The sequence below is a fragment of the Suncus etruscus genome, chromosome 1, assembly GCF_024139225.1.
Source record: "Suncus etruscus isolate mSunEtr1 chromosome 1, mSunEtr1.pri.cur, whole genome shotgun sequence".
NCBI lineage: Eukaryota > Metazoa > Chordata > Mammalia > Eulipotyphla > Soricidae > Suncus > Suncus etruscus.
The window spans coordinates 13603436-13672723 of record NC_064848.1 but is presented as its reverse complement, the minus strand read 5'-3'; the positions used below and the strand labels follow the sequence as shown (position 1 = coordinate 13672723).

The 69288-nt window shown below is 48.1% G+C and overlaps 4 protein-coding genes and 1 non-coding gene across 7 annotated transcripts; 3 read left to right on the top strand and 2 right to left on the bottom strand.

Moving 5' to 3' along the window:
• Window positions 1–1543: 1543 nt before the first annotated feature.
• Window positions 1544–1651, bottom strand: LOC126028310 (U6 spliceosomal RNA). Its single transcript, XR_007502418.1, has one exon. It is a non-coding gene; the product is annotated as a U6 spliceosomal RNA (small nuclear RNA).
• Window positions 1652–13027: 11376 nt separating this feature from the next.
• RPP25 (ribonuclease P and MRP subunit p25) lies at window positions 13028–14593 on the top strand. Its single transcript, XM_049778449.1, has one exon. The coding sequence runs from the start codon at window positions 13306–13308 to the stop codon at window positions 13930–13932; it is 627 nt and encodes a 208-aa protein (XP_049634406.1). The 5' UTR covers window positions 13028–13305; the 3' UTR covers window positions 13933–14593.
• A 17277-nt stretch (window positions 14594–31870) lies between these two features.
• LOC126015993 (cytochrome c oxidase subunit 5A, mitochondrial) lies at window positions 31871–50411 on the top strand. Its single transcript, XM_049778513.1, has 5 exons — window positions 31871–32074; window positions 42347–42463; window positions 44196–44317; window positions 47285–47406; window positions 50244–50411. The coding sequence occupies exons 1-4, from the start codon at window positions 31975–31977 to the stop codon at window positions 47396–47398; spliced, it is 453 nt and encodes a 150-aa protein (XP_049634470.1). The 5' UTR covers window positions 31871–31974; the 3' UTR covers window positions 47399–47406; window positions 50244–50411.
• Window positions 50412–52345: 1934 nt separating this feature from the next.
• On the top strand, window positions 52346–55556 carry FAM219B (family with sequence similarity 219 member B). Of its 2 annotated transcripts, none has more exons than XM_049778494.1 (5): window positions 52346–52508; window positions 52598–52685; window positions 53661–53738; window positions 54199–54247; window positions 54998–55556. In XM_049778494.1, the coding sequence occupies exons 1-5, from the start codon at window positions 52346–52348 to the stop codon at window positions 55160–55162; spliced, it is 543 nt and encodes a 180-aa protein (XP_049634451.1). In that variant the 3' UTR covers window positions 55163–55556. The 2 variants fall into 2 exon arrangements, with proteins under 2 accessions (XP_049634451.1, XP_049634444.1); XM_049778487.1 differs by having other exon boundaries at window positions 54995–55556.
• A 4305-nt stretch (window positions 55557–59861) lies between these two features.
• MPI (mannose phosphate isomerase) lies at window positions 59862–67553 on the bottom strand. Of its 2 annotated transcripts, none has more exons than XM_049778067.1 (8): window positions 67516–67553; window positions 67079–67206; window positions 65419–65619; window positions 64598–64750; window positions 63816–63978; window positions 61730–61903; window positions 60361–60569; window positions 59862–60152 (listed from the first exon to the last, which is right to left on the bottom strand). In XM_049778067.1, the coding sequence occupies exons 1-8, from the start codon at window positions 67529–67531 to the stop codon at window positions 59934–59936; spliced, it is 1263 nt and encodes a 420-aa protein (XP_049634024.1). In that variant the 5' UTR covers window positions 67532–67553; the 3' UTR covers window positions 59862–59933. The 2 variants fall into 2 exon arrangements, with proteins under 2 accessions (XP_049634024.1, XP_049634033.1); XM_049778076.1 differs by having other exon boundaries at window positions 63816–63980; window positions 64609–64750; window positions 67516–67548.
• Window positions 67554–69288: the final 1735 nt, after the last annotated feature.

The window sequence follows — 69288 nt, the reverse complement described above, 5'->3', positions numbered from 1 at the left end:
CTCAGCAAACACTGTCCTAACAAGCTAAGCCCCATGTTTATGTCTCTTTATGTCTCTGGAGCTGAGAGTTGCTGTGTCCCGCTTCAAACCCCACTTCGAAAGCTATGCATTGCAAAACGTACTCATTGTAGCCAATAATCCAGACATCTCCTCTGATAAAAAAAAAAATCAGCTCGGGGGCCTGGCGGTGGCGCTAAAGGTAAGGTGCCTGCCTTGCCTGCGCTAGCCTTGGACGGACCGCGTTCGATCCCCTGGTGTCCCATATGGTCCCCCAAGCCAGGAGCAACTTCTGAGCACATAGCCAGGAGTAACCCCTGAGCATTACCGGGTGTGGCCCAAAAACCAAAAAAAAAAAAAAAATCAGCTCAAATTATTTTATATATTTTTGTTTTGCAGGTTAACGTTTTTTTAATAAAGATACTATTTACAGTCGTGCAGGGGGTTCAAAAAATGTTTCCTTCTTCCTAGGGGGGCATGACAGAAAATAATTGAGAAGCACTGGATTAGGGTAACCAAGGTTTTGTTTTTGGTTTTGAGGCCACACCTGGAGGTGTTCAGAGCTTGCTCTTGGCTCTCTTTCAATGGACCCAACAGTGTTCAGAGATCCCTGTTCAGTGCTTGGGATCAAACATGGGTCAGTCATGTATGAGGTCGCAAGAGCTACCTACCCACTGTACTATCTCTCCTCCCCAATTCATTTAACCTTCCCTACATGACCTTTAAGGAAGTGAGCATAGGGTGACTACGGATCCAGACAAAAAGAAATTATTTCTAGATTCCTTCCCAAGGTTTCAAACTCTACGGCCTCTGCGGCTAAAATTCCATTGTTGATCACAAGGCTGACGCCAGCAGGAAGTGATGGGAGAGGGGCTCTATAAATATAACAATTCAGAAGAGCTGACACAGCCACTCCCCACGGAAATGAAGCGGAAAATGGTAAATCACACACAAGCAAAGTAAAACCGCTATAAAACTGCTTGGCCGGCCTGCCTGTCAGCAGACAGCTGGGCCCTGGTGGAGGCTCAATGCTCCAATGAAGGCTGATGCTGGACCCCAGACTAGCTCTGCCTTGCAAGCTTCCTGCTCTGAGGAGATGTTGGGACCATGAATTGGGTCTATCTTTGCAAAACTAGGAGTGTTTCCATGGAGGGACAAGGTGAGAAACTGAGGTATCCTCACAAGTAAATACCATCCTCATCATTTCTGTAGTATAGGGAAGAAAACTAAGGCCCAGAGTAAGAGCACAGCAAGCAATGGCAGAGCTGATACCAGGACCTCTGAGTTCCAGAGTTCATGCTTCCTTTCTTTTTAAGTTATTGGGGGTGAGAGGTAGCTACACCTGGCTATGCTCAGGTATTACTCCTAACTCTACACTCATGAATTAATTCTGGCAATGCTCAGCGAACCATATGGGATTTGGGGGATCAAAATTCGGTTAGCCCCATGCAAGGCAAATACTTTCCCATTTGTACCATTGCTCCTGCCACACTTCTCTTCCTCCTCCTCCTTCTCCTCCTCCTTCTTCTTCTTCTATTATTTTTTTTTAAATATGGAACACTTCACGAATTTGCGCTATCATCCTTGCACGGGCCATGCTAATCTTCTCTGTATCATTCCAATTTTAGTATATGTGCGGCCGAAAGCAAAGCACTTCTTCTATTATTTTTTCTTTTTGGTTGTTTGTGTCATACATCATTTCTGATTCTGTGCTCAGAGGTCACTATTGGCAGGGATCAGGGGTGGCAGAGGTTGAAACTGAGTCAGCCAGGGGCCAGAGAGATAGCACAGTGGTAGAGTATTTGCCTTGCAAGTGGCCAACCCAGGATGAACCCTGGTTCAATCCTCAGCATCCATATGGTCTCCTGAGCCTGCCAGGAGCAATTTCTGAATACAAAGACAGGAGTAACCCCTGAGTGCCACCAGGTGTGACCCCCCCCCAAAAAAAATAAATAAACATCATGGGGGCATGGAGGTAAGGCGTTTGCCTTTCATGCAGAAGGATGGTGGTTCGTATCCCGACATCCCATATGGTCCCCCGAGCCTGCCAGGGGCGATTTCTGAGCATAGAGCCAGTAGTAACCCCTGAGAGCTGCCGGGTGTGACCCAAAAACCAAAAAAAAAAAAAAAAAATCATGAATAAAATTTAACAATAAAATAAAATCTTTCCAGCCCTGGGTTCATATTTTTCCCTCCCTCCCTCCCTCCCTCCCTCCCTCCCTCCCTCCCCTCCCTTCCTCCCTCCTTTCCTCCCTCTCTTTCCTTCTCTTCCTTTCCATTCCTTCCTTCCTTCCTTTCCTATCTTCCTTCCTTCCTTCCTTCCTTCCTTCCTTCCCCTGTTGCTCAGGGGGTTATTCCTGGCTCTTAACTCAGAAAACTCCGGACCAGTTCTCAGGGGGACTATATGGGATTCCAGGGATCCCCACGACTCCTAGTAATGCTTACGAATTTTTACTCTTGCTTCTGTGTGCTCAGGAATCACTCAAAGTGGGTACTTGGGGAGGGAAACCATATAGAGTTCAGGGGATCAAACTCAGATAATATGCTTGCAATGCTAGCTCCTTCCCCTACTGACTAAATCTCTAGCTCCAAGAGTTTGTTGTTGGTTGTTGTTGTTGTTGTTGTTGTTTTTTGGATGGGGACTACTCCTGGTTCTGCATTCTGAAATTACTCTTGATGGGCTCAGGAGGTCATATGGGGTGCTGAATATCGAGCCTAGTTCTGTTGGCTGTCTGTAAAGCAAGTGCTCTTTACACTGTATAATGGCTCTGGCATAAGAGTTATGTGTGTGTGTGTGTGTGTGTGTGTGTGTGTGTGTGTGTGTGTGTGTGCATGCGTGCGTGTATGCGCTCAGGGGTAACTGATGGCTCTGTGCTCAGAAATTGCTCCTGGAAGGCACTGGGGATCATATGGATCATATGGGATCGGCTGTGTGCAAGGGCCTACAGCTGTGCTATCTCTCCGGCCCCAGACTTCATATTCTTTTTTTTTTTTTTCTTTTTTTGGTTTTTGGGTCACACCTGGCAGCACTCAGGGGTTACTCCTGGCTCTATGCTCAGAAATTGCCCTGGCAGGCACAGGGGACCATATGGGATGCCCAGATTCGAACCACCATTCTTCTGCATAAAAGGCAAACGCGTTACCTGCATGCTATCTCTCTGGCCCCAGAGTTCATATTCTTTTTTTGGGGGGGGAGCACACCCGATGGTGCTCAGGGGTTACTCCTGGCTGTCTGCTCAGAAACAGCTCCTGGCAGGCACAGGGGACCATATGGGACACCGGGATTTGAACCAACCACCTTTGGTCCTGGATTGGCTGCTTGCAAGGCAAATGCCACTGTGCTATCTCTCCGGGCCCCAGAGTTCATATTCTTTTATTTTGTTTTTGTTTTTTGTTTTTGTTTTTGTTTTGGGGCCACACCTGGCGGTGCTCAGGGGTTACTCCTGGCTGTCTGCTCAGAAATCGCTCCTGGCAGGCACGGGGGACCATATGGGACACCGGGATTCGAACCAACCACCTTTGGTCCTGGATTGGCTGCTTGCAAGGCAAACACCGCTGTGCTATCTCTCTGGGCCCCCCAGAGTTCATATTCTTAACACCCATTGGGAGCTGCTTTAGAATGTCAGATGGACAAGCATTGTTTCTGTTCAAAGAAAAAGTCAGTGTACTCTTGAAGGACAGTCATAATTATGGAAAGGCATAGGCCAAATGCCCTCATTCTGCCCTTGTCAGAGCTGGAGGAGAAAGAGCAGTATTGGGGCCAGAAAGAGCATGGAGATAGGGTGTTTACCTTGCATGCAAAAGGACGATGGTCCCCCAAGCCTGCCAGGAGCAATTTCTGGAGAGCCAGGAGTAAACCCTGAGTGCTGCTGAGTGTGACCCAAAAACGAAGGAAGGAAGGAAGGAAGGAAGCAAGGAAGAGAAAGAAAGAAAGAAAGAAAGAAAGAAGGAAGGAAGGAAGGAAGGAAGGAAGGAAGGAAGGAAGGAAGGAAGGAAGGAAGGAAGGAAGGAAGAAAATGGAAAAATTAGAAATCATAGGAGAGGAAGGAAGGAAGGAAGGAAGGAAGGAAGGAAGGAAGAAAGAAAGAAAGAAAGAAAGAAAGAAAGAAAGAAAGAAAGAAAGAAAGAAAGAAAGAAAGAAAGAAAGAAAGAAAGAAAGAAAGAAAGAAAGAAAGAAAGAAAGAAAGAAAGAAGAAAGAGGGGCCGGCGTGGCGCTAAGGTAAGGTGGCCTGCCTTGCCTGCGCTAGCCTTGGACGGACCGAGGTTCGATCCCCCGGTGTCCCATATGGTCCCCCAAGCCAGGAGCAACTTTGAGCACATAGCCAGGAGTAACCCCTGAGTGTTACTGGGTGCCAGGAGCAACTTCTGAGCACATAGCCAGGAGTAACCCTGAGTGTTACTGGGTGTGGCCCAAAACGAAAGAAAGAAAGAAAGAAAGAAAGAAAGAAAGAAAGAAAGAAAGAAAGAAAAGAAAGAAAAGAAAGGAAGTAAAAAGGGAAGAAAGAAAGAAATGAAGGAAGGAAGGACAGAAATAAAGAAAGACAGAACGAAAGAAAGAAAGAAAGAAGAAGAGAAAGAAAAGAAAGAAAAGAAAGAAGAAAGAAAAGAAAGAAAGAAAGAAAAGAAAGAAAGAAAGAAAGAAAGAAGGAAAGAAGAGAAAGAGGAAAGAAGGAAAGAAGGAAAGAAGGAAAGAAGAAAGAAAGGAAAGAAAGAAGAAAGAAGAAAGAAAGAAAGAAAAGAAAGAAAGAAAAAGAAAGAAAGAAAGAAAGAAAGAAAGAAAGAGAGAGAGAGAGAGAGAGAGAGAGAGAGAGAGAGGGAGGGAGGGAGGGAGGGAGGGAGGGAGGGAGGAGGAGGAAGGAAGAGAAAGAAGGAAAGAGAAGAAAGAAAGAAAGAAAGAAAGAAAAGAAGAAAGAAGAAGAAAGAGAAGAAAGAAGAAAGAAAGAAAGAAGAAAGAGAAAGAAGAAGAAGGAAGGAAGGAAGGAAGGAAAGGAAGGAAGGAAGGAAGGAAGGAAGGAAGGAAGGAAGGAAGGAAGGAAGAGGAAGGAAGGAAGGAAGAAGGGAGGAGGGAGGAAGGAAGGAAGAATGAGGGAGGAAGGAAGGAAGGAAGAGAAAGAAAGAAAAGAAAAGAAAGAAAGAAAGAAAGAAAGAAAGAAGAAAGAAGAAAAAAGAAAGAAAAGAAGAAAGAAAGAAAGAAAGAAAGAAAGAAGAAAGAAAGAAAGAAAGAAGAAAGAAGAAAGAAAGAAAAGAAAGAAAAGAAAGACTAGAAAGAAGTAAAGAAAGAAAGTAAGAAAGAAAGAGAAAGAAAGAAAAAAGAAAGGAAAGAAGAAGAAAGAAAGTAGTATTGTCATAGTGCCCATCCAGGAGTGGTTCTGGGCTTTCTTAGCATCTGCATGGATAGGTGGGAGAACCAAGGCCTTAATACACTCTTTCTTTTCCGCTCCCCCAGGGTGCTCCAAGGGCACGAGAAAAGAAAGACTCTGGAGCCAGATTCATTTGATTTGAAGTGTGGCTCCACGTTGTATGGAAATGGATGGTAGCTACCATTACACTGCAGTTCTAAATGAATCTGGCAAAGAACTGGGATGTAGCTTAGTGAGAGTCTGCCTTGTAGGCATGAGTCCTGAATTCAAACCCTAGGACCCAGGACAGATCCTGATAGGATCACAATGTGTGGTATCTCTGGCACACACCATATAACTAAGAATTCACTATTCTTTTTTTTTTTTTTTTTTTTTTTTTTTTGGTTTTTGGGTCACACCCGGCTGGTGGTCTGGCTGTCTGCTCAGAAATAGCTCCTGGCAAGGCACGGGGGACCCATATGGGACACCGGGATTTGAACCAACCACCTTTGGTCACTGGATCGGCTGCTTGCAAGGCAAACGCCGCTTGTGCTATCTCTCCCGGGCCCCCAAGAATTCAATATTCTTACCTTGCTTCTACCTGATACAGTAAACAACAAAGAGAGGGTATGCAGGTTGCAGTTTATGTGAATGCTGAGTCCAGTGTCCTGGCACATAGGGAAGGACTAATTAATTCAGCTGTCTTCCCTATCAGCCCTATACATTGCTTCCCATCCCCCAAATTCCTCAAACATTCTGATTTAAAAAAAATAAAAGAGGCTGAGTGATACCACAGTGGGAAGGGCATTTGCTTTGCATGCTGATAACCCAGGTTCAATCCTAGGCATCCCACTATGGTCCCCCCAAGAACTGCAGGACTGACCACTGAGCACAGATCCTGGAGTAACCCCTGAGCACCCACGGTGTGACCCTCCCCAAAAAAACAATAAAAAATATAATAAAACAAAATAAAAATCATTTCCAGCAACTAAAGTGATAGTACAGGGGCTTGCTTTGCACATGGTCAACCTGGGTTAGATTCCCAGCATTCTATATCGTCCCCTAAGATCAACAGGCATTAATCCAGGAGTGAGAGCCTTGAATAAGCCCTAAACACTACCAGGTGTGCACACCCCCACACAAAAAGAGAGAGATCAGAGAGCAGAGTGATAGTACAATGGGGAGGAACACTTGCCTTGAATACGACCCCAACCAAGGTTCAATTCCTGGCATCCCATATGGTCTTCCGAGGCCCACCAAGACTGATTCCTGAGTGCAGAGCCAGAAACAATCCTTGAGCACTGCTGAGTGTGGCACAAAAACAAACAAAACAAACAAAACAGAGATCAAAGTTGATGCAAAGATTTTAAAAGTGAAGGGGGCCAGAGAGATAGCATGGAGGTAAATCATTTACTTGCATGACAGAAGGACGGTGGTTCAAATCCCGGCATCCCATATGGTCCCCTGAGCCCTGCTGGGGGCAATTTCTGAGTGTAGAGCCAGGAGTAGCCCCTGAACACCACTTGGTGTGACCCAAAAACAAACAAGCAAAACAAAATATTTTAAAAAATGAGGAGCTCTGTGCGCAGAGAATTGGCGCAGCGGTAGGGATTTGCCTTGCATGGGCTGACCCATGACAGACCATGGTTCAATCCCTCCACATCCCATAGGGCCCACCAAGCCAGGTAGCAATTTCTGAGCACATAGCCCAGGAGTAACACTCTGAACATCACCAGGTGTGGCCCCCCCCAAAAAAAATTAAGGAGGAATCTCAGAGTTTACAATTGGGCTCTCCTGAGATCTCTCACTCTGCCCATGTAGTGATTTTTCTCTGCACTTCCCACTGGAGTATGGAAAGTGGGTGTGGGACAAGTGGCAGCACACAATTCTTGTGGCTAGGGTGAGTGAAGAAACTCCAGTGATTGGTTTTGTCTTATCTTCCCAGTCCAACAGACCCCTCTCTGCATCCAGTCTAGGTCCCACACAACCCCTCTGTGGGTCTGCTGGCATAAAATTGAATTTCATGCAAAGATTAATGCTCTCCCCATGGCACTGCTCAAGGGCGATTATGCCCCCCCTCCCTTCCCCCATCTGTGGAGCCTGAGCCAGTATAGAAGGAGGACTGAGACAGGCTTGGCTGCTCTGAGACTTTAGAATCTTGTCTGGCCCCAGTACAAAGGCAATCATCATGGCAATGAGCTGGACTGAGGTGGAGACCAAGGCTGATCAGGAATCAGAGCTCCGACCCAGGACCTGGAGTTGTCTTAGAAACAATTAACCTGCTCTACCCAACCTCTTTCTCTCTCTTTGCCAATGGGGAAAAAGGACCTAATCTTTCTCAGCCTGAGAAATAATAATGAAACTCTGAAGTACATCTGAGAAATAATGATGGGAAAAAAGATTGTAAAGACTAAACTAGCCAATAAACAAGTGAGAATACCAGATCCAGTACTTGTGATTCTTTTTCGTTTGTTTGTTTTTGGGTCACGTCCGACAGCACTCAGAGGTTACTCTTGGCTCTACACTCAGAAATAACTCCTGGCAGGCCCGGGGGACCATATGGGATGCTGGGATTCGAACTACTGTCCTTCTTCATGCAAGGCAAACACCCTACCTCCATGCTACTCTCCGGCCCACTTGTGGTTCTTGATAGTTCCTGACTCCTATTTTTTTGTGTGTATGGGGGATATTTTCTACCTCAGTTCATGGTGCTCAGGTGCTGTTGATTACTCTGGGATCTGTGCTAGTAGGTTGCTTCAAGTGTTGTTTCACTGAACAACATAAAGTGCTTGTGATTGAACTATACCTAGAATAGCAAAGGCTACTCCTATCTCTGTGCTCAAAGATTACTCCTGGCCCAGAGAGATAGCACAGTGGCGTTTGCCTTGCAAGCAGCCAATCCAGGACCAAAGGTGGTTGGTTCGAATCCCGGTGTCTCGTATGGTCCCCCGTGCCTGCCAGGAGCTATTTCTGAGCAGACAGCCAGGAGTAACCCCTGAGCACTGCCGGGTGTGACCCAAAAACCAAAAAAAAAAAAAAAAAAGATTACTCCTGGCTGTGCTCAAGGGATCTTAAGCCACATGGGGAGGGTATGGACCTTGTGTAAAGCAAATATCTTTAATCCATTGCTGACCACCTTTTATTTGATTGTTTTATGGGATGTAGCCGAATTCTCATGTACACATGTACTTTGCTGCTGAGCTATGTCCTCAGCCTGGAATTCCTAATATTTTTCCAAGTCTGTACCGAGAACAAAGGGACTAAGATGGGGGTTTGGGGAGCACTTAATTCTCTAGGGTGAGTGAACATTGAAGATGACACCTGGGCCAGAGAGTTAGTACAGTGGTAGGGCATTTGCCTACCACTCAGGACAGGCAGTGGTTCAAATCCTGACACCCCATATTGTCCCCCAAGCCTGCCGGGAGTGATTTCTGAGCAGAGCCAGAAGAAGAAGAAGAAGAAGAAGAAGAAGAAGAAGAAGAAGAAGAAGAAGAAGAAGAAGAAGAAGAAGAAGAAGAAGAAGAAGAAGAAGAAGAAGGAGGAGGAGGAGGAGGAGGAGGAGGAGGAGGGGGGAGGAGGAGGAGGAGGAGGAGGAGGAGGAGGAAGAGGAGGAGGAAGAGGAGGAGGAGGAGGAAGAAGAAGAAGAAGAAGAAGAAGAAGAAGAAGAAGAAGAAGAAGAAGAAGAAGAAGAAGAAGAGGAGGAGGAGGAGGAGGAGGAGGAGTTGGGGACAGATGCTAGACTCCAGCCCACATAGCCCAGACCCTGTTTTTCTGAGGATACAGGAATCTGAATTAGTCACTCTCTAGTCTACAATATTAGGCAAAGTGTTATTTTCGAGGCTTTCTTCACTTCCTTTCCTTCTTCTCACTTCTTTCCCCTTACCTCTCCCAGATTTTGAAAACTGACTTTGGTCAGACAAAAATGAATAATAACACACTTGTCAACATTTCCTAAGAACTTGACAGCCAAAGTTCTAAGATTGTTGGGCATCTCACAACCATTTTAGGGAGCTGGTTGCTTTGTTAACCTCTTTTTAAAACTAAAGAAAGGGCATTAAGTCAATTGCCCTTAAAAGGGCTTTAGAGTGATGTCACCCAAGCTGTTCCAAGACTCAAATTTCTATTCAAACTTAGTAGGTTTGTTTGTTTCTGTTTTTGTTTTCTTTTCTGTTTGTTTGTTTGTTTGTTTTGGAGCCACACCCAGCAGGGCTCAGGGCTTATTCATTGTTCTGTACTCATCCCTTGTGGAGTTCAGGGAACCATATATAGTGTCAGAAATGAAATTGAAGTCAATCCATGCAAAGCAAGCGCCTCCCAAACTACTGCTGTACTGTCGTTTTCACCACCAGCAGTCTTTTTTGGGGGGACACACCCCCAAATTGAGCGATGCTCAGCAGTTACTCCTGGCTCTGAGATCAGGGATCACTCCTGGCAGGCTGGGAGAGGGGGAACAAATTGGTAAGTGGGTCTTCCTCATTTTTATCCTATTCTGCGTTACAGTGACCCAATTACTAAAAAGTTCTCATCCGTGGCACCCAGTACCCTTGGGTGTTTTTCTGTAAAATCCAGATGACTGGTTGGGTCAGTCCTTGGCTGCCATCATTAGTCATTTTTATTCATTCATTCACTCACACACACACACACACACACACACACACACACACACACACACGTTCACTCCTAGGTGCTTCCTTTTTACCCAGGGATCTTCCCTAATAAGCATATCTCTTCTTCACGCTAGCCTTGCCTGGGGAGGGCTCACACTGCTGTGAGCCAAATATTTTCATCTAGCTTGGCAAGAAAGCATGACTTTTGAGAAACATCACGCCATTGTCACATCATTGTCATTGTCGCAAACACTGTAAACAGTCAACTGTTATAAACATGTTTACTCAGATTCTAGAGAAGCCGTCATGGTCCACGGGTGCCTGAGCTGAAACCTTTGGGGTCCCTTAGCTATTTTCAGGCATTAATTACAGCTATTTTCAGGTATTCATTACAGCTCCCTATTCACCATTCTGGTTTCTCTTCCAGCAACACCCTCTTCGGTGTACCTGCTAGCACTACCTCCGCCCTGTCCACCGCCTCATCCACGCCCCTCTCCTGCACCCCAAATTCCCATCCGCCTTCCTTGTTTCCTACTTATCCCGTTCTGGCCCTGGTTATTTCTCCCAACGCGTCCCCCTTCCTTTCCTGCCCCATTTCCAACCTTTTTACTCTCACTCCCAGCTGCCCCCAGCCGCCGATCTCCCAACCCCACCCCGCGGCCCCCAGCCACTCTGCAGCGCCGCTGGAGCGCACAGCCCGCCGGCTAGGACGCGCGCTGACAGCGTAATGAATGGCTTCCGCGGTAATTAGCGACCCCGCGGCTAATCACGCAGTACATTTGCATTTTAAGTGCTGCGGAGGGAGCACAAAGGGATGCGAGGAAAGGCGCGAGGGAGGGGTCGCTTTCCCTCGCTCATTGCCAAGGGGAGCCGACACGAGTATTCCACAGCTGGCGCCGGGGCGCAGTGAGTTGGGGGAGAGATTTTCCCGGGTCCATTCATGCAAAACTGCTCCACCTTTAGCCTGCTCAAATCCTGTGCTCTGAGGGCTCTTCCTCCAAATGCACACCCTTGCCTTTCTCTGCCAAGGAACGTGGTGGGCCCAGCCCAGACTTGAATGCCCCAGCAGATGGAGAGCTCGCTTCTTCCCTACCCAGGCGCTTCCCACCCTCGTGTGCGTTCTCAGACCTAGGAGATACTTCCAACCCTTATCCCATCCTTAGCACCACTGGGGTCCCAGGAGTCCCCTCCCGCATCGCCCCAGGCTATGGACAGTTATTTTTTTTTAAGTTTATTTAATGATTGATTGGTTTCTGGACTACACCCAGTGGTACACAGGGTTTACTCCTGGCTCTGTGCTCAGAAATCGCCCCTGGCAGGCTGGGGGAACCATATGGGATGCCAGGAATCTAACCGGGTACCTCCTCGTCTGGCCGCATGCAAGGCAAACGCCCTACCGCTGTGCTATCTCTCCGACCCCATGTGGTCAGTTTTAAGTGTCTTCTTCGGACTTCTGGGTCCTCACAAGATCCTGTAGGGGCCGAAGCCCAGAGTTTGGATGCAGTCAAATTCCTATGGTCCCTGATTTCTTTATTTGGGAGGGCGTAGCTTTGGGGACAAAACAGGTGCACTCAGGGTTCACTCCTGGCTCTGAGCTCAAAAATCGCTCTTGGCAGGCTGGGGGGTCTAACATATAGGATTTCTAGGTATCCTTCCAGGGTAAGATATCGAACCCGGGTGGTCCCAAGCTGGCTGCGTGCAAAGCAACGCCCTACCGGCTGTGCTATGGCTTCGGCTCCTAAGGTCCCTGATTCCTGCGAGAGGATCTGGTAGAGTTGATTATTGTACGTTGAGGTGCAAAGGCCCATCTGCTCCAGATTAACCCAAGGGACAACAAAGGGGTCAGCGCTGAGTTTTGAACAGCAAAGTCAGAGAGTTGGATGTTACAGGCTATGGGGGGGAGCTGGAACAGGGACTCAGTTCCCCCAAGCACTTTTGTACCCCAGCGAATTCAGAGTCGGGTTTATTTGGTCTTACTCAGTTCCAAAGATGCAAGAGCTAAGAGGAGCTGGAAGGTTGAAGGCTGGGCCCTATGCTGCTCTTGAGAGAGGGTTCAGCTCCTTCTCAAACCCTTCCCCTTCCTGTCAACGTCCCCCAACTGCACCATTCAACGAGGCCTGAGTACAGCGGGTAGGGCTTGCAAGTGACCCACCTTCATCGGATCTCTGACATCCCATACGGACCCACCCATCCACCCCCAGCATCGCCAGGAATGATCAGAAACAGGAGCAACTCTGAGCATTGCAGGGTATGGCAGGAAAAAAAAAATCTCGCCAATAATGATTCCTGAAAAGCAGCACCTCAGTATCTTCATAGGGATCCCCGCCCCTGCCTTTCAACTTCCATCTCCTCTCTTTCCACACCTGCCTTGACTTCAGTCTCCTTTTGCCAAAAGACCATATTAGCTCTGGGTAGGCTGAGGCTGGAGTGACGATCGGTAATTCCATCGGGGGAAAAAAAGGGGTGTCCAGGTTGGCAGGGCATAGTGCCTGTCTTACCCTAAAGTACGCAGCTCTAATGGTGAGGATTTGAGACCAGGAGAGAGGGCGCTTAAGTTCCCTTCGAGAAGGGTGCCTCCTTGCTCTCTTCCCAGCTATTTGGGGGAGCAGCGAGGGTTGGAACCTCCCCGGTGGCCCGCGTTCCTGGGCCTCCTCGGACCTCGGGCTCATAGGAGGACAGGCTAAGGAGAGGCGAACCGAGCCCGCGCGCCTTCTGCTCCCCGCTGTCCGCGCGCCCGCTGTCCTTGAGGCTAGAACGCCGGTTTGGAAGCGGGAGGGCCCGGTCAGGGGGATGGAGATGGTGGCCGCTTGGAAATCTTTGGGGGGAACCTGGGGGAGGCTTTCAGTTGCAAGGCGCAAGAAGCGTTAAGGGCTTGGAGAGGCCTCGTCAAGGCTAAAAAGCAGCTTGATGAACGGGGAGCTGCCTGCCCGGGAGCGAGGATGGGAAACTTCGCCTTCCCGGGACACGCTCCCACGCCCCCGGAGCTGAGCGCGCCCAGGCAGGGGGTGTCGGGGGAGGCTGGGGAGGCTGGACCGGGGGGCGGGCCCGGCCTCGGGGGCGGGGCCTGCGGGGGGCGGGGGCTCCCCGATTCCCCGGCTCCCCAGCTGAGTGTCTCCGCGGAGGGCGCGCAGCTCCAGGTACCGCCGCGCGCGCAGGGCGCAGCATCCTCACTCGCTGTCCAGAAGTGGGGAGACGCATCTCGCGCCGTCCCAGCTTCGTCGCCCTGACCTCCGGCCGGCCCTGGGTTTGGGCCCGAGCAACGAGCGGCCATGCAGCAGAAGCAGCAGCCCCAGGGTTGAGGCGGGCCCCATGGCCAAGCCCGCGTCCCCGCGGTCCGGGCCACGACGACTAGGGCGCATCGCATGGAGAACTTCCGAAAGGTGCGCTCCGAGGAGGCGCCGGCGGGGGACACGGCCGAGGGGGGCAGTCCGGGCTCGGGCCCGTTCGCCGACCTGGCTCCCGGCGCCGTGCACATGCGGGTCAAAGAGGGCAGCAAGATCCGCAACCTGCTCGCCTTCGCCACCAGCAGCATGGCGCAGCCGGCCACGCGCGCCATCGTCTTCAGCGGCTGCGGCCGGGCCACCACCAAGACCGTCACATGCGCCGAGATCCTCAAGCGCCGCCTGGCTGGCTTGCACCAGGTCACGCGGCTGCGCTACCGGAGCGTGCGCGAGGTGTGGCAGAGCCTCCCACCCGGGCCCGGGCCCGCGCCCCCCGGCCTCAAGCCCGGAGAGCCGGCCGCCAGTCTCAGCGTGCTGAAGAACGTGCCCAGCCTCGCCATCCTACTTTCCAAGGATGCCCTGGATCCGCGCCAGCCCGGCTACCAGCCCCCGAGCCCCCAGCCTGGCCCCGAACCCTCGGCGCAGACCACCACCCTCACCCCCGCCCCGGCCAAGAGGAGTGGAGCGGAGCCCGCGGCTGGAGAAGGCCCGGCCAAGCGGTCCCAGCCAGAGCCTGGTGGCACCGCCGAAGGGGACCCGAGGACATGAGGACTCCCGGCCCCTCCTGTTCCTCTGGATGGGCAGGAGCAGCCTCTCTCCCCAGCGCCCCGACCTTGAAACGCGCCTCAGGCCACTCCACCTAGACCCAGCTCCCCCATACTGGCAGCGTGGACCCCCCAAGGCGACCAGAGGGATCTCCCGAGGAAGCTTTTTTCTTGGCCAGCTGCTGCTGCACTTATCTGAAGACACCGAACTCCACCGTCTGAGCTGTACAGGGGACTTGTTCAGGGAGGAAATGGTGGTGTGGGCCGTGGAGCTCCAGCTTTGCTTAGGACCCCCCAAGCACAAGGGGCAGACAGCATTCGAGACGGGGCCTTCCCCCACAACAGAGACTTTGGGTGGGTGGGTGGGTGGGTGGGGGAACTCTTGGAATCTCCTAGCCTTGGACAGTGGGGGGTTAAGAGTGAGAAACCTGAGGCAGGGGATACTGAGATGTGGAGGACACTATTAGGCCCTCACCCAGGGAAAATTTCCTCTCTAGCTCCTTTCCGTGCTTTTAAGGAGCACCCTGGACTCCTATTCTTTGGTGTCCCCACCCCACCCCCAGCCCTTAATCTAGGCCTAGTGGGAGCTTTCCTGCAACCCAACCTATCCCCATCCTCAGAACCACAGCTGGAGTCTTGCTTCCAATAAAACGAACACAACAATGGCTCTGTCCCTGGTTCTTTCCTATCCACTAGCCTATGAAGGCACCGCTCTCCCCTCCCCACCTTGTCCACTGGTGTCTTGGTCTCTTCCCGCGTTCATTTGCCAATGGCATTTTCAGGGTCAGGTACAGAGACTGAAAAGCTTCCAGGTGAGACGAAGGGTTCTAATTCTGGGCTCCCTCTCTCTCTCTCTCTTGCCTATAGCTGCAGTCTTGTGGCTGTAAGTTGGGAGATGGGGCTGTCTCTCTTTAGTGTGCAGCCACTCGCAAGGAGAGCACCCTTTGCTTTTCTGGAAGGGGGAAGAGGGTGCATGGATGAACTCTTGTCGGGGATCATGACCCGGGATGGCAGGCTTGCTGGGGTGTCTAGACCTATGAAACGGGAGCTCCATGCAGGATGCTGATACGAACCCCTCCTCCCCAGGGCTAGAGGCTCCCTTCATTGCTCTGTCTCTGAAAAAAGGACAGCACACCCTTGGGAAAGGGGAAGGAGAGAGACGAGCACGAATCCCCTGCTGGAAATTACTATTCAGCAGAGAAGCCAAGACTCGGGGCGTGAATCACTGCAGCTCCCTGATAATCTGCTGCCTTCAGCCCTGCACAGCTGTCTGTGGAGAGATAACAGCCCAGTAAGCGGCTGGGCCCAACTCCAAGTCAGTGGGGAGGGCGGAGAGAGGAGGGTGCCCGGTGTTGGGAGAACTCTGGCAAGGGAGAGGAGCACAGAGCCCCCAGGATCTCAGCTGCAGAGCCCACACAGCCCCCACCACAAAGGAGGCGCTGGGGAAGGACCCAGACCTTCACACTGCTGATGACAAGAGGTAAGTGTCTTCATCTGGCAGGAAGGGATCTTCAGAGTGGTGCTCCCTTCCCCCACAAGCTTGAGCTTTGAACCATGAACCTTGTCATCCAGAGGCTAGAACTGATTGCTGGTCTCCCTCTTTCTCTTTGATGAGTCCCTAGGAGGGCCCTGGGGTCTGGGATTGCTTGTCTGATGCTCCCTAAATCTGCCCAGGAAGTGGAAAAAATGCAAATGACTCCAGCCCCACCCCCCAACCCCAGCTCTCAGCTGATTTGCATCCTGGTATGTTAGCAATATCCGAGGTATGTCTATGCCTGGTATTCTGGTATTGGAATGGCCTCTCTAGTACAGCCATGTATATTTCTAGTGGTCCCCCATACAGCTGGGGGCTCTCCATCACAAAAAAAAAACAAACCCCAAAACTATGTAAGCTATCCTGGTAAAGAAGGTATCTGGCCATGGCTTTCCCATCTTGAAATAGCTTGGAATGGTTGGAGAAATAGCACAGTGGCATGTGTTTGCCTTGCACGCAGCCAATCCAAGATGGATGATGGTTCAAATCCCGGCATCCCATATGGTCCCTCGTGTCTGCCAGGAACGATTTCTGAGTGTAGAGCCAGGAGTAACCCCTGAGCGCTGCTGGGGGTGACCCTCCCCCCCCCCCCAAAATAAAAGTCCTCACCTGGAGTGATAGTATAGTGGATAAGTTGCCTTGCTCATGCCTTTGCAGTTTGCATCTCTGGCACCCCATATGGTCCTCCTCTCCAGGAATGATCCCTAAGCATAAAGCCAGGAGGAGTAAGCACTGAGCACTGAGAGGTGTGGTACCCAAACAAAAATATCTCCATTTTCCTTTTTTTTTTTTTTTTAATATCTCCATTTTTCAATAGTGGCCTCTATCCACATCCAAGGTCTTGCCTTGGGGTATTTCCAAACTAAGGGAGCCAGTAAAGGTTCACTCACAGGAGCAAAGCAGCCAAGAGATCCAATATAATAGTGCAATAATGCTCAAAGCATGCCTTAGTTCAGGTGGATGTTGGGCCTCTGGTTGGCTCATTTCCTTTCCTTTTTGAGGGACAGAGGGTCTGGTTCAAATTCAGTGAAACTCAAGGGGCCATCTGGGTGCTAGGATCCAACTAGGGTGAGCCATCCACCAAGCAAGCATCTTACATACTGTAATATCTCTTGTCACCTCCAGCTGGGTCTAAGGGACTTGGTGTTGAGCTAGTTCTTAGTCATGGTCCAGGGCAGGCAATGGAGGAATCAAAATCCTCAAGCTTTATTTCTGTCTCAACAATATTCTGCTCCATTGGAAGGAAAAGCAGTGGTGGCACATAAGTGAGACAATTGGGACCTCTGAGAAGGGCTCTTGTGCCCTGCTCAAGTACTGATGGAGCTACTTCCTCAACAACCAGAATTTCACCCATGGGCAGGACTGGATGGAAAATTTCGGGCAGAGCCCTCATGGTATTGAAACAGCCATTGTCTTGGCAGAGGTGATGGCCCCCAAACGAAAGAGGGGCATCTGGATTTTAGGGTGCCTCCCCTAACTGAAGGACCTCTCTGACAGCAGTGGAGGCAGCAGGTGGATTGGAATGTGCTGGCTGGATCCCAGAGGCTACAGGGTGGTAAGAGATGGGACAGTGGTTAGAGCTCAAGACAGATTTATTAGGACTTCCTTGTCATTCCTGTGGTTTTAACCCTAACAATGACCTGACTTCTACTATATCAGTATCCTAAATCCAGGGACCTGCAAATAGAGAGATATTGTGGTGGGTTAAAGGGGAGGAATGGGGGCTGGTGAGGTGGCGCTAGAGCGCCTTGCAAGCGCTAGCCAAGGAAGGACTGTGGTTCAATTCCCCCCCCCCAACCTTGCATGCGCTGACCCTGGCATCCTATTTGTTCCCCTAGCCTGCCAGGAGTAATTTCTGAGCATAGAGTCAAAAGTAATCCCTGAATGCTGCAGAGTGTTGCCCAAAAACAAATAAAAGAGGGGAAGCTGGAGCAATAGTATAGCAGGTAAGGTTCTTGTTTTGTATGCAGCCAACCCAGATTCAATCTCAGCATCCCATATGGTATCCATAGTACCATATGGTACTTTGAAGCAACCCCTGAGCACTATCAGGTGTGGCCCAAAAAATCAATTAAATAAACAAATAATAAGATTATATAAATAAGAGAGGTGGGGAGGATATCCACGATGTTCACACCTTTAAATTAGGTCAGGAGCTGTTGGCCATTGGTCATTGTTGATTTAATATAAAATATAGAGTCTAAAGTCCATGTGTTGGGTGAGAACTTCCTCGGCATGGCACTTTTAGGTCCTTTTCTTACCGGATCTGAAGACGCAGGATTATGGCGGAGGAATAATCACAAGCAGTCAGTTAAAGTTTTATTGGAGACAGCTTGGTTTATTCTTTTTTTTGTTTTGTTTTTGGTTTTGTTTTTTGGGCCACACCCGTTTGACGCTCAGGGGTTACTCCTGGCTATGAGCTCAGAAATCGCCCCTGGCTTGGGGGGACCATATGGGATGCCGGGGGATCGAACCCCTTGGCTAGCGCTTGCAAGGCAGACACCTTACCTCCAGCGCCACCTACCTGGCCCCAGCTTGGTTTATTCTATAGCCCTATCCGCCATATGCATTTCATCACATGGCTTCTAATGCTCAGCTTATTCCAAGCAGCTTCTTTGCTGCTTCTCCTCTGGCTTTCTACCTTTTTTCCTCCTCTCTTCCCCCAGCCAGACTCTTCTTTATCCTCTAGATCCCCACTCATAATGGTGGAGGTACAGCCCTGTAATCCAATTGTGATTAACATTTCTTTTTTTTTTTTTTTTTTTTTTTTTGATTTTTGGGTCACACCCGGCAGTACTCAAGAGTTACTCCTGGGCCCGGAGAGATAGCACATCGGTGTTTGCCTTGCAAGTAGCTGATCCAGGACCAAAGGTGGTTGGTTCAAATCCCGGTGTCCCATATGGTCCCCCGTGCCTGCCAGGAGCTATTTCTGAGCAGACAGCCAGGAGTAACCCCTGAGCACTGCCGGGTGTGACCCAAAAACCAAAAAAAAAAGAGTTACTCCTGGCTCCATGCTCAGAAATCGCTCCTGGCAAGCACGGGAGACCACATGGGATGCCAGGATTTGAACCGATGACCTTCTGCATGAAAGGCAAATGCCATACCTCCATGTTATCTCTCCGGCCCCTGTGATTAACATTTCAACAGAAATTTTAGTGTATTGGAGGAAGGGATACCTTAGAGGACATTACCTGACAGATCCTGTTACCTGCAAAGAAAGGGAAGACCTGAGTCAGACACACTCCCCCAATCCCCTCCACTCATCTCCACACCTCTCATCTTCAATTCCCCAACCTCACCCCACCCCTCCACTTATACTTCTGCCATTTACAATTATTGGCCATTAGGATTCTCTCCTTGCTCTGTCACAAAAATGTCTCCTCAGAATTCAAGAGTACTGGGGCCGGAGGATAGCATGGAGGTAAGGCATTTGCCTTTCATGCAGAAGGTCATCGGTTTAAATCCCGGCGTCCCATATGGCCCCCCATGCCTGCCAGGAGCAATTTCTGAGCATGGAGCCAGGAGTGACCCCTGAGCACTGCCAGGTGTGACCAAAAATAATCACACACAAGCACAAAAAAAGAATTCAAGAGTACTTGAGAGAGGAGGGAGAGAAGGATTGAAATAGAATCTCTGGGGACTCAGAGTAGAGATCTGAGTTTGTAACTCAACAATGTGAGTCTCTGGTTGTCAGTCACCCCATGAAACCATAAGCCATGATTGAATGGAGCTTACCAACTTTGCTCCCTACTCAGCTCCTGTCACACAAGAAAGTCTGAGAGCTGTTGATAGAAAGAATGATGAAGATCTTGGGGCCGGGTGGTGGTGCTAGAGGTAAGGTGCCTGCCTTGTCTGCGCTAGCCTTGGATGGACCGCGGTTCGATCCCCCGGTGTCCCATATGGTCCCCCAAGCCAGGAGCGACTTCTGAGCGCATAGCCAGGAGTAACCCCTGAGCGGTACTGGGTGTGGCCCAAAAACCAAAAAAAAAAAAAAAAAAAAAAAGAATGATGAAGATCTTGGCCGAAGAGATAGCATGGAGATAAGGCGTTTTACCTTTCTTTTCTTTTCTTTTCTTTTTTAGCTTTAGATAAATTCTTTAATTGAATCACCTTGAGGTACACAGTTACAAAGTTGTTCATGATTGAGATTCAGTCATACAATGTTCAGCACCCTTCACCAGTGCACATTTCCCACAAACAATGCCCCCAATTTCCCCCCTCCATGCCCTTGTCTCTAGCACATATTCCCTTCTCTTCCTTTTTTTCCTTTTGGTTTGCAATATTGTTACTGAAATGGTACTATGTATATCACTTTATCTCCTTTCAGCACCCAATTCTTGTCCAGAGTGATTATGTCCAACTCTCATTGTCACAGTGTTCCCCTCTCTTTCCTAATTGCATCCCTGCTCTTTGTGGCAAGTTTCCTAGGGTGAATTGGTCCTCCTGGCCCTCCTCTCTATTGTCTTTGAGTATTATTACCATCTATCTTTTTTTATTGTTTTATTTTTATTTTTTTTATTTGAACACCTTGATTACATACATGATTGTGTTTGGGTTTCAGTCATGTAAAGAACACCACCCATCACCAGTGCAATTCCCATCACCAATGTTTCAAATTTCCCTCCTCCCCACCCGACCCCCTGTTTAGAGGCGTTTACCTTTCATGCAGAAAGTCATCGGTTCAAATCCCGGTGTCCCATATGGTCCCTCCATCCCCCCATGCCTTCCAGGAGCGATTTCTGAGCACGGAGCCAGGAAAAACCCCTGAGCACTGCCGGGTGTGACCCAAAAACCACAAAAAAAAAAAAAAAAAAAAAAAAAAGATCTTGGCCGAAGTGATAGTAGAGAGGAGAGGGTGCTTGCCTTGCTCACAGCCTACCCCAATATCTGTTGTTTTCCATACAATCTAGGATAGTCTGTTCTAATAGCCCTAGGAGGATCAATACCTCATTGATAACCTCATTCAGTGTGGACAAGTAAAGGAATGTGCTTTACTTCATAGCAAGCACCACCTGCCAAAGTGCTTGCTATGGAGTTTAACAGTTCTGAGAGGCCAGAGAGATAGCATAGTGGTAGAAGGTTTGCCTTGCACGTGGCCAACCCAGGAAGGACCTGGGTTTGATTCTTAGCATTCCATTTGTCATCCCCCCCTACACACACACACACACACACACACACACACACACACACACCAGCCTGCCAGGAGCGATTTCTGAGTGCAGAGACAGGAGCACCCCTTGAGCACCGCCGTGTGTGACCCAAAGAGAAAAAAAAAAAAAACACAAAAAAACAACAACTCCTAAAGGAGGTTTGCAGCCCCCACAGGCTTGTGCTAATAAATGTAATTTCTGGTCGTTTTCTTAGTTGTTTGTCTGAAGCCTACATCCAGCAGTGCTCAGGGCTTACTCTGGCTCTGTGCTCAGGAATCACTCCTGAAGGTGCTCAGGGGACCATATGTAGTGCCAATGATCAAATAGTGGTTGGCTGCATGCAAAGTAAGTGCCTGACCCCCTGTAGTACTTTTGCCTACACTAGTGGTATGTGCCTTATGAAAGACTAAGGCCAGTTAATTCTTTATGCCATAGCTTTTGTTTGCCTTTTTTATTTCTTTTATTTTTATTTATTTATTTATTTGGTTTTGGGGTCACACCCGGCATCGCTCAGGGGTTCCTCTGGCTCTACGCTCAGAAATCACTCCTGGCAGGCTCAGGAGGACCAGATGGGATGCTGGGATTCAAACCACCGTCCTTCAGCATGCAATCTGCTATCTCTCTGGCCCCTCCTTTTTTTAAATTTTAATTGCTTAATTTAAGCACCTTGGTTACAAATTCGTTCATTGTTGGGTTTAAGTCATATGATGTACACCATTCTTCACCAGTGCATCCTTCCCATCACCATCAATGATGTCTCCAGTTTCCCTCCCACCCCTTAGCCCCACCCCTGCCTTGCTCTAGGGCAGGCAAATTGCTTCTCACTTTCTCTCCCCCCTTTCCTTTTGGCACTGTGGTTTACACTACTGTTAATGGAGGGGTGCTTTGCCTGTTAATTTCTCCACTTTCAGCACCGAGTTCTTGTCCAGAATGATCAGTTCCAATTATCATTGTCCTAGTAGACCCTTCTCTACTCTAGCTACGCTCACTGCTCTTTGTGGCAAGCTTTCTATTGTGGGCTGAACCTCCATTTGTCTCTATTGTCTCTGGGTATGTGCCTTGGCTCTTGTATTTGCAAAACGGATCAAATTGCTAAGGATTTAGGGATATAATAGTCCCAGGCTTTCCAACCTCGGTCCATCACCAGAATCAAATGGGATACTTTAAAAAAAATAGATTTGGGGGCTGGAGAGATGGCTCCGTGGGCCAGAACACATGTTTTGCATGCGGGAGACTCATAATCAAGCTCCAGCACTGCATGGTTCCCTGAGGCCCTCTGGGAATAACTTCCGAGCGCAGAGCTAGGAGTAGCCCCTAAGTGCCTTTGGGTGTGTCTCCCAATTAAATATAGGTGTATTTTAGGCAGGAGTATTATGAAACATCTTGCATATGTGAGGCCCTAGATTGAACTCCTGGTACCATAAAACAAACCAGCAAATAAATAATGATTGCCTAAACTGAGCAGCGGATCAAGAAGCCCTGACATACGCATTTTGTTTTGTTTTGTTTTGTTTTGTTTTGTTTTTTGGGCCACACCCGGCAGTGCTCAGGGGTTACTCCTGGCTGTCTGCTCAGAAATAGCTCCTGGCAGGCACAGGGGATCATAAGGGATACCAGGATTTGGTGCTGGATCGGCTGCTTGCAAGGCAAACGCCACTGTGCTATCTCTCCGGGCCCGACATACGCATTTTTATTGGGTTTCCTTATGATATACACACACTTAAAAGAAAGACAACATTCAATCCCATTCAATCCCATTCTCTTTTCCTTCAAATTCAGCTACGTTTAATACATTTCTGGAAACCCCACTGTGAAAAGAGCTATTGCAAGCTGCCCTCTAGAGGCTTTATTGAGAGAGTAGGCTGGGAACTGGAGGAAAAGGGAGAACCAATGAGAGCAGCTAGAGGCTCCAAGTACAAAGCCCTGAGCCCTGAGCCATTTCCTCACAGGAAACTGAGGGTGTGGGCCCAGCTCCTAGAGTTACAAAGATTCAGCTCTCCTTTATTAAGAAAAACGCACAAGGCTATAGACAAAGTGGCACCTGCACACATTACTGGTATAGATGTAAACAGCACAGGATTTTTTTAGAACAATTTGGCCATTCTTCAAAAAAAATTGTAACGGGGCCAGAGCTATAGCATAGCGATAGGGAGTTTGCCTTGCACGCGCTGACCCAGGACGGACCTGGGTTCAATTCCGGGAGTCTCATATGGTCCCCTGTGCCTGCCAGGAACGATTTCTTCGTGCTTATCTAGAGCACTGCCGGGTGTGACCCAAAAACAAAACAAAACAAAAAATTGGACAGAGGAGCCAGACACAGCAGGTAGAGGATTTGCCTTGCATGTGGCAGACCCATTTCTTTCTTTCTTTCTTTCTTTCTTTCTTTCTTTCTTTCTTTCTTTCTTTCTTTCTTTCTTTTCTTTCTTTCTTTCTTTCTTTCTTTCTTTCTTTCTTTCTTTCTTTCTTCCTTCCTTCCTTCCTTCCTTCCTTCTTCCTTCCTTCTTTCTTTCTTTCTTTCTTTCTTTCTTTCTTTCTTTCTTTCTTTCTTTCTTTCTTTCTTTCTTTCTTTCTTTCTTTCTTTCTTCCTTCCTTCCTTCCTTCCTTCCTTCCTTCCTTCCTTCCTTCCTTCCTTCCTTCCTTCCTTCTTTCTTTCTTTCTTTCTTTCTTTCTTTCTTTCTTTCTTTCTTTCTTCTTTCTTTTTTTTTTTTTTTTGTGGTTTTTGGGTCACACCCGGCAGTGCTCAGGGGTTATTTCTGGCTCCAGGCTCAGAAGTTGCTCCTGGCAGGCACAGGGGACCATATGGGGCTCCGGTATTCAAACCCATGACCTCCTGCATGGAAGGCAAACGCCTTACCTCCATGCTATCTCTCCGGCCCCTCTTTCTTCTTTCTTTCTTTCTTTCTTTCTTTCTTTCTTTCTTTCTTTCTTTCTTTCTTTCTTTCTTTCTTTCTTTCTTTCTTTCTTTCTTTCTTTCTTTCTTTCTTCTTTCTTTTTTTTTTTTTTTTTGTGGTTTTTGGGTCACACCCGGCAGTGCTCAGGGGTTATTTCTGGCTCCAGGCTCAGAAGTTGCTCCTGGCAGGCACAGGGGACCATATGGGGCTCCGGTATTCAAACCCATGACCTCCTGCATGGAAGGCAAACGCCCTTACCTCCATGCTATCTCTCCGGCCCCTCTTTCTTCTTTCTTTCTTTCTTTCTTTCTTTCTTTCTTTCTTTCTTTCTTTCTTTCTTTCTTTCTTTCTTTCTTTCTTTCTTTCTTTCTTTCTTTCTTTCTTTCTTTCTTTCTTTCTTCCTTCCTTCCTTCCTTCCTTCCTTCCTTCCTTCCTTCCTTCCTTCCTTCCTTCCTTCCTTCCTTCCTTCCTTCCTTCCTTCCTTCCTTCCTTCCTTCCTTTCTTTCTTTCTTTCTTTCTTTCTTTCGTGGTTTTTGGGTCACACCCAGCAGTGCTCAGGGGAAACTCCTGGCTCCATGCTCAGAAATTGCTCCTGGCAGGCACGGGGGACCATATGGGAAGCTGGATTCAAACTGATGACCTTCTGCATGAAAGGCAAACTCCTTACCTTCATGCTATCTCTCCGGCCCCGGCAGACCCATTTCTATCCCTGGCAACCCATATGGTCCCCAGAGCCTGCCAGGAGTGATTTCTAGCATAGAGCCAGGAGTAACCCCTGAGCACTGCCAGGTTTGGCCCAAAACCAAAAAATATTGAACACATATATTTATATAATATTCCTGGATACAGACCCAGAAGAACTGAAAACCATCTCCCACAGATATGTGCATGAATGTTCAGAACAATTTTATTTATAATAGCCCGAAAGTGGCAGTAGTCTTTATAATCATAAGATGATACAAATATGTTATACCTCTATTGATATGTAATTTATGTACATATATACTTATAACTATCTAATTATGTCATTAAAATAATAAATTATAAAGGTCAGAGCAAAAGTACAGCAGGTAAGGCACTTATCTTGTACACAGCCGACCCAGGTTCAGTCCCCATCTTCTCAGGTGGTCTCCCAGCACTGCCAGGAGTAATTTCTGAGTGTAGAGCCACGAATGACCTCTTGTTTGGTTTCTGGGCTGCACCTAGTGGCACCCTGGAGTTACTCCTGGCTCTGCACTCAGAAATTACTCCTGTCAGGTTTGGGGACTATATGGGATGCTGGAGATCAAACTCATGTCGGTCGTGTGCTAGGCAGATGTCCTACCTGCTATACTGTTGCTCAGATTCCAGGAATATATTCTGAGCACAGCCTAGTTGGCCTCCAAACAAAAAAAATTAATAATTATAATAATAATTATGATATCAGATGGGTAAATGTTGAAAACATTTTGTTATGCGAAAGATAACCAGACACAAAAGAAGAACACTTGATATAATTCTATTTATATGTTTAGGCAAATAGAAGATGAGCTTCCTGGGGCTGATGGGATTGGGAATCTGAGGGATGACTGTTATGAGGCTGGACATTTCTTTTTGAAGTGGTGAAGCTGTTCTGATCAGTGATAATACTGGCTATGTAGCACAGCAAACTGTGTGCTTGTGTGTGGGGGGAGTTTTTGGGCCACATCCAGCTGTACTTAGGGGCTTACTCCTGGCTCTGGATTCAAAGATCACTCCTGGTGGGAACTGAAGAAATCATATGGAGTGTTGAGGATCAAACATATGGGGTGCTGAGGATCGAATCCACATGCAATTAAAGTGTCCTGTCTGCTGTACTATCACTCTGGCCCCTGAACTATGTGGGTTTTTTTTTGGGGGGGGGCACATCTATTTGACACCCAGGGGTTACTCCTGGCTATGCGCTCAGAAATTGCCCCTGGCTTGGGGCACCATATGGGACTAACACTTGCAAGGCAGACGACTTATATCTGGCTCCTGGACTATGTGTAATTAAAGGACAAATAAGGAGGACTGAAGTGATAGTACAGCAGGTAAGGCACTTGCCTAGCATGTGGCTGACCAGGATTTAATCTTTAACAGCCCATATGCCTTGCGCCTGCCAGGATTGATCCCTGCGTGCAGAGAAAGAAATAAGACCTGAGCACTGCCTGGCATGGTCCCAAAACAAAAACAAGAAATAAAGGACAAATGGGGGGGGGGAGGCAGAGAGATAGTACAACTGATAAGTCACTTGCCTTGCTTGAAGTTGATCCAGGTTGAATTCTCAAGAACTGCAAGGAGGGACCGGCGCGGTGGCGCTAGAGGTAAGGTGTCTGCTTTGCCAGAGCTAGCCTAGGACGGACCGCGGTTTGATCCCCCCTGCGTCCCATATGGTCCCCCAAGCCAGGAGTGACTTCTGAGTGCATAGCCAGGAGTAACCCCTGAGCGTTACCAGGTGTGGTTCCCCCCCAAAAAAAAAAAAACAACAAAACAAACAAAAAAAACCTGCAAGGAGTGATCTATAAGCATAGAACCAGAAGAAAACATTTTGGGGGGGGTCACACCCGGCAGCACTCAGGGGTTACTCCTGGCTCTGTGCTCAGATATCACCCCTGGCAGGCACGGGGGACCATATGGGATGTTGGGATTCAAACCACCGTCCTTCTGCATAAAAGGCAAATGCCTTACCTCCATGCTATCTCTCTGGTCCCCTAGAAGAAAACTTTTAGCAATGATGATAGATGACAATTAAATGACTCAAAACAAAACTAAATCTTGGGCTGGAGAGAGAGTACAGAGATTAAGGCAGTTCCTTGCATAGGGCTTACCCTGGTATGATTCCTGGCACCACATATTGTCCCTTGAGCACTGTTAGGAGTGACCCCTGAGCCAGGAATAAGCCCTGACCACTGCCAGATGTGGCCCAAATGCAAAACAAACAAAAAAAAGACTAAAGAGAAGTTTATAATCTGGTGTGTGTGTGTGTGTGTATGTGTGTGTGTGTTACCAGGGAGAAAATTCAGTTCTCCAGCATGCAAGATAGCTGTTTACCAGTGAATCAGATCCCCAGCCTAAAAATAATACCTTTAGGGGCCAGAGAGATAGCACAGCGGTAGGGCATTTGCTTTGCAAGCAGACAACCCAGGACAGATGGTGATTCAAATCCTGGCATTCTATATGGTCCCCTAAACGAGGAGCGATTTCTGAGCACAGAGCTAGGAGTAATCCCTGAGTGCCACTGGGTGTGATCCAAAATAAACAAAACAAAAACAACAAAAAATGATAACTTTAGTGAACTTCTGATTTTAAAAACTAACAGTTTAAAAATGGCCATAACATACAATACATGAGAGGTGCCATCAGAGCCCGGTTCTCACCTCAGGCCCCTTGAGGTTCCTTTGCAGGTTAATGCCTCCCACCACCCCTTATCCAAGATCCCCTGGTTAACCAAGCGATTAATCAGATGGTGTCTGTACTTTCCACCTCCAGGCCTTGTTCCCCATCTCACAACTGCTCTTCCCTGGGAAAGGAACTTCTATAATTTGGGTTGTTTTTGGTGTTGTGGTCAAGGGCAACTCTTGGCTCAGTGTTTGGTTGTCACTCCTCATGGTGCTTGGGGGACCAAGAGGTGTTGCAGATTGCACCTGAGGTTCCCACGTGCAAGGTGTGTGCTCCAGCAATTTGTGATCACATCATATCTCCAGCCCCAAAATTTATTTTTAATTTGACAAAGGAAAGCACTGTGTACCTACTGTGAGCTACCAGCATTTTTAAGTATTTAATTTTAAAACATTTTATTAAGGCACCGTGATTTGAAAAGTTTTTCATAGTTGAGAGGCAGAGATTGTACAGCAGATAGGGACCCTGTATTTGGCCCGGAGAGATAGCACAGTGGCATTTGCCTTGCAAGCAGCCAATCCAGGACCAAAGGTGGTTGGTTCGAATCCCGGTGTCCCATATGGTCCCCCGTGCCTGCCAGGAGCTATTTCTGAGCAGACAGCCAGGAGTAACCCCTGAGCACCGCCGGGTGTGACCCAAAAACCAAAAAAAAAAAAAAAAAAAGGAAGCTTGTATTTATACACAGCTGATCTGGATTCAATCCCCAGCATCTCATATGGTTCCCTGCAGTCCACTAGGAGTGATTTCTGAGCATACAGCCCTGAGCACCACAGGGTATAACACCCAAATTAGAAATGTCATTCCCTCAGGGGCCTTTTCTGGATCATCTCCATTCTCAAAAAAGCCTAGTAATGAAATCCCCATCACTGGAGATACTCAAGTGGGTACTTGAGGAAAATCGAAGCAATATAGGACCAATGATCTTCAAGAACTTCAGCTTTAAAATGGCAAGGTGTGTGTGTTTTGTTTTTGTTTTTGTTTTTGGGTCACACCTGGCAGCGCTCAAGGGTTACTCCTGGCTCTGTGCTCATAAATTGCCCCTGGCAGGCACAGGGGACCATATGGGATGCCGGGATTCGAACCACCGTCCTTAAGCATGAAAGGCAAATGCCTTACCTCCATGCTATCTCTCCAGCCCCACAAGGTGTGTTTTTTGTTGTTGTTTATTTGCTTTGTTTGTTTTAGTTTTGAGTCACTGGTGGTGCCAGAGTTAATTCTCAGCTGGGGTTTTTTTTCCCAGCAGGTTTAAGGGATCATGTAGTGCTGGGGATCAAACTCAGGCCACTAAGACTTTTCCCTTAGTGAGAACTTTCCTTTTCTGAAACTCACCAGCTGGAGTATCTTTGTCCTCCCAAACTCAATAGCACAATCTCTTCCCCACAACACTCTTCAGGGAAAGCTTATCACATCTCTGGGTGTGGTGTTAGGACTGTACTGGAAGCTGATAGGCTGTTAATCAATGAAGCATCAGAAGTCTAGTAGCTTCTCCAGAGGAACAAGAAAGGATTCCAAGGCAAATCACAGAAAGCTATAGAGATTTAATAGCCTTTGGCAAGCACTGCAAATGCTGGTCTGGCTTCATCCTGACAAAATACCCACTGGAAGCAACTGTGGTTGGATATACAACTTGATGCAAACTTGTGACTAAGCAGCTTCCATTGTTGCCACACACATACCTAAGCCACATAGCAGGCTGAAATCAGTGTCTCTAAGGATCGATGTACTCTGTATACTTGCTGTGTTTTGAATAGATATCAACCCAAAGATTAGGTTATTTGGGGGTTAGCTATCATTCTCAAGAGTAAGCTTATCTTTTTATAGCTTATTGGTTTGTTTTTGGCTCACACCTAGAAGTTTCCAGGATTTACTACTGGCTCTGTGTTCAGAATCATTCAAGGTACCATATAGAGTGGCAGGGATCAAACCCAGGTTGGCCACACACAAGGCAAGCATCATTTCTGCTTTAATATTATTCTAGCCCTCCATTTTACTTACTCACTATTTATTTATTTATTTATTTATTTATTTATTTATTTATTTATTTTGGGTTTTGGGCCACACCCGGCGATGCTCAGATGAAAATCCATAAAGCAACTGTTCCAGGGATTCTCCTTGAGGTGGCAATCTCTGAGACACCATTCCAGAGAAGGGGAAAGACAGCACCTCCCAGCCCCCCACCTCCCCACCCATGATCAGTGGTTAAATCAGTGATTAAATTTGACTCTGGCCATCATGCCTCCCTTACAGAGAGCTCAGTTAAAGGAGAGATTACCTATCAATATTATGTCGCTCCTAAACCCCAACATTTATACTTATCTTCTCCCTGAAGATAAGTTATGCTTATCTTCAGCTGCAATCATCCCTGGGTATGTTTCTGCTTAGTCCTGTCACCCTGCACATATCACACCTTGTCCTATATAAGCATTGTTGGGATGAAATAATGTGTCTCTGGTCATCTTTCCCAGTCATCAGCTAGGGTGAGCCTCGGCTTGCTGACCACTGAGCTAGGGGAATATTCTTGGTCTCCGAGTGTCCCCAGGGAGGGGGTGTACAGAAATTGACCCTTGCAGGTCAACAGGGTTGGCACATGTGCAAGACCAACGCCCACCATTGCTATACTATCAGGCCCTGAAAGAGAGCGAGAGCGAACTTTTTCTAAGTAAACATAGTTTACTAAGAGTGTACACTGTTAGGCCAGAAAAGGGCTGAGGCTATGCTTTGCTAGAGGCCTAGGATGGATCCAGGTTCTGCACAGTCTCCTGAACATCACCAGGTGTGGCTCCAAACTCCCCACCCAAAAAGCAAACACTCTGGGGCTGGAGAGATAGCACAGTGGCAGTATGTTTGCCTTGCACACAGCCAATCCAGGATGGACGGTGGTTTGAATCCCGGCATCCCACGTGGTCCCTCGTGACTGCTGAGCAAAGAGCCAGGAGTAACATCCCAGAGCACCGCCAGGTGTGACCCCAAAAAACAAAAAAAAAGGAGGGGGCAAACACCGTGATAAGCATACTCCAGATGAGTCTTACTCATCAGTGCTGGTGGGGGCCTACCCCTGGCTGACGCTGTGCTTGGCAGACATTCCTGGTCATTTGGACCATGCCACATAGGGATCAAACTGGGATCCGCTGTAGGCAATGTTCGGAAGCGAGTGGCTGAAGAAATATCAGGAGACTCGCGGACTTGAGCAAGCAGACTTTATTTCTGGCTCTCCAGGTCCGCCTCCCTAGAGAGCAACCCTGGTTCAAACTTTCAAGCAACTTATATACTCTTTTTTTGTTGTGGATTTTGGATCACACCCGGAAGTGCTCAGGGGTTATTCCTGGCTTTTGGCAGGCACGGGGGGGGGGGGGGAAGACCATATGGAATGCCTGGATTCGAACCGATGACCTCCTGTATGAAAGGCAAACGCCTTTCCTCCATGCTATCTCTCCAGCCCCAACTTATATACTCTTCAGATCATTCCATTACATCTTTTGTCAGCTACACAAAACTACAAGAGGTGATATTTCAAACATTCTACAGGCCTACATAAACATAAATTTTAATTCACACCATACAGTCCCCTTCCCTGGCTCTGCTTATTTCCGAAGTTTTTGTTTTATTGCCTGGCTGGTAGGTGCCTTGCGGGGGGGGGGGGGGGGGGGGGGGCGGGGGGAGCGGAGGTGCCTGGAACCCTAGAAGCAATAGAACAATGTCAGCTGTCTTTAGCATCAGGGGCCCCTAGGAATGGTAATAAATTACTTTATTACTTAACTGCAGGAATCTTGGGGCCAGAGGTGCCTGGAACAGTGAATCTTAGAAAGCAGAAGTTAGGGGCCAGGCGGTGGCGCTAGAGGTAAGGTACCTGCCTTGCCTGTGTTAGCCTTGGACGGACCGCGGTTCGATCCCCCGGCGTCCCATATGGTCCCCCAAGTCAGGAGTGACTTCTGAGCTCATAGCCAGGAGTAACCCCTGAGCGAAACCGGGTGTGGCCCAAAACCCAAAAAAAAAAAAAAAAAGCAGAAGTTAACAGCGTGGTTATATCTAATAAAACTATGAATTTACTAATACTTGTGAAAACTATTCAACTAGTAAAAAGAACTTCAAAAACATTTCCCCATTTCTTTTCTGGTCATCTATAGGAATCATCGCTATAAACCATTTTCTCATACTACTGTTGTCTCAAAACTAGGAGTTGTACAGAGTCTATCAGTCTCCCAACATAGGCCATTCTTCATTTTAGTTTACATTCCATATTCTACAATTCCCAGATTTTTATTCCTTCAGGCAAGACCAAACATTTTAACCGTTGTATTATCCGGCAGTCCCTGCATTCTTCATTCTTTGATTTTGGTAAAAAAAAAAAAAATACTGATTTTTAGTTATAATCTGCCATTAATATCATTTGGTGTGTGTGTGTGTCTGTTTTTAGGTGTGTATGTTTTTGGGTGTGTTTCTGGGTGCGTGTGTCTCTGTGTGTGTGTTTGTGGGTGCGAGTGTCTGTGTGTTTCTGGGTGTATGTTTCTGAAGGTGTGTCTCTGGGTGTGTTTTTCTGGGTGCGTGTGTCTCTGGGCGTTGTGTGTGTGTGTGTGTGTGTGTGTGTGTGTGTGTGTGTGTGTGTGTGTGTGTGTGTGTCTCTGGGCCACCCCCGACGGTGCTCAGGGATCACTCTTTTTTTTTTTTTTTTTTTTTTTAGGGATCACTCTTGACTCTGCACTCAAGGATCCCTCCTGCCGGTGCTGAGGGAATCGATCGTGTGAGCTGCGAACTCCAAAGCAAGCACCTAGCCCCCATTCCCATAGGAGGTGCGTCTATTTCACCGGAGCCGGGCTGGACTCGCAGCGCCCAGCTCGGCTCTACTTCCGCGGTGAGAAGTGGCGAAACGGTGCGTCCCCAGCGGGCCGCCGTATCGGCGCGCGCATCTCCCGCACCGCGGCGCGAGTCCAATCAGGGTCGTGCGTCCGGCCCCGCCCAGCGTGCGTGCGTGCGTCAGCGCGTGCGTCCGGCCCCGCCCCCTGGAGCGCCGGAGCGGCCGCGAGCGCACCGCCGGCTTCTCTTCTGCTTGCAGCCCGCGCGCCGCCATCGCCGTCATGCTGGGCGCCGCTCTCCGTCGCTGCGCCGCCGCCGCCGTCCGCACGGCTCCCCGGGGCCGCCTGCACTCCGTCCCCGTCCCCGGCGGCGCCGCGATTGGTAAGATCGTCCTCCCCGCCGCCCGCCGCCGCCCGCTCCCGCGTGTCCTTGCTGTGACCTGGGCCCCCGCCGCACTCGAGGCCAGGCTACCCCGCGGCCTAGACCCCGCGGCCGGCTCCCGTCGCCTTCTCGTTGGATCTTCATGGCTTTGGGGTCACACCGGTGATGCTCAGGGGCTCCTCCCGGCTCTGCGCTCAGAAAGGCTCCATTAGGGGACCCCCTGGGGTGCCGATTCGAACCACCGACCTTCTGCATGCAATGCGATGCGATGCAATGCAATGCAATGCAAAGCAACCGCCCCGCCGCTGTGCAAGGTCTCGTGACCTTGAACCGGTCCCCGGGACACCTCGGTGCGGTGTGGACCTGCCCGGGGTGCAAGGCCCCAAGTCCAGACCGCGTGTCCCCGGCGTGAACCCACAAGGCCACCTGATTGGCAGTGGCCCCGGCCCCTGTCCAGGCCTGCGGCGCGCTGGCTCGCGAAGGTGACATTGAGAGGTGCCAGGCAGCCGGCCCTTAGGGACGGGACCTCAGGGTCGGGCCAGCCCGGCGTCCTCTCTCTCCTGGGTCTCCCTCCCTCCCCACCTCCTCCCTCCGGACCCAGGCTGCCAACAGGCGACCTATGCCCTGCCCTGGACTCTTTGCAAGCGAGCTTTGCTTGCAGGCTCGGTGGTTATTCTATTTATTTATTATTTATCTTGTTTTTTGGGGGGTCACCCCCGGCAGCGCTCAAGGGTCACTCCTGGCTGGCTCTACGCTCAGAAATCGCTCATGGCAGGCTCGAGGGACCATATTCGAACCTCCGTCCTTCTGCATGCAAGGCAAAATGCCCTATCTCTGCTATCTCTCCGGCCCCCTCGGTGATCATTTTAGGCAGCCTCGTTTCTCCGGTCCCTTGGACCGAGCTAGACATTGCGGGACCTTAGGCCGAGAGCATGACTCGCCAGGAATTGCTGAGATGTAAGCAATCGTGATGCCTAGAGATGGGGGTTCTACCTGGAAAAGGAAGGGTTGGGTTAGAGACGTCATGGGGGGGGGGGGGGAGCCGGGAACGATCAGCTGGTGCTTTGCGTGCAAAAGGCTTCAGATTCTATACCCCGCTCCCATCACTTAATGCCTCTAGCCAAAAAAAAAAGGCACGATTGCGTAACTGAAAGCACCCAATCTAGAGCCGCAGTTCCTCCAAGCAGCAGTTAAAATTTGAGGTGCTAACAGTTAAGCGGATCTTTGGAAGGCTGGACTGTGAACCCCCCTCAAAGTGAATTTAAAGGCTCTACACCCCTGCTGCGGGGACGCCATCTGTCATCAGTTGGGCTGTGCAGAAGAAAGGTGTTGCTAATTTCTGCTTTATTTTGTTTTTCACCTGTGTATGGGTAAAGAGTACGTTAATCACTATGCTACTCTGGCCCTTTACCTTCTTTAATTTATTGTAGAGCCTTATGGTAGGCGTACGTTTCCGAAATCATGATGATCATCTGATTATTACAAAATTATTTTTATAATTAAAAAACCCCTACTAGATTGGCTCTGCAGTCAGGGATTACTCCTGATGGTGTTCAGGGGACTATGGAATGCTGAAGATCAAACGTGGTTGGCAGTGTGGAAGGCAAGTGCTGTCTGTATCTGCTCTCTCTTCTGTCCCCAGTTATTTTATAGAAGAGGAAATTGTTGCCTTTATTATTTATGGATAAATAGGTTTGTATTTTGGGCTGTTCTGGTTTTTCCAGACTTAAGAGTATTTTTTGGTTGGTTGGGTTTCTTTTTTTTAAATTCTCTTCAAATGGCCAAAGTAGATACTTTAATTTTTTCATTAATATTTTGAAAGGTTTCTTTTTTTTTTTTTTTTTTTTTTTTTGGTTTTTGGGCCACACCTGGCGGTGCTCAGGGGTTACTCCTGGCTGTCTGCTCAGAAATAGCTCCTGGCAGGCACGGGGGACCATATGGGACATCGGGATTTGAACCCAACCACCTTTGGTCCTGGATCGACTGCTTGCAAGGCAAACGCCGCTGCGCTATCTCTCCGGGCCCGAAAGGTTTCTTAATTCTTAAAGAACTGATGAATTGGGCTAGAGGTTTGGGGAAGTTTTTGGCAAATTGTACATACAATCTGTCATTGGAGTGTTTTCCCCAAAGATCTAAAGAATTGCCACAAGGAGGAAGTTGTAGAATTGTGTCAGCTACTTTCTGTGTGACCTTGGATATGACATGTTATTTAACCTAACAGTTGCCTACTCTTAAGACCTACTATTGCTGAGGTTTAATTGGGTTATTGTAACTCTTAGCACCTTGTCTGGCTAAATGCTCAATACATATATAATTGTTTTAATTTTTGCATGTTCTCGTTTTGGGTTAATCTTCTTTGGATGAAGGTGTTGGCATACCCAGTAGTGCTTAGGATTCACTTCTGGCCAGACTGAGGGGACATATATGGTGCCAGGGATCCCAGAATTAGCAACTTCAAAGCAAGCTCCTTGCCTACTATTCTGGCACTGTGAGACAACAGGCTTTGTGTAATCCAGAAGATTAAGTTCATACATAAATTAACCTGGGTCAAATTAAAGAAAGATCTCTAAATGGGATTAACCTGAGCTACCTCAAGATCTAAAGATTTTACTTAGTTAAGTAGCAACACAAAGTCTTTTTGTTTTGTTTTATCTTGTTTTATTTTGAGCTGCACACAGCTGTGGTGGTGCTTAGGCTTTGCACTCAGGAATCACTCCTGGCAGACTCTTGGTGACCATATGGGATGCCAGGGATCCAACTCACAAGACAAGTACCTTCTGTACTATCGCTCAAGCCTCAAATTTCATATTTTGTTTATGAAGAACTCTCCAACTCAAAGCAGTTTTCCAGCAACTATTGAGTTACATAATTAATTTTGAATAATGGTTAACTTCTCTAGGCAACCTATGGAGTTCTTACTCATACCTCCTTATCAGAAGAGTAGGTGCTTCCATTTTCCTTTTCTTGGTCCTGCTGTGAGTTTAAATAGCATTCGTTTTGTTGTTTTAATTTTGGTTTTTTTTTTGCATATCAAGCTATGCTCAGAGCTTCTGACTCTGCACTCAGGGATAGGGACCTTATGTTTTACTAGGGATCTAACAGAGGTCTGCCACATACTTTTGTTTTTGGTTTTTGGGTCACACCCAGCAGTGCTCAGGGGCTACTCCTGGCTCTACACTCAGAAATTGCTCCTGCCAGGCTCGGGGACCATATGGGATGCCAGGATTCTAACCACCATCCTTCTGCATGCAAGGCAAATGCCCTACCTCCATGCTATCTCTTTAGCCCCACCACATACAATTTCTCTGGCCCTTGCTATTTCTTTTTTCCTTCGTTTAATCATTTTCCAACCATTTTTTTAAACATTTTTTTTAACTTAAAGAACTATGATTTACAGAGTTACGGATGGTTGTTTTAGGCACATAATATTTCAACGCAACTGTGTTCCCACACACCATCATTCCCCACCCCACCTGCCTGCCTGCCACCTTGACAGGCTTGTTACAAAGTTTGGTGATTCCAACTTCTTTTATACACCACTCCTGCATTTCTGGATTTCCAGCCTTTGGATCACGAGGTTTATAGCTGCTCTTAAGCCTCTGAGCTTTTCCTGTGCCCATTACATTATCTACTTTCTCTTCCTTTTAGAATTGCCCTCCCTCCCCCCATCAAAATGCTCTTTCTTTGAGTCATTTCCAAGCTGAGTTAGTTGTTGCAATGCTTTCTGGAATGCTTTCTGGTTTAACCAATTTTTTTGTTTCTGTTTTGTGGCCACACCTGGTGAAACTCAGGGGTTACTTCTGGCTCATCACTCAGAAATCACTCCTGGCAGGCTCAGGAGGACCATATGGGATGCTGGGTTCCCCGTGTCTATCCCGGTTGGCCTTGTGCAAATGCCGTACCTCTGTGCTATTTACCGTATTTTCCGGCGTATAAGACGACCCCCTAATTTTGCAGTTAAAAAGTAGGTTTAGGCCTGTATTCACTGTATCAGACAGAACGTTCCTGTGCTGCAACTGTATCTTCCACAGTGAGCCAATCACAACAAGCAAAGGTCCAAAGGTTCTACTGTCAGAGACTTCCTCTCTGACTCTGGCCATCTGAGCAGGCTTTACACTGTAGATTCGGGTCAGAGCATTGTCTGATTTCCATGCATCAAAAGCCTGCTTGGATTGGCTGAGTTAGAGAGGCGGTCCGAGCAGCCTGGCAGTGATAGGTGCAGGATCGAGTTGGAAAATTCGTTTTGTGGCAATATTCAGACAATTTTCGTTTAGCGGCATATTGAAACATTTTTCGGGATATACTCGGCGTATAAGACGACCCCCGATTTTTGGTTGACTTTTTTTTGTTTGTTTCAAAAGTCGTCTTATAGGCCGGAAAATACGGTATTGCTCTGGCCCTGGTTTTACCAAATTTAAACCAGAAAGATTGAACCTTGAAATTGTCTAAATATATTAGCTTTTGTTTTTAACATCATGTATAACTAAAAGCCAAAAAAGAAATTGAGTATAAATAACCCTTTTTTTTTTTTTCCTTTTCTTTATGTTTGTTTTTGGGCCACACTTGTTATATCAGGGCATATTCCTGACTGTGCTCATGGGATCACTCCTGCTCAGGGGACCATATGGGGTGCTGGGAATTGAACCTGGGTTGGCCTTATATCAATCAAGTGCCCTACTTTCTGTGCTATTGCTCAGGCTCTGCTTGCTATTCTAAATATTTGTTCCAGAGAAGATTGTTGTTTTGCTTGCTTTGTTTGGGGACACTCTGTTGCTCAGAAGTGTACTCCTGGCTCTGCACTCTGGAAACCAATCCAGCAGTGAGCTGATGGTTATCAAGAAACCAATCTTGGGGCTGGAGAGATAGCATGGAGGTAAGGCGTTTGCCTTTCATGCAAGAGGTCATCGGTTCGAATCCCAGCGTCCCATATGGTCCCCCATGCCTGCCAGGAGCAATTTCTGAGCATGGAGCCAGGAGTAACCCCTGAGCACTGCCGGTGTGACCCAAAAAAAAAAAAAAAAAAAAAAGAAACCAATCTTGGGGCTAGAGTGATAGCAAAGTGGATAGGGCGTTTGCCCTGCACACTGCCTACTGGGTTCGATCCCCAGATCCCATATGGTCCCCGAACCTGCCAGGAGTGATTTCTGAGCACAGAGCCAGGAGTAACCCCTGAGCACTGCCGGTGTGACCCAAAAAAAAAAAAAAAAGAAACCAATCTTGGGGCTAGAGTGATAGCAAAGTGGATAGGGCGTTTGCCCTGCACACTGCCTACTGGGTTCGATCCCCAGATCCCATATGGTCCCCGAACCTGCCAGGAGTGATTTCTGAGCACAGAGCCAGGAGTAACCCTTGAGTGCTGCCAGGTGTGGCCCAAAAAACTAAAAAGAGGGCCCGGAGAGATAGCACAGCGGCGTTTGCCTTGCAGCAGCCGATCCAGGACCAAAGGTGGTTGGTTCGAATCCCGGTGTCCCATATGGTCCCCCGTGCCTGCCAGGAGCTATTTCTGAGCAGACAGCCAGGAGTAACCCCTGAGCACCGCCCGGTGTGACCCAAAAACCAAAAAAAAAAAAAAAAAAACTAAAAAGAAAAGAAGGAAACCAACCAACTTTGGGGGCTTGCCAGAGAAAAAGCACAGCAGGTAAGGCATTTGCCTAGGATACAACCTGGGTTCAATCCCTGGCATCCCATAGGGTCCCCCGATCTTGCCAGGATTAATTTCTGAGCACAGAGCCAGAATTAACCCATGAGTAATGCAGGGTGTGGCGCCAAAAGCAAAGAAACTAACCACATTCTACTGTAGGAAAGGTCAATTTAATAGGTGACTTTTTTTTTTCTTCTTTGGAGGGAAGAGTGAGTCACTCTAGGCGGTGTTCAGAAGTTACTTCTGGCTCTGCACTCAGGAATCACACCTCGTAGGTTTGGGGGACTATGGTAGGTTTGATCTTCACGATTGTGACCATGGTTTAAGTGACCTGATAGGTTTGGAAATTAGGACAGGGCAAGTGTCCTACCCACTATACTATGACTCTGACCTGACCTGTTCATCTGCTCAGAAAAAAAATGTTTATTCTAGGGGCCAGAGCTATAGCACAGTGGTAGGGCATTTGCCTTGCACATGGCAGATTTTTGCTTATCAAATACTTCATTATTTATATTAGGATACCCAAGTATTTTTTTTTTTAACTGCAGCCGAGGCCCAGAGTGATAATAACCTGGTAGGGTATTACCTTGCACACAGCTGACCATGGTTCCATCTTCAGCACTCTATGTTCCTCAAAGGGTGATCCCTGAACACAAAACCCAGATTAAGCCTGGGATGACCAGATGTGGTGGCCCAGAACAAAACAAAGCCTGCAGCTAAAGTTCTATATGGGTCTTTTTTTTTTTTTTTTTTCCTTTTAGGTATTCAGGCCACTTGAACCATATTCCCATCTCCAAGAGGACTTAGTTTTATGATAAAAATTGCCAAGATGTTTAATACAGTTTGGAATACAATCTGGTGGAGAACACAGGTTTTAGGACATTATTGCTTTTTATTGTTTTGTTTTTGCGGGGTTTACTCCTGGCAGGCTCAGGAGACCATTTGGGATGCCGGGATTCAAACCACCATCTGTCCTGGATCGGCTGTGTGCAAGGCAAACGTCCTACCGCTGTGCTCTCTCCGGCCCTGTTGGAAATTATTTTCAAGAAAATATGTGCTGGGCCTGGAGCAATGGTAAAGCAGGTTTGGTGCTTGCCTTGCACATGGCTGACCCAGATTCTATCCCTGTCATCACATATGGTACCTTGAGCCCTGCCTTAAGGGATCCCCCTGAGTGCAGAGCCTGGGTGGAGTGTGCCAGGCAAGCACCCTACCCACTGTACATTTCTCCAGCTGCTCCTAAAATGGATTTTGACCTGCATTATGTGAGCTGAGGTACTGTCCAGCAGCTTCCAGTTGGGAATATTTTACAACTCCATAGTATTTTCTCTGTTGCAGGGTTTGTCAGCAGATACAGTCAACAGTTGGGGCTAGGGCTATTCTGCTAAGTCATGCAATTAGTCCTTAGTTCTTTAACTCTTGCTATAATAGTTTTTATTTTTATTTTATTAGGATTTCTCTTGTTCCGTTTTGTTTTTGTTCACACCTAGCTGTACTCAGAACCTACTCCTGACTATGCAGTCAGGAATCCTCAGGGTGGGTTCAGGAAACCTTAAAGTGCCTTACCCACTGTACTATTGCTTCAGTTCTAGAATTAAGTTTATATGTGGTTCTAGGGTTACGACCTAGGACCCTACGACCTCACACGCTCAAGGCAAGGTTTCTACTTCTGAGCCACATACTAGCTATTGGATTTATTTTATTTTGGGTGTGGGAGGCCAATCTTGGCAGCCCTGGGGCACCATAGCATGACTGAACCCAGGGCTCTTGCCTGTTAGCAGTCACTCCTGTCCTTTGAGCCATTTCCCTAACTGCTGGGTCATTGTTTTTTGTTTTTTTTTTTTTTTTTTTTTTTTTTTATTTAGGTATCATTCTAACCAAACAAAGCAAAGAGAAAAAAAAGAACAATAATAACTGGAAAATGTGGAGAATTTAGTTTTTTGTTGTAAGACTTCAGACCTGGAAGCAAAGAACCAACCTTTCCATATTGAAAACGTAGCACAGGGTTTAAGACTGAATGTGGCCAAAATCCCCATCCTCCAAAAAATAGTGACACTTTTTTTTTCCAAATTTCACATTTTGAGAAAAGCATAAGCATACTTACAGCATTCCTTTTGTTCAGTTTTATTTTATTTTATTTTAGAGCCATACAGGTATGGCTCAGGAGCATACAGGAATATGCTCGGATCATATTTCTAGTTCTGCCCTCAGGAATTACTTCTGGTGGTGCTCAGGGTACCATATGGGATGCCCAGGATTGAAAACATGTCTTGTCTGCTGTACTACCTCTACAGCCCCTCCCCTAATTTCTTGGTTCTAAGGGATGCTAAGAATGCAAGGCTGTTCTTTTTCCTGAGCTACATCCGAAGTTCCTCTACTCACTTGTTTTTGTGTCAGATCAGCCAGTGCTCAGGGTTGCTTCTGGCTCCATGTTCCTGGCAGTTCTTGGGGCAGCATATGGGAATTGAACCTGGGTTGACCATGTGCAAAAGCCAGTGCCCCATCTACTGTATTATTTTCAGCCCCTCCTCTACTCCTTTGTAGTGGTGGTTCTTAGTGTTTACTCTCAGTTCTCTGTTGGGACCTTACAGTGCTGGGGGTGAGACCCAGGGCTCCTGCAGACACAATATGTGTTCCAGCTGTTAGGCTATCTCCTACAATGAGTGGGAGAGTGTGTGCATAGGCAAGGACAAATCTAGAACCTCACACATGCAGGGGAATTTCTTTTATTTTTGGAGGGGGTGGGGATTTGGGCTACACCTGGCAGCACTCAGGGGTTATTCCTGGCAGGCTCAGAGGCCATATGGATGCAGGGGATTGAACCCAGGTCTACTGCATGTAAGGCGAATGCCCTACCCACTGTGTGACCACTCTAGCCCCAGAGGAAATTCTTTTATTTTATTTTATTTTTTTTTTGGTTTTTGGTTTTTGGGCCACAACCGGTGGTGCTCAGGGGTTACTCCTGGCTGTCTGCTCAGAAATAGCTCCTGGCAGGCACGGGGGACCATATGGGACACCGGGATTCGAACCAACCACCTTAGGTCCTGGATTGGCTCCTTGCAAGGGAAACACCGCTGTGCTATCTCTCTGGACCCCAGAGGAAATTCTTGACCACAAAGCTGTACTCTTCTATGCCTTGGCCTTTCCTTGCTTAATTTCTGTTCTTGGTTTTAGATCCATACTCGGTAGTGCTTAGGGACTAGGCCCAATTTGGTGCTTGAGGAAACATGATCTTGGGGATCAAATTTGACTTTCATGGGCCCGGAGAGATAGCACAGCGGAGTTTGCCTTGCAAGCAGCCGATCCAGGACCTAAGGTGGTTGGTTCGAACCCCGGTGTCCCATATGGTCCCCCGTGCCTGCCAGGAGCTATTTCTGAACAGACAGCCAGGAGTGTACCCCTGAGCACTGCCGGGTGTGGCCCAAAAACCAAAAAAAAAAAAAAAAAAGACTTTAATGTGCAAAGTAGATGTTTAACTAATGTTATGGCCCATTTGTTTGATTACTTTTTTTTTCTTCCTGTTTTTGGGTCACACCCAGTGGCGCTCAAGGGTTGGCTCTGCATTCAGAAGTTGCTCCTGGCTGGTTTGGGGGGACCATATGGGATGCTGGGATTCGAACCGGAGTCCATCCTATGTTGGCCAAGTGCAAGGCAAATCCTTACTGCTGTGCTATCGCTCTGGCCTCACTAACTTCATTTTTCACATCAGTATGTGAGATTCATTTCCTTTATCTGTTGAAGAATTTCCCTACTTGATTCAGAACAATGCATTTAGAGGCCGGAGAGATAGCACCATGGTAGGGCCTTTGCCTTGCATGAGACCAACCTGGAAGGGATCCAGTTCAATTCCCAGCATCCCATATGGGCACCCAGCCTGCCAGGGCAATTTCTGAGTGCAGAGCCAGGAGTAACCCTTGAATACCACTGGGTGTGTCCCCAAAACTAATTAATCAATAAATAATAAATTATTGAAAAAAGTGCATTTGGGCCGGAGAGATAGCATGGAGGTAAGGCTTTTGTCTTGCATGCAGAAGGACGATGGTTGGAATTCTGGCATCCCATATGGTCCCCGTGCCCGCCAGGGGCGATTTCTGTGCGTGGAGCTAGGAGTAACCTGTCGGGTGTGACCCAAAAACCAAAGAAAAAAAAAGCAATGCATTTAATGTATTTGTTTTTCTACACAGTAAAAAAGGATAAGGAGAGGCCGGACAGATAGGGCATTGCCTTAGACACAGAAGGACTGTGGTTCAAATCCCGGCATTCCATATGGTCCTGAGCCTGCCAGGAGCGATTTCTGAGCATAGAGCCAGGAATAACCCCAGAGCACTGCCAGTGTGACCCCCCCCCCCAAAAAAAAAAAAAAAGGAAAAAGGAGAGGATGGTTCAATAGTCCAGAGGTGCATTTGCAACCAACTCGGGTTCAGTCCCTAGCATCCTATAGGGTCCTAGCCCACCTGGAGTGATACCTGATCACACAGCCAGGAGTAAGCCCTGAGCCCTGTGGCACCTCTCACCCCCTGCCAAAAAGAGTAAAAAAAGATAAGGGAAAGGTCAAACATACCTTAGTATACTTTCAGTAATACAAAGTAGTATTTCCATACATTGAGGCTATTTTTCTTTCTCTATTGTAGCTACACAGTCCGCTCGCTGCTACTCCCATGGGTCACATGAGACAGATGAGGAGTTTGATGCTCGCTGGGTGACATATTTTAACAAGCCCGACATTGATGCCTGGGAATTGCGTAAAGGTAACTGTCATGTTTTGGCATAGAAATATGAGCTGTTTTGGAGACTTAGATTATTTAAGCTGAGTACTGTACAATAACTCCCTAGTATTTTCTCTGTGATAGTTTTTGGCAGCAGGTATGATCAACAGTTTAGGCCAGATGTTCTGATAGGGTATGTAGGTATCTATGGCCTCGGGACACTCACGCTAAAATTCTGCATGCCTCTTCCCCATTTGTCACAGTCACACATGTTCCCAGAGGGAACAGAATTGCTCCTGACTGAGAACTGGTGCTATAATGTCACAGAAGGATACAGGGCAGTTGATGGGTTTATAACCTCAGATAAGTTATGCATGTATTCTTTGGTTCTTTAACCTTCTTGCTATAATAGTTAAGTGTCCACTAGAAGTATTTACTTTTTCCTAATTTTCAGAGTTATTTAGCCTGAGTTAGCACATTAATGATAACTATTTTAATGCTATTAGTAGATAAATAATTTTGAGTGTAGAATAATTTATTTCAGACCAAGGCAAGAGTTGTCTTCTTAATATCTTTTAGTGTTGTAATCACCGATGTTCTTTATTTAAGCATTTTAAATAAAATCAAGAAACCTCTTAAGTACTTTTAATTTCTTTGCAGGAATAAAATAAAGCGATTTTAATGCAGTTGGTGAAACTTTATTGTATAGTCTTGGGTAGAAATAATGAACAGAAATTCTGCATTCTCATTGAGGATATTGTAAATTTTATGTGGTATCATTTTGTGTAGAGCGAAAAGTAATAGTGCCCAGTCATTTTCTAGATGAATGTTAATGAGTCTGTGTGCTAATGTTTCTCTGTAATAGCTACTTAATAGCCTCATTTGGGCTTCATTAACTCCCTCCTTAAGCATTTCTCTAGTTAATTCAGATTATTTTCCAAACAAATCTTTAAAAACAGCTAAATAGGGGGCTGGAGCGATAGCATAGCAGTAAGGCATCATTTGTCTTGCACGCGGCTTACACAGGACAGACCCTGGTTCGAAATCCGGCATCCCATATGGTCCCCTGAGCCTGCAGGAGCGACTTCAAAGCCTAGAGCCAGGAGTAATAACTCCTGAGCGCTGCTGGGTGTGACCCAAATACAAACAAAAAAAGATGTTAGTTGAAGATGACCTCCTTTTAGAAAGGTAGTTAGTTAATATGAAAATAGTTTTTTGGTTTTGGAGCCACACCCAGTGACTCTCAGGAGTTCCTCCTGGCTATGTGCTCAGAAATCACTCCTGGCTTGGGAGACCATATGGGATGCTGGAGGATCAAGCCGCAGTCTGTCCTATGCTAGGGTGCAAGGCAGACAGATGCCTTATGGCTTGCGCCGCCACTCTAGCACCCAAAATAATATTTTTTGAAAGAAAACTCTGATTGCCATCCATTTGCATGCTTTTGCATGGTTTTGTCTTCCAATTCACTGGAAGATCCTTCAGAACATGTTAAAGGTGGAGTCTCAATTAAGAACATAAAGTCCCAAACAGGTTAGATCACTGCCTATGGTTTAATAAAAATGTAAGTAGCTCTAATTCAATAATGTGTGTATCCTTTTTCTGTACCCCATCCCCTATATGTGTGTATCTTTTTTTAAAAAAAAAATGTAATCGCCATGAGATACAAAGTTCTAAATTCCTGATTGAGTTTCATTTCTACAATGTTCTGGTGTCTGTCCTTTTACCAGTTTTAGTTTGAGGATATTTATGTGGCCCTTCTTTTTGAATTTAACAGGGATGAACACACTCGTTGGCTATGATCTGGTTCCAGAACCCAAAATTATTGATGCTGCTTTGCGAGCATGCAGACGGTTAAATGACTTTGCTAGTGCAGTTCGCATCCTAGAAGTTGTTAAGGTCAGTGAAATGACATTGCTGAAAGTTGTTCTGGAAGTCAGTAAGCTGTTGATTATATATCAGTATATTCTGTGTTTTTCAATTTGTTCATACTCTGAAAACATGCTCTCCATGGTTAGAGGTGATGAACACTGCAATTAGGTTTTTCTCCCCACTTTTTTTCCCTTTTTTGGGGGGCGTTGAGTGGGTGGGCTAGGGATTGAAATGAGGGTCCACCTCATGCAAAGCACCTTAACTCCTGTATTATATCTCTGGCCCCTTGCAGTTAGTATTTCAATTTTTTTGCTTTTGACCCATACCCAACAATACCCAGGGGACCATATGGGCTGCTGGGGAATCAAAACTGGATCAGCTGTAGGCAAGGCAAGCAACCTACCTGCTGGACTATGTCTCCTGGCCAGTTAGATTTTCTTTCTTTTTTTTGTTTTTTGGGCCACACCTGGTTATGCTCAGGGGTTATTCCTGGCTGTGCGCTCAGAAATTGCTTCTGGCTTGGGGAACCATATGGGATGCTGGGGGATCAAACCGTGGTCCATCCTAGGTCAGCCATGTGCAAGGCAAGCACCCTACTGTTGCGCCACCGCTCCGGCCCCTGGTTAAATTTCTAAGGGCAATTTTCCTTTATTTATCCAACGCCCTGAGTATGTGTAGAAGGACCAGGAAAAAAGCTCAGTGGGCTAAATCACATGCTTTTCACACCTGAGCTCTGGGTTCAGTCCCCAGCACCACTTTGTCCCGAAAGTACTGCATGAGGCATTGATCTGGAAGTAGCCCCTGAGCACTGCCAGATGTGGTCCAAAACAAGTGTTTGAGGCTGGAGTATAGCTCAACAGTAAAGTACTTTGCTTGCATGTGTAAAAGCCTCAACACTATTCGTCCCTGTGCTGGGGAGGTGTGATGTGTGTTGTCTTTGATATTGTGTAGTTCAGTTCCATTTGAGAATTCATCTTAACAAAATTATGAGGGGTGAAGAGATAGTACAGCAGTAGGTCATTTGCCTTGCACGCAGCCAATCCAGGACAGATGGTGGTTTGAATCCCGGCATCCCATATGGTCCCCGTGCTTGCCAGGAGCAATTTCTGAGCGCAGAGCCAGGGGTACCACTGGGTGTGACCCAAAAAACAAAAACCAAAAAAAAAAAAAAAAAGTATGTATAGGCTACAGATGTAGCAGTGCCCTAGGTTCCATTACACATACAGGCTAGCGTGCATGCTTTGCCTCTTGTATGTGGCTTTGCACATTTCCTTGGAATTAAAATTTTTTTTTTTGGTCACACCCAGCAATGCTCAGGAGTTATTTCTGGCTCTACGCTCAGAAATCGCTCCTGGCAGGCTCGGGAGCCCATATGGGATGCCAAGATTTGAACCACCGTCCTTCTGCATGCAAGGCAAACACCTTACCTCCAAGCTATCTCTCCGGCCCGACATTAGAAAATTTAAAAAAATAAAGCAAAGGCCAGGAGCCGGAGAGATAGCATGGAGGTAGGGCATTTGCTTTGCATGCAGAAGGATGGTGGTTTAAATCCTGGCATTCCATATGGTCCCCCACTGCCAGGTGTGACCCAAGAACCAAAAGAAAAATACAGAAAAGGCCATCTATAGAAAGGTTGAACTACAGTTTATATTTTTGTTAAGAAATTAAATGCTGGGGCCGGGCGGTGGCGCTGGAGGTAAGGTGCTCTGCCTTACAAGCGCTAGCCAAGGAACGGACAGCGGTTCGATCCCCCGGCGTCCCATATGGTTCCCCCAAGCCAGGGGCGATTTCTGAGCACATAGCCAGGAGTGACCCCTGACCGTCAAACGGGTGTGGCCCAAAAACCAAAAAAAAAAAAAAAAAAAAAAGAAATTAAATGCTATGATTGGTGTCATGTTCTGTAAAGGAAGAAACTCAGAAAGTCTGTGAGAGAGAAAGTGTGACATTGTTTATCTAATATAAGTAATATAATTAAGGGTTCTGTAGGCTGTCAATTCATTCAACACCAACAGTTAATTCACTTAGGGACTAAATTGGAGGCAAATTAAAAACTTTTCCTGTGTTAACTTAATTATTCCTGTTGCCTTCTGGGCATGTTTAATTATCTTCACAAAATTCTATCATTGTTGCCTTTCCCTGTAAGTCACAGCTCTCCCCCGCTTCCCCAGGATTTAGTCCAGTTAACTTAGACTCAAGTAATTTTATTTATTCTGATGGGGGAGGGGATCTGAAGCCATATTTGGTGGTACTCAGAGGCTGTATCTGGTTCAGTGCTCAGTGGTCACTCCACAGTGCTAAGAGAACTGTATGTTACGCCAGGAATTGAACCAGGGCTTGCCTGGAGGTAAGGCGTTTGCCTTTCATGCAGAAGGACTGTAATTCGAATCCCAGCATCCCATATGTCTTCTGTGCCTGCCAGGGGCGATTTCTGAGCATAGAGCCAGGAGTAACCCCTGAGCGCTGCCGGTGTGACCCAAAAACAAAAAAAAAAAAACAAAACCAGATACCTTATCCCTTGTACTCTCTCTGATCCCAAGTGTTTTTAAAACCCATTTGGAGGGGTCGGAGATATAGCACAGCAGTGTTTGCCCTGCAAGCAGCCGATGCAGGACCTAAGGTGGTTGGTTCGAATCCCGGTGTCCCATATGGTCCCCCGTGCCTGCCAGGAGCTATTTCTGAGCAGATAGCCAGGAACAACCCCTGAGCATAGCCGGGCATGGCCCAAAAACCAAAAAAAAAAAAACCATTTGGAAATTGTACCTAACAATAGGTATAATTGCTCTTTAGGCAAGTACAAGACAAATTATACTTGCCTAAAAGAGCCTAGGCAAGTAGCTCTTTATTGGACAATATGTTGGTTAACTTGCAAGTGATTTATATTCTATACTACTAACCTACCCTGAGTAAAAGAATTTTCAAGGTTTTTTCCTTAATAGAATGCTTTACAGAGAACTAAATGTTTTTCTTTATTATAAATATTTTCTTTATTATCAGGATAAAGCAGGACCTCATAAGGAAATCTACCCCTATGTCATCCAGGAACTTAGACCAACTTTAAATGAACTGGGAATCTCTACTCCAGAGGAACTGGGCCTTGATAAAGTATAAACCATATGGTAAGCAATACACAACTGAATAAGGAGGGGAAGGAAAGAGATATTTCAGTGTTCTTAGACAAAGTAAGATTTTAGTGGGGGCATTGTGGCATTTAGGGGACTATAGGGTGCTAGTTCAATTTTTTTTTTTTTTTTTTGGTTTTTGGGCCACACCCGGTAACGCTCAGGGGTTACTCCTGGCTATGTGCTCAGAAGTCGCTCCTGGCTTGGGGGACCATATGGGACACCGGGGGATCGAACCGCGGTCCGTCCAAGGCTAGCGCAGGCAAGGCAGGCACCTTACCTTTAGCGCCACTGCCCGGCCCGCTAGTTCAATTTTTTGTTTGTTTGGTTTTTGGTGTCTGGGCCACACCTGGTGACACTCAGGGATTACTCCTGGCTATACGCTCAGAAATTGCTCCTGGCTTGGGGGACCATATGAGAGAATCGAGGTCCATCCTAGGTCAGCGCGTGCAAGGCAACGCCCTACTGCTTGTGTTACTGCTCCAGCCCCTAGTTCAAATTTTTTATTTGATTTTTTTGTGTGTGTGTGTGTGTTATTGTTTTTGGGCCATCCCTGGTGATGCTCCTGTTTACTAGACAGGTGCTTTAACCAACTAAACCACAGCACCAAAGCTTTTATTTGATTTTCATTGTTATTTATTTTGTTTTATTAGGTCATACTCAGTGATGCTTTGATGCATGCAAGGCAAGGGCCTTACGGCTGTACTTACTATTCTTTCTGGCCCCCGATTTTTGGTTTTGTTTTTGGGGTCATACCAGAGGTGCCATGGGCCCTAGTTCTGCATGAGGGATCATTCCTGATGGGCTCAGGCAGAGGATCAAACCCTGGCAAGCACCTATCTCTTACACTATACTCTGGACCCAATTTGGGGGGGGGGGGGGAGGCGAATGTTGGGCCATACCTGGAATCGCTCGGGTAACTCTTGCTCTGCACTCAGTTGCTCCTGGCAGGCTTGGGGACCATATGGGATGCTGGGGATCAAATCCAAGTCCATCCCAGGTCGGCCACTTGCAAAGCAAACGTCTCATGGCTGTGCTATCTTTCCAGCTCCTAATATTTTGGTTTTGGTTTGGGCCGCACCCACTGATGCTCAGTTTACTCCAGGCTGTGTACTCAGAAATGCTCTGGCTTGAGGGACCATATAGGGTACCAGGGGATCCAATTGCGGTCCATCCTAGGCTAGTGCAGGCAAGGCAGATGCCTTTTCGCTTGCATCACCGCTCCAGTCCCCTTAATTTTTATTTTTAAATAATCCGTTTGGCTTAAGAGAGAGTACAGGAGTTAAGACACTTGCCCTTCATGCAGCACAACCTGTTTTGACCCCTACCACCGTATAGTTCCACTTTCCCCTAATACCTTGGGAGTGAGTGACTTCTGAGCACCACCAGATGTGGCACACCTTCCCCATCTCCTCATCCTCCCCTTCTCTCCCTTTCCTTCTCCCTCCAACTCCCCTTAAAAAGTGACTGGAAATAAAAGGTATAAGAATGTTCATGAATTTTAAAATTCATGGAGCTAGGACTAGGGGAATAATAACTCAAAAGTGCTAGCATGTGTGCTCATATGAGGGAGCCTTGGTTGATCCCCAGTACCACTACCACACAGTTCCCTGAGAAATGATGGGTGTGTTCCAAAAACTATCCCCTCCCCAAAGAAACAGGTAATAATATAAATCAATACTCAGGGCTAAAGAGATAAGCAGGTAAGGTACTTGCCCTGCAGGCAACTAACTCAGATTCAACCCCACATATGATCTTGAATCTTGCAGGAATGATTCCTGAGTGCATAGCTACGGGTAAGCCCTGAGCAGCTAAATGTGACCCAAAACCAAACAAAAATAAAAATATTCAAAGCCACTTTACTTTAAAATGTAAATCAAATTATTTATTTATTTAGGTTTTTGGTCCACGCTCAGTTACACTCGGGGTTACTCCTGGCTATGAGCTCAGAAATCGCTCCTGGCTTGGGGGACCATATGGGATGCCGGGGATCAAACCTAGGTCTGTCCTGGATCTGCTGTGGACAAGGCAAACGCCCTACCACTGCACTATCACTCCTGCTCCAAATAGTTTAGATACTTAAGCATTAGTAACAAAATGAATATAATTACTTCCAGATTAAGGTGAGTTACTACATCAAACATTCACTTATCATGTCTATTCATTATTTCACTGCAAGGTTTTATTCACCAGGAGTATACCCTATTCTCTGAAAAGACAGGCTATATAATAAAACCAGTCACAAGAGTATCTAGGTGTAATGCACGGTGTAGAGAAAAGCTTCATAAAACAAAATATATGGGGGGCCGAAGAGATAGCATGGACGTAAGGCGTTTGCCTTTCATGCAGAAGGTCATCAGTTTGCATCCCAGAGTCCCATGTGGTCCCCCGTGCCTGCCAGGAGCAATTTCTGAGCATGGAGCCAGGAGTAACCCCTGAGCACTGCCGGGTGAGACCCCCCCCAAAAAAAAAAAAAAAATATATATATATATATATATATATATATATGGAAGCCAGAATGACAGTACAACTAGTAGGGCATTTGCCTTGCATGCAGCTGCCCTGAGCTTAATCCACAGCAGCCCATATGGTCCCTTGAGCACCACCAAGAGAAATTCTTTGGGAAAAAGACTACCCCAGGAAGTACCAAGGGTGTAAATAATTAAAAAGCTGGATGGAGCCTGTAGACAAGATTCAGTAAAAATTCTACTGAGCCATTGTTTATTTCTTGGGCTATGGCTCTAAAGCTTTGGGAGTACAAGGGGACTCACCTATTGGAGCAAGAGTACTACTCCTACTTTTTCCTAGTTCCTACCTTATGTTTTCTCTTACAGATGGGCTTCCCAAGAATTCCTGATGCTACTACTACTTGATTGTAAAGACTCACCTGGAAAAGTGAAGAAAACATATTACCTTCTTTGAATAAGTTTTCCTTTATTGAGTTCCAATCCATGTCATGGTTACTTGGACTTTAATAAAAGGGAAATGAGTTTGAACTGAAATTAGGTATTGTTCCTTGTTCCTGTTGTATTACTTTGCAAAGCAGAAAATGAACTAGTATAGGCCATTGGTTTAATGGCTTCTTTGCTATCTATGGACTGAGAGAACTATTTGAATTCATAAGAAACCACATGCCCACACTGCTGATGGGGAGGTGACTCAAGTAGTAGAGCACACACCTTTCCCTGCTCCTTGTCTCCAGCTCTGGAAGGAGTGGCTCATATGAAAAACAAAAATAAAAACATGAAGTAAATAAAAGGCAGTATGATCCCTGACAACATCCACATGTCCCTTCCTTAAAAAAAAAAAAGTAGAAATGTGAAATCAAAAAAGCTACATATAATGTATAGAATGTATACCAGGGATGTTGGATTCTTTTCTTAGGTCTGGGCTCTTTTCCTCTCTTTTGATGGTATTAAAGTAAAGTTCCTTAAGGCTGGGGCAGAGATTATACAGTGGATAGGGCACTTGCCTTGTATGCTGACCCAGGAGTGGTCCCTGAGTCCAGAGCCAGGAGTGAGTCCTGAGCACTGCAGATTGTGGGCCTCCCCTCCAAAAGGAATTGCTTTTCCTGAAAGCAAAGTAATAGTGACCATTCGTTTGTGGGTTTTTTTGGTTTGGTTTTTTCCCCTTTTTGAACCACATCTGGTGGTGCTCAGGGGTTACTCCAGGCTCTACACTTAGGAATCACTTAGAGCAGTGCATGGGAACCATATGTGGGACCAGGGACTGAGCCCTCATCGACTGAATGCAAGGCAAGCGCCCCTCCCCACCTTCCCATCTTTTTGGCCCCACTTTGAGATTTTGGTTTTCCCCAGTCTCACGCCTAAATTTTTTTTCCTATCCTGCCTAAAGCATAGGCAACTATTTGGGTGGCTCAGAAGTTACACATTCTTGACTGACCCTGCAGGAGGTCAAGAAATTAGCCTTGGGAAGGCCTCCAGAGATTTGGGGATCCTACTAGGGTTTGGAGTGGCTTTCCAGCAGGCCACAAGCACATCCCTCAGGGACCAGGGAGGTCAAGAGCCATGACAGCTCTGTGCCTTTCCAGACACAGGCAAGGGCGAGGCACGCTTCCACCCTTATTTTCAAGGCCTATTTGTGCTTGTCTGTTGCTGTACTGTATCATGGGCAGTGATATTAGTCCCAGTTTCAAATGCGGAAGCAGGAGCAAAGGGATTGTGTACAGCAGATTCGATCCCTGGTGACGCAACATCACCAGGAGTGATCCCTGAGAACAACCGAAAGTAAACCTTCAGCATCACTGGGTGTGACCAAAAGGTTTGGGGGGTGCGTGGAAGGCCACACCCTGCGACACTCATGGATTACACCTGGCAGGCTCCAGGGGCCAAATGGGATGCTGCAGATCGAACCCAGCATCTGCAGCGTGGAAGGCAAACGCCCTACCGCTGTACTATCGCTGCGGCCCCCCAAAAATGCAATTTTTTCAATGAAGTGCATGGAGAGAAGCGCTGAGCTGGTTCAAAGTCACACTTTTGCACCACTGCTGGAAATAAACTTGAGCATGGTTTTCAGGACGCTGCCTTTTGCCCTTGCTACACACACTCGCCACCCCTGACCCCGCGAAGTCCTTGAACCTCTCTGGAGAAGGCGTCCAAGCCAACTTAACTCTTCTCTTTGCGGTTCCACCCAGGCTCAATCCTTAGGGAACTCCCGACTGAGCGTGTAATCACCGACTAGCGAGGCGGGCGAAGTGCGCGTGCGCACCAGCCAAGGGGTCCATCCTGCCTTCCGTCAATCCCCACCGCTAGCGCCCGCCCCCGCCTCCGCCTCCGCGGCTCGGGCCGGATGCCTAGTTTGAGCCAAATCCCCGCCCGGCTTCCGGAAGCCGCCACTGCGCCTGCGCGCCGCCATCTTGCCCGCGCGAGACCCCGCCCCCTGGCCGGGGCGTGGTATCCGGGGGCGTGGCCGAGACATGGCGACCACGGAGCCCAGCGGGCACGCGGAACGGGGCTCAGCCCTCGGACCCCGACCCGGCACGGCCCTGGGCCGCTCGGCGGGGATGGCGGTGCCGGCGGCCGTGGAAAAGCGGGGGCCCTATTTGGTGACGCGCGCGTCCTCCGTCCAGGCCCAGCTGCGTGAGTGCCGGCTCGGGCGTGGGGCCTGGAGGATGGGGCGCCGGCTCCGGGCCCCCCACCCCGCGCTTATGCTGCCCTTTCATTCGCAGAAAAGCACCGGGACCTGGCCAGGGCCGTCCTGCGGAGGAAAGGCATGCTGGGGGCCTCCCCGAAGCGCCCCGAGTCTCCAGGGAAAAGGTCTCTTCTGCTCGGGTGGTGGGTGGAGGGCTGCCTGCCTTGTTTCAGGCCCGGCTGGCTCGTGACCCCATTCCCGGGATGCCAGCCTGTTGGGGTTCGCGATCCGGAACATCAGGAGTAGGATTCCACTTTCCCTCGAGGGTTGTGGCGGTGGCAGGGAAAGGCTGGCAGGTCTTCTGTTGTTTGTTGTCTCTTTGCCCCCTTGTTTTTGGGTTTGGGGGAAGTTGGGCATACCTGGGCAGTATTTTGGGGTCACTCCAGATTCTGCACCCGGGAATCCCTCCTGATGGTGCTCAGGCGATGCTGGAGATGGAGCCCGGGTCGGCTGCGTGCAAGACAAGAGCCCAACCTGCTGTTCTATGGCTCAGGCCGCTCTTATTTGTTGGAGGGAGACTCCCACCCCTAAGTGATCTGGGCCCCAGATCAGTGCTGGCTGCCCAAGATTTAGGGGTGGAGTGATTCCCATTCGCTACCCACCCCCCCACCATAGACTTTTTAACTAGTTCTGGCACCCGGAAAAGCCTTAGAAAGAGTGCCTGGGATCTGTCGAAAGTCCCAAATGTCAAATGTCTGGGATGCAGGCGCTGGGTAGAGAGGAGGCCGGCATGGGACAGGAAGCGGGGTTCGTGTGCATATGAGTTGCTAATAGAACTGTCCATCATGATTGTGGTGCAGATACTTCATCTAGGGCTTCTGTGGCTGATGAGGCATAGTATATCTAAGGATTTGCAGGGGTTTTGTTTTCTGATTTGAAGAAGTCTGTGGGTGGGAATGGAAGGCGTCTCTGGATTCCCAAGAAAGGAAATAGACATCAGGCTTCTAGCCACAGGAGTACGAGGGGATATGAGAGGGGTGTTGGAATGGGAGGGGGGGTGCCTTTGCCGAGGCACTAGCCAAGGCAGACATTCACTACTTTGCTCTATCAGTGAGGAGCCGGTGCTTCATCCGATTGAGGTCTCCCTCCTTCCCACCCAGGTCAGTGAAGTTTAACAAGGGCTATACTGCTCTCAGCCAGAGTCCGGATGAAAACCTGGTGTCCCTTGACTCCGACAGGTGAGTCTCCCCTTGCAGAGATCCCTTGGGGAGTGATGGGTAAAACTGCAGGTCAGTGAAAGCTTTTGCTTGTTCCTTCACCCTTCTAAGAGCTTGCCTGCATATTCCAGGGCTGCTCTGAAGCACCTGGAAGCAGGATGGCTTAGTTACAGCACTCCCAGGAGGTCACGTTGCTTTCCCATTGGGGACCATGCTCACTGATGCTCCCATATATAAAGTATGTGCTTGGAGACTTTGAGCTATTACGGAGCTGGAGGAATCAGGCTCCCGTCCACGGGTTTAATGACAGTGAGCCTGTTTGGCTGCTGGACCCAGAAAAGGAGCCATCGTGCTCTCGTTGAATTTGGCCTTGAGTTATGTGGTCTTTGCATTATCATAAGCCCTCCAGCCCCTGTTGGTCACCCCCTGCAGCTGTGCATCCCCGGCATCCTCTGAACTGACTGTCTCCCTCTTCTCCTAGTGATGAGGAGCTGGAATCCACATACTCCTCCGGGTATTCCTCTGCAGAGGCAAGTCTATAGCGCCTCTCTGCGCGGGGCCCGTGCCCATGCCCAGACCCCTGTTCCTTCCCCAGCAGAGAGAATTGTCCAAGAGGGGCTGCTGAGAATCAAGCTCACAGACCCCAGGACTAGAAATGACTTTATAAAGTTTCCTGTCCAGGCTGCTGCTTAGAAAAGGAACTCTCTCCATAAAGCCTACCTAAGTATATACTTGTCAGGTATATACTTGCCCATCGACCCAACACCCCCACATTAGCCAGATTTGAGGAAGTATACGTCTCACACACACACACACACACACACACACACACACACACACACACACACGTATATACTTGCCCATCGACCCAACACCCCCCCATTAGCTTGATTTGAGGAAGTATACGTAACACACACACACACAATATTAAACACACACACACACACACACACACACACACACACACACACACACACACACACACACACAAGGATCCCAAAAAGGTATTCCCCTTTCCATCCCATATGCTGTTCTCATTCTCCACATTGGGAAGGTCAGCAGCGGATTGACTTTCAAACAAGCTGAAATTCAATATTTATGAGTAAGGAGTCCTCTCCCCAGGGGTCAATGACAGCAGCCTGGACAGTATCCAGGCCCCCAGTGGTTGAGGCCCCACCTGGGTGGGCTTGGGGTGTGGGGTGTGGCAGGAAGCTCCAGAAAGGAAAGTGGGTCTGTCCCTCTGACCTTGGGCTCATCCCTCTCTCTCCTGCTCTCAGCAGGTGAACCAAGACGTGAGTCGGCAGCTACTCCAGGACGGGTACCACCTGGATGAGATGCCAGATGATGAGGACTTGGACCTCATTCCCCCCAAGCCTATGGCTTCATCCATGTGCTCCTGCTGTTGGTGCTGTCCTGGGGATTCACCCTGTTGTACCCTCCAGTAGACAGAACTCCTGAGCTGGGTCCTGTTGACTTTGTAGGCCTGGGAGTTCTTGAGCATTGCCCAGGTCAATGGTTGCGCTGTCCCTCTGGGAAGGTCAATGACTTCAGTCGCACCTTATCTAGTGTTTCTCAGGCATGGGACCACCACCTGCACCCCAGGGGAACAGAACATACATACTGCCTTTTGCTCTGTTATGACAGATAATCAGAAGACAGGTATTCACATAACCTGTGTCTTCTGGAGAGACAAGTTGTCAAGGATACTCAGATCTCTTGGCAGGTGCATGTCATCTGGAGAAGGGGACGGAAGCTTTAGTGTCCAGGCTGCTAGGTGAGGGGCAGTAGCTGTTTGGAGCTCACAGCTGGGAATGTTCAGAAAAGAATTGATATGGGGCTATGCTCTCCTCTGCTTAGCTCCGATATGGCTTTTCTTTTGGACCTTTGTGTTATCATGAAGTAAGGACCAGGGAAGAGTAACTCAGGGTAGCTTGTCTCAGGTACTGGGTTCAAACCCTGGCCATGTGAGCCTAAAGCTTACATCTCCTTGGACCCTGTTCTAGTTGTATTTGCCTATGGCCAGGGCTCCTGCAGGCTCAGTGTTCCAGAATCCTTGGACCTGAAGTCTTCCCACTATTTAAGTCTGAGTGAGTTTAGGGACGCAGGTCAGCCTTGGGAGAAAATGCTGCATTACGAACACACTTTGGTATTTTGCTGAGTCACTATTCTTTGCCTTGGTCTTAGCTACTTTTTCTCTACCTTTTCTTTTTCCTTGTTTTATTTTGTGGAGAGATAAGGCCATATGTTAGCCCACACTGGTGCTTCTTACCACTCTCAGCAATGCTCTAGCGACCATGGAAGTGGTCAAACCTGAGACACTTAAGACCCATCCACCCCTTTTGAGCTTAAAATATTTGGGTGAAGGAACTGCGCAGAAGCCTGCAGTTTCTGTGGCTACCAGCAGAGGGAACTAACTGCAGGATGTAGTCAAATGCCTTCTTTGTTTTTATTTTGAGACCACTTCAGGGGCTATTCCTGGCACACTGGGGTTTTTCCTGACAGCATGAGCTCAGCCTGTTGGGCTTGCTGTCCAGCCCTTGTTCTGATTTTTTTAAATTGTTGGGAAATAGCTTGGTGAGAGGTATACTGGTGCGGCAGTGTAGGCTTGGATACAGGGAGGCTCAGGCATGGTGGAGAGTGGGGAATCTTGTTTGGTGTTGGGCCACAGCAAGCAGCACTCAGGAATCACTCCTTAGAGATCAAACTCAGGTTGGCAAACATCCTACCTGCTGTTCTCTCTCTAGTCCCTGGAATTGGGAGGAGGCCAGCGGGACTCATCAAGATAAGGTGAGACTGGAAACCCTGTGGGGAAAGCACCAGTCTGTGGCTTCATTTCTGTCCTGTGACTGCAGTGGACATATTGGAAGCTCTTTGTCACCAGAAAGTAACAAGACAGAGCCCTTTGTTGATTGCCTGATGACCAAATTCCATCAAAGGACCACAGCAATAATACAGCAGGTAGAGAGAGGGCTTGCCTTGCACAGGTCTGACCCAAGTTCTATCCCTGGCATCCGTTAGGTTCCCCTAGCTCTCCAAGAGCAATTCCTGAGTGCAGAGCTAGTATTCCCTGAACACTGCTAGGTGTGGCCAAAATGACAAAATCTCATCAGTGCTTGATTTTTGTTGTTACTGTTTTTCCCACCTCCATCCCAGTGCATTCCTCATAATGTGGAGAGCTGGGAGTGGTCTTAGTTTAAGAGGACTGAAACCACATTGTGTCTTACAAGTAGCATCATGGCAGGAGGAGATGGGGCAAGGCAAAGAGGGGACTGAGAGGATCTTTGTCCTTGTCTGAGAGTGCACAGATGCCTTGGGGAGTGACAGCTTCATCCTGAACCCCTTTCCAGTTCTGATGTGGTACCCAGGTCTCTGGAGGTGGCTAAGAAACTCACCACATACATACATGGTTTGGGTATGGGGCAGCATAGCCACAGATAAGAGTTGGGGGTAACCAGAAGGTAGATCCACAATTTAGGGGTGGGACTAGTTATGAGTTACTTGAGCACTTAGAGCTGCTGGGGTAACCCAAGACCAAAGTCCTCAAGGCAGCTGTTGGACACCGCTGTTGAACAGCGGTGCTAGTGAGGCTGTAATTCACCCCAAGATGATATACTGGCAGGACCTGTGCAGAAGGCAGTACTTGGGCTGTACAGTGGAGCAAGGCACAAGTAGGTCTGAATTTCAATCAAAGTTTCCAATGCAATATCCGGAGTGCTGGGTGCTGTTCAGGAAAGCATACCCTGGGGAGAATAACTGTGAAATCACCCTACAGATGAAGCATCTCTGGTGTTAGAATACAGGAATGTGCCTCCATATCTTCAGCTCTGTAAGTTTATAAGAATAAATATTATCTTGCAAGTTGAAGCATCTCTGTGTTGAAGCAGGACTTTGATATTCAGATGGTATTTCTGGTGGTCCCTGGAATATGTCGTGTATAAATGCAGCCCAGAGCTCCTGCATGCAAAGCATGGTTCAAACTCAGGAGCTCTCTCAAGCCCTGTAATATGACATGTATTAGGGCTGTACTTGGCAATGCACAGGGACTATTTCTGACAGTGCCCAAGGATCATGCATGGTGTTGGAGATTTGAAATGGGGTGGGCAGGTTGCAAGGCCAGTGCCTTAAACTCATACTTTCTCTGCTCCCTACTATCACTCCCCTTCCTAATTCTAAACTTAAGAAATAACCCAGTAGGCCTAACTGAGCGCCCCTTCTCAAATCTCCCACTGCTACTTCCTCACAGCATTTTCAAGGCCTCTGGACACCATAGGTGTCGTTCATCTTTACAAGAATCTCCTGTTAAATATCCTGGAGTTCTGTTGTGCAGGGGTTCAAATGTGTCCACCCAGAAAGATTCTAGGCAAAGCTTCAGCCCAGAGGAAGGCACCACAGACTGGCCACAGCTCTGGGTAACAGGACACAGGGTATGATGAGATCTCAGCAGTGCCTCCTACAGAAGTGGGTCCCTTCTCTTGGGGTGCCTCAGCAGAATTGAAGACCTCCCTGGGAATTCCTATCAGGCTAAAAAAAGTAGCTAGGTTTCTTTCCATAAATGGAACTGGATTGTCCTGTTCCTGAGTCCCTGTTTTGATGATGGATGTGCCATAGGGAAATAGGTGACATACTTTCTCTGTAAAGAGACAGAGACAGGGCTTCAGCTTCATGGGTACATCTCAGCATATCTACACCACCTCACACTGACTTAAAACTGAGGTGGAGGGTCTGGAGAGATAGCATGGAGGTAAGACATTCGCCTTGCATGCAGAAGGATGGTGGTTCGAATCCCAGCACCCCATATGGTCCCCCGAGCCTGCCGGGGGCGATTTCTGAGCGTAGACCCAGGAGTGGCCCTTGAGTGCTGCCGAGTGTGACCCAAAAACCAAAAAAAAAAACAAAAAAAACAAAAAACTGAGGTGGAAGGGACAAAGCGATAGTTCAGTTGTAGAGTGTTTGCCTTGTACACTGCCAACACAGGATGGATCCAAGTTGAATCTCTGGCATTCCATATGGTCCCTGGATCCTGCCAGGAGTGATTTCTGAATGCAGCATCAGGAATAACCCCTGAGCGTGGCCAGGTGTGCCCCCCTCCAAAAACAAACAAACAAACAAAAAAAAAACAAAACGGAGTAATAGCACAGTAGTAGGGCATATTGCCTTGCACGCAGATGACCCAGGACGAACCCGGGTTCAATCCCCAGCATCCCATATGGTCCCCTGAGCCTGCCAGGAGTGATTTCTGAGCACAGAGCCAAGAGTAACTCCTGAGTGCCACTGTGTGTGACCCCAAAACAAAAAAAAAAAAAACAAACAGGTGGTATTTGGGTATGTGAGAGGATGAGGTCAGACTGCAAATGCTGGCCTTAAGCAGCTGGACATCAAAGGAAATCCTAGTTTCTGCCCCACCTGCCTCCTAGGACATGGCCCCAGAGTCCAGCCTATACTCAGGAAGCTAACTAAAAGCAAAACCTCCACTACCAGGAAGATGGCTCAGCAGACTGGAGCTCACACCTGGCATGCAGAGGCCTCGAGTTCTAGTCTCAGCAACTATAAATTCCTCAAGGACCTCTGGAGTGACCCCCAGCTCTGCTGGGCCTGAGCAGAACTGGGTTGAGTATTGCCAAGAGTGGCCTCCAGGCTCTCTATTTGGGAGAACATCCAGCTTGAACCACCACCCATCAAATAAAAAGTAAAGCCAGTATACAGCAATGTGGTTTTGGCAATGGCAGCTCTTTCAGCCCATTGCAGGGAACATAACATCAGAGGCCAAGTCCATCCCACAGCCTAAACACTGATCTTTAATTGGTTTGACAGAGCAAAGTCACCAGGTGAATGACATTAGTGGACAGATCTCCCTGTGGCCTCTGCAGCCAAGGACACGACAGTTCCAGAGCTAGACAGTTCCAGAGCTAGAACCATGTTCCCAGGGTGAATTTTCCCAACCTCTTGCTGTGAGCCATGCTCATGCTCATGCTCAGGGTTAGTCAGATTCTGCCACCAGCCTGTTGGTCTGGGAAACAGCAGCTTATGCTGGTTGAGCCAGAGTTAGGAGTGTGATAGTGTGATAGCGGACCTCAGCACTGTCCTCTCATGGAAGTGATGGCTGTCTACAAGCCAGCTTAGCAGTCACCTCAAGATTCCTTCCTCCCCTCCATTCTGACGAGTCTTGGGCTTTAGGGCAGGGGGGAAGCTTGGGAGAGGAGTGGGTGGCTTTGGCAGCTAAAGCAGACAGCAGGCACGGAACATGAGCAGCGCCTCGGGACCTGTGCGCTTCAGAGAAACGACCTCCTGGGCAGCAATAAACAGCACCGCACCCCGCCTCAGGGGGGTCCCCGAGGGCGCTGACCTAGAGCTGGCGGTGGCTGCCCCCTGCACCATCAGGAGGATGCTGGCAGAGTCCAAAGCCAAGACTTCATATTCAGGGACGTTGTCTGGGACCTTGCAGGAAGAAATGGGGGACTGGTCAACTCACAGGTAGCCCAGATTATCATTGGGCAGGTATGAGAGAGCTGTCTCACCCTCTGCCAACAGCCTAGAGGCCTCTGGCAGGTGGCCTCAGGAGAAAACCGAGGCAAGAGATCCTGCACTTTGTGGCCCCTCAAGTACCCACCATTTCCCCTCCCCCTGGCTCCCCCACCCCGCTCACGTCCATCTTCAGGATGGTGAAGTCGGGCACCGGGGGGTCATAGATGGAGAGGCAGGGATCATCCTTGCTCTGGGTTGGAGAGAAGAGTCTGTCCCGACTGGGTCCAGGAGTGTAGCTGAGCATTTCACATAGTGTGGGGACATCGATGAACTTGGGGGTGAGACCAGCACGCACAGTGTTGTCTGAACAAGCCATGCACTCCACACAGTCTAGAGATAGACGGGAGAAGGGGGTGCAAACAGCTGACAGAGGCAGCCTTGCAGTTGGCTCCCAGCCTGAGGGACACATGCCCTCTGTAGACTTAGGTAAGAAGGGATAGAGCCCAAATGATAGTACAATGCCTTGCACATGACCAACCCAGGTTCAATCCCCAACATCCCATATGGTTCCTCAAGCACCACCATATGTTTTTGTTTTGGGGTCATATCCGGCAGTGCTCAGGAGTTACTCCTGGCTCTACGCTCAGAAATCACTCCTGGCAGGCTAAGGGGACCATATGGGATGCCGGGATTCGAACCAATGACATTCTGCATGAAAGGCAAACGCCTTACCTCCATGCTATTTCTCCGGCCCCATATGTAATTCTTTTTTTTTTTTTTTTTTTGGTTTTTGGGTCACACCTGGCAGTGCTCAGGGGTTATTCCTGGCTCCAGGCTCAGAAATTGCTCCTGGCAGGCATAGGGGACCATATGGGGCGCCGGGATTCGAACCGATGACCTCCTGCATGAAAGGCAAACGCCTTACCTCCATGCTATCTCTCCGGCCCCTCCCATATGTAATTCTTAAGCATCTCCAGGCATGGCCCAGGGAAGAAAAAAATAAAGGCGGCAACCGAGGGCAGTGAGGGCCTGGCAGTTGTCTCCAAGTACTGTGGGGAGTGACCCCTTAGTAAAGCTAGAATAGTCCTGAGCACCACCAGGTATGCCAAGTCACCTACTATTGTCAAGAGGAATTGTATGAACCCTCGGAGCTACAGCCCTCCTACAGTGGGTAAGCAGCCAGCATCTTCAGGTGTGTTTTCAATTTCATGTTTCATGTGAAATCTCTTGAGTGGACATAGGGTCGAAACAGCCATGACCCAATATGGCCTGGGCTCCCAATGTAATAGGCCAGCTTGCCTGGGGTGCCAAGATGGCACAGAGCTGCTGTGTTGACTTTAGTAAAGTCTAGCTCCACACTGACATTCATCCGCCCACAGTGGCACTGCTGGTACCAGCAGCCGTGGAGATTAGAGCTCATGTGTCCTTTAAACAAGGTCTCTTTGAGCCTAAAATATGGCTCAGTAGCAGAGCATCTGCCTTCATGCAGGAGGCCCAAATTCCTTCCATGGCACAGCCCGTAGCTAAGGCTCTCCTCCACCACAGCTTACCTCCTTTCAAGTAGGCGTGGGGCACGTTGGCTTCCAGGAACATTGCCTCCCCTGGCTTCAGCATGATCAGGTTCAGGAAGTAGATAGCGAAGCAGCCAATGTCACCTGGGTACTGCTGGTGCAGCTGTAGCAAGAGCTGACCACAGATGTCCTCCATCTTGTTTCCAGCAGCCACTGGGGGAGGCATAGGGCACCTCACAGCTACTTAATGATAGTGGTGTTCACAACCCCATCTCGGTCAGGAAACCCTAGCAGTGCCCGAGTGCAGGAATCCAGAAAATGGAGAATCTCATGGCCGCACCCCATTTCTTCAGGCCCACACAGATGCTGTCTTCAATTTGGACTATCCATCTGCCCAGCACTGCTATTACAGGCAGGTGCTGAAAAGATCCACTGCGTGTGTGAGCACCTCGGCATCCCCTGGCAGGTAGTGCAGCCATCACTGGTGTGCTTTGATGAGTGCATTAATCTAGTGCCTTCTGCACCATAGGGAGCCCAGCCACCCTGTGTGCTCCCTGAGAGCGGTTTTGCGGGCAACACGGCTGAAAGTGTTCAAGCGCTGCAGTGAGGCATGTGCATCCCCAATCATCACGGCATTAACATGAAAATCAAGAGGGGCCAGAGCGATAGTATAGCAGGTAGGCCGTTTGCCTTACATATGGCTGGGGCTGACCCAATTTCAATTCCTGGCATCCCATATGCTCAGGGGTTACTCCTGGCTGGCTGCTCAGAAATAGCTCCTGGCAGGCACGGGGGACCATATGGGACACCGGGATTCGAACCAACCACCTTTGGTCCTGGATCGGCTGCTTGCAAGGCAAACGCCGTTGTGCTATCTCTCCGGGCCCGCCAGGAGTGATTTCTGAGCAGAGCCAGGAGTAACCCCTGAGCGCTGGGAGTGACTTGCCCCCCCTCAAAAAAAAAAAAGAAACATTGGTCTAGGATCTCAGAAATCAAATTAGAAATTCCCCAGAGTTGCATGGAGAGGGACTCATTAGCCCAGATCTGTCTGCTGCTTGGGGCACTGTTGACACTACATCTTACTAGATGGCCAGTCACCCGAAGAGCAGGAGGCAAAATATGCCACAAACAAAAGAAGATCTGCAGGCAGGTGGAGCAGGGGAGGGTTGGGTGAGCCTGGCTGGGGCAAGAACACTGCCTGCAACCAGGTGAGTGGTCTGTTCCTCAGAATGCAGACATGGGGAAGGAGTGTCATCACCAACTGGGCCCAGGCTGAGAGAAATGTGCCAGTTGTCTGCTCTGCTAAGAAAGCCAAATGGACAGCTCAATTTGTGGAAGTGAGCAATAGAGCTCATTGTGCTAGGATTGTCTATGATAACACAGAGACAGAGACAGAGACAGAGACAGGTACCCTGGCCTGGAGGGAACCATGGGTGTGCGCGGAATGATAGACTGACAATGCCAAGGACGATTATACCTGACACACAAACGGGGGTTACTGGAACTCCAGGCAAGAGTAATCGGCTCTGCTGGGAATGCAAAAGACCCTAAAAGGAGAGGCATGCAAACAGAAAAGGCAAAAAAGGAAACATACGGGATGCTTGGGTAAAACAAATACTTGCTCATGGTGGCTCCAAGGCATCAGGGGAAATGTGTCCAAGGAAACCAGACTCTGGGTGCCTAAGGAAGGGGCTAGGGCCCTATTACTGTGTCCCATAATTTCATAGGTGAGGAGCCTGCTGCTTTGGGATGGTTTGTCTAGCTGGAACAAACTCCCCAAAGTGGCAAGACCCCCACATCCCCCAATCACATCCTGAGGTTTCCTTTTAGGTAGCCAAGAGGCTGGGTGCCCAGATCTCAATGGCGTCAGGCCCTTGGTGAAGGGGCGGTTCCCTTTGTCCCCTTCCTCTTTAGCCCCAAAGCTCCAAGCAAGAAGGGCAACTCCATGAGACCTCCTCCTGTCTTCCTTCTCCCTCTGGCCCTGCTCCCCAGGGCGGCAAGAAATGCACAATCCCTCCAGGCTACTTTGTGGGCCTGCTTAGCACCTAAGGGGAAGGGGTTGAGAATCCCATCTCCACAGCCCTGAGTCCTTGTTGGGATCCCCCTAGATGTCAAGCACACACACCTTGCTGGGAGATCCGCTTCACCAGCAGGTTGAGCTGTTCTACCACTTCTTTCTTCTCGCTCTTCATCAGGTGGGAGAAACAGCTCTGCAGGGCAGTCGCGCTTCTGCTCTGCTTCAGCCGGGCAGCTGCGTCAGCTCCCACGAGATACTGGAACTCGGGCACCTCTGCAGGAAGGCCATACAGGCCGCAGGAGGGATGACAAGATGGAATCCAGGCAATATAATAGAGGAGCTCCCCCACCCTTTTCCCAGGCAAGCACTTTGCTAAGTCACATTGGCAGACCTCTCACTCCAGCCCAGGCTTCCAGGCCAGTCCAGTGGCTCCAAAAATTCATGTCAAGGGGACGGATAGATAGTATAGTAAGGTGCTTATCTTGCACACCGCCAACACAAGTTTAATCCCTGACACCCTATATACTCCCCTGAGCACCACCATGAGTGATCCCTGAGCAAAGAGGCAGTACTAAGTCCAGACACTGTTGGGTATTGTCCAAAAAGCCAAAGTAAAATAAAATAACCTATGTATTTCTTAGTACATATACATAACACTTTAAATGATAGGGCTGGAGAAATAGTACATACAAGCTTGCCTTGAATATAATAATAATATAGCTGATACTGGCTCAGTCCCCAGCATCCCATATGGTTCCCTAAGTATGACCAGGTCTGGCCCTGAAACCAAACTAAACGAACAACAAAAAAGAAATTCATGTCAAGCAAGCCCTCCATGCCTGATATTCAGCCTGTGGTCTGTCCCCTTACAGTGTTGCCCTCTGCACTACGCCAGTCTTACTTGTCAGAAAGGTCACGATCTCCTCAACCGGCCTGAAGCCACACAAGCCCTGGAACGGTGTGAGGGCAATGGCCATCTCAGGCTTGTGGTTGGCATCAGGGTAGTGCTCTGGGGCCTGGATGTGCAACTTCTCTGCCAGCTCCTGTGGAATAGTCGAGAGACAAGAGTGTTCAAGGCCTGGCCACCCCTGATGGGACACCAGGGCATCCAGTCCTCACTCACTGCCAGTGGGCTGCCAAAGGTCTATAGCAGCCACACCTGGCAATCAGCCCAATCAAGGTCTAAAGCAGAAACTCTTTGGGGCTTTAGATAAACCAGGGTGGAGACAGAAGCTAAATCTGTGGGATGGATGGGCCTAGAGTGTGAATAAGGAAACCAAAGCACCCAGCCAAATTTAACCTCCCTCCCAATGCCTGTTGAGAAATGAAGGGGTGTGAAGGCACCTGCTTCAACTGTGACTCAGACACTGAGGAAGAAGGCTGCTGGGTGCACTGGAAGCAAGGTGTCTGCCCTGTCTGGAAGAGAAGCTCTCCCACACAGCTGGGGAAAAGTTCAGCTGTAAGGAAAAGGGGAACCCAAGAACCAGCGGGGACTGCTCTTCCCCACCCTCAGGTGATGGACATAGTCTGAGCAGCCAGCTCCTGAAGAGCAGCTGTCAGGCCTCAAAGGGCTAAATTGGGAGCTGTCAGGCCTGGATTTAGCTTGAGGGCTGGAGCCTAGCCTGGGCAGAAAAGCACAGCTATAAAATGATGGGAGGGCCAAGTCAAGGGATCATCTGGCCTGACTTCAAGGCCCCACCCTGAGCCCTACCTTGTTAGGGTGCGCCTGGATAGATAGGGCTGTTTCCACAGAGAGCACCTTGAAGAGAAAGGGCAGTGTGCCCTGGAAGCGTGCCTTCACCTTGGAGCCCAAGCTATCGGGGTTTGCGGCGATCCACTGACCCAGAGTTTTTTGAGGAATGCGGTTGTCAAGAATCTTGGCATCTCCACGGGGATGTGTCCCCATCCACAGCTGAAAGGACAAGAAACCTGTCAGGGAGCTATACCCCACCAGCTGGTCAGTCCCATTCCCAGTTATCCTGTGTACCCCCAAACAGGTGAATCCTGTGGAAGGCCTCCCAGGACCTAGAGTGAAAGCTCCTTGATCAAATACATGGAGAGTAGACCCCACAATTCTAGAAGTCAGAAGACCACTGCTTTGGGGGCACCAGATTCCTCCAAAAAGAAATTTTAATAAAAGAACATAAAGTTTCCAACAACAACATTTTAAATGTTGGGATGGGCTCAAGTGGTAGCAAGCATGTCTAGCATGTGTGAAGTTTTGAGTTTGATCCCTGGCAACTCATGTTCCCTGCTAGGCCCTCTCCAGTTCTACATAGAGGCCCATACAAATTTTTGTTTGTTTAGGGTCGTATCAGGCTGTACTCAGGGCTTCTCCTGTCTCTGTGCTCAGGGATCACTCCTGTCAGGTCCACATGGGATGCCAGGTACTGAACTCATGTCAGATGCATGTAACAAAAGTGTCCTATCCACTGTACTACTGCTACACACACACACACACACACACACACTTTTTTCTTTTGTCAAAATTTTTAAATTGTGGGGGTGGGGGCCGAAGAGATAGCATGTAGGTAAGGCGTTTGCCTCGCATGCAGAAGGTTTGAATCCTGGCATCCCATATGGTCCCCCGAGCCTGCCAGGAGCAATTTCTGAGTGCATAGCCAGGAGTAATCCCTGAGTGCTGCCGGGTGTGACCCAAGAACAAACAAACAAAAAAAATTAGATCTCCAGTACCCTAAATTCAGGATCCTCAATATCAATAGTGCATCTCTGGCCAACCCAAGACCAATTCATTTGATGACCTGTTTTGTAACTTACTGTTCTTTCACCTAGTATCATTAAACAACCTTACTTCTAATTACAATTCTAACATACTTTTGATTTAATTAAAAAATTGAGCAGCTTGCCTTGGACACAGCCAGTCCAGGTACAATTCCTGAGCTCTGCCAGGAGTGATCTCTGAGCACAGAGCCAGGAGTAAGCCCTGAGGTGGGATCCAAAAACTAACCAAAAATAAGTTAAAATTGTTTAAATTCTGTTTTTTGGGGGAATGGGTGTTTGAGTTAACCAATAGTGGCTCTGTGCTCAGGAGTAACTCCTGGTCATGATGGAGGGGGGGTGGTGGTCAGCAGCTTGCAAGGCTACCACCTCACCTACAGTATTATCTCCCCCAATTAAAAAATAAAAAATGAACTGTCGATCACTAAAATAAACTGTGTAAATGTTAGAGAAGTGCCAGTACAGTAAATCCCAGCTTCCAATGACAAAACACCTTTCTCTTCTTGGATGCCACATCTGGGTTCACCACCCTGCATATGTCTGCAGCCTCAGGAGGTCTGGGTTGGCTCAGACTAGAGTCTCTCGGTCTCTGCTTTGGGAGGGACAGGTAGGAAGGTCCAGACAGAGCTCACCTCAGCATAGGGTTTATCCTCTTCGATCTGGACCAAGGGGTCGCTGCTGGCCAGCAGGCGGGCCACCTCACTGCTGGAACCTTTCTTCCCCCAGGCGTACTGCTGCACCACGCAGGAAAGGGGAAACACTGGGCCAGAGACCGACAGAGGTGAGTTACTTAACCGCTCCTGGCCCGGAGAAACCTGCCACCCACCCGGAGTGCCAGTTGGGTTTGGGGACAGTGAAAAAAGGGGAGCCCCCTGCTCTCCCGGCTTAGATGCTGACACGGGGTTGATTCGGAACTTCTGTGCACAGGCGCGGGCACCAACGTGGGGGTGATCACACCGCTTCTCAAAGTGACCCACGCGCCTGCCCCACGAGAGGCACAGAAAAACAGGAAGAAGCCCCCCGGACGCGACCCCCCGACCTCACGCCGGCGCCCGTGCCAACCGCCCACCTCGCGGAGCAGCCATCCTCCTCCCTCCAGGTCTCCGACGTGGCTGCTGTCACGGACGTCTTTCCCGGCAGCACCCGCGGCCCCGCGCCCAGAGCTTCACGGGAAATGTAGTTTTCCCAGCCACTCTTCGATGCTGTCTGTGTCCAGTGGCTCTCTCTCTTTTTTTTTTTTATATCTTTATTTAAACACCTTGATTACAAACATGATAGTGGTTGGGTTTCAGTCATGTAAAGAACACCCCCCCTTCACCAGTGCAACATTCCTATCCCCAATGTCCCAAATCTCCCCCTCCCCAGCCTACCCTGCCTGTACTCTATCTCGACAGGCTTTCTACTTCCCTCATCCATTCTCCTTGTTAGGATAGTTCTCAATGTAGTTATTTCTCTAACTACACTCATCACTCTTTGTGGTGAGCTTTATGAAGTGAGCTGGAACTTCCAGACCTCCTCTCTTTTGTCTCTGAAAATTATTGCAAGAATGTCTTTCATTTTTCTTAAAACCATAGATGAGTAAGACTATTCTGAGTTTTTCTCTCTCCCTCTGACTTATTTCACTCATCATAATAGATTCCATGTACATCCATGTATAGGAAAATTTCATGACTTCATCTCTCCTGATAGCTGCATAGCATTCCATTATGTATATGTACCACAGTTTCTTTAGCCATTCATCTGTTGAAGGGCATCTTGGTTGTTTCCAGAGTCTTGCTATGGTAAATAGTGCTGCAGTGAATATAGGTGTAAGGAAGGGATTTTTGTATTGTATTTTTGTGTTTCTAGGGTTTATCCCTAGGAGTGGTATAGTTGGATCGTATGGGAGCTCAATTTCCAGTTTTTGGAGGAATCTCCGTATCGCCCAGTGACTCTTTTGTCTTATTCTCCAGGTTTGATTCTCGAACATTATATCCTTGAACACTGAAGTTGTACCTCAAAACAAACAAACAAAAATATTAAAATACCTGGAGGTAAGAGAGACATGTTGACTTTTGAACCAATGTTACATTAAAGAAAAAGAAAGAAGAGACCGGAGAGATAGCATGGAGGTAAGGCATTTGTCTTGCATGCAGAAGGATGGTGGTTCGAATCCCGGCATCTCATATGGTCCCCCGAGCCTGACAGGAGCGATTTCTGAGCGTAGAGCCAGGAGGAACCCCTGAGTGCTGCTCCCGTATGTGACCCAAAAATAAAAAAATAAGTTTAAAATTAAAAAGAAAAAGAAAGAAAAACAAATTTGAGAGTAAGGAGAGATTGGTCTGGGATGAAAACACTATGGGGAAAGCATTAAAGTAGGACTGTGGCTGTCAATTTCTGGAGGAAACAGCAAAGCAGCCAGCATGACTGAAGCGGAGCAAACAGGAGAGCCAGAAAGCTAGCTAGGCAAAGGAACAGTGACCAGACGCATAGGTTATTGTGAAGATTTGATTTTACTCTTCTGCTTAGTCAATGGTGGGACCGAAAAATGATTGTTTTTATCTAAGGAAGGACTCACTGTTACTTGAGAGTAGTGGAAGCTTCATGGACAAGGAATAATAAACTTCAGTTGCTTGCTCTGTAAAATGATAACAACACCCTTCTAACAGGCTCATTGGTGGGCAGAAAGGGCTGAGGAGTGCCAGGAGACCATCAGTGTTCCATATTCCATTGATCTCACCTGTACTGTACTATTCCTGACCCCAGCCACTCCTCTAAGCTATGCAATCATAAGTTGTTTTATTTTTTTTATTTTTACCTGGCAGCAGCAGCTCAGGGATTACTCCTGGCTCTGCATTCAGAA

Bases quoted from the DNA above. Each gene is read 5' to 3' on its own strand.
- RPP25 (XM_049778449.1), top strand. From the start codon at position 13,306: ATGGAGAACTTCCGAAAGGTGCGCTCCGAGGAGGCGCCGGCGGGGGAC.
- LOC126015993 (XM_049778513.1), top strand. From the start codon at position 31,975: ATGCTGGGCGCCGCTCTCCGTCGCTGCGCCGCCGCCGCCGTCCGCACG. The intron at 42,464-44,195 runs GTAACTGTCATG...TGAATTTAACAG, and splicing joins TGCCTGGGAATTGCGTAAAG to GGATGAACACACTCGTTGGC. The intron at 44,318-47,284 runs GTCAGTGAAATG...CTTTATTATCAG, and splicing joins GCATCCTAGAAGTTGTTAAG to GATAAAGCAGGACCTCATAA.
- FAM219B (XM_049778487.1), top strand. From the start codon at position 52,346: ATGGCGACCACGGAGCCCAGCGGGCACGCGGAACGGGGCTCAGCCCTC. The intron at 52,509-52,597 runs GTGAGTGCCGGC...TTTCATTCGCAG, and splicing joins CTCCGTCCAGGCCCAGCTGC to AAAAGCACCGGGACCTGGCC. The intron at 54,248-54,994 runs GCAAGTCTATAG...TCCTGCTCTCAG, and splicing joins CCGGGTATTCCTCTGCAGAG to CAGGTGAACCAAGACGTGAG.
- MPI (XM_049778067.1), bottom strand. The intron at 65,620-67,078 runs GTGAGCTCTGTC...TTGTCCTTTCAG, and splicing joins AGGATAAACCCTATGCTGAG to CTGTGGATGGGGACACATCC. The intron at 63,979-64,597 runs GTAGTGCAGAGG...CTTCCTGCAGAG, and splicing joins TTCTGACAAGTAAGACTGGC to GTGCCCGAGTTCCAGTATCT.